The sequence below is a fragment of the Esox lucius genome, chromosome 15, assembly GCF_011004845.1.
Source record: "Esox lucius isolate fEsoLuc1 chromosome 15, fEsoLuc1.pri, whole genome shotgun sequence".
Classification (NCBI taxonomy): Eukaryota; Metazoa; Chordata; class Actinopteri; order Esociformes; family Esocidae; genus Esox; species Esox lucius.
The window spans coordinates 8,896,757-8,968,845 of record NC_047583.1 but is presented as its reverse complement, the minus strand read 5'-3'; the positions used below and the strand labels follow the sequence as shown (position 1 = coordinate 8,968,845).

Sequence of the window (72,089 nt, the reverse complement as noted above, 5' to 3'; positions counted from 1 at the left end):
CAGAGGACAGTCCCAGTCAGAGGCCAGTCCCAGTCAGAGGTCAGTCCCAGTCAGAGGGCAGTCCCAGTTGCGGCCAGCCCAAGTCAGAAGTCAGTCCCAGTCAGAGGCCAGTCCCAGTCAGAGGCCAGTCCCAGTAAGAGGTCAGTCCCAGTAAGAGGTCAGTCCCAGTCAGAGTCCAGTCCCAGTCAGAGGTCAGTCCCAGTCAGAGGTAATTCCCACTCAGAGGCCAGCCCCATTCAGAGGCCGGCCGTAGTCCCCTCAGAGGCCAGTCCCAGTCAGAAGCCAGTCCCAGTCTGAGGTAATTCCCAGTCAGAGGTCAGTGCCAGTCAGAGGCCGGTCCCAGTCAGAGATCTGTCCCGAGCCAGAGGTTAGGCTCAGTCAGAGGACAGGCTCAGTCAGAGGCCAGTCCCAGTCAGAGCTCAGACTCAGTCAGAGGTTAGTCCCAATCAGAGGTCATTCCCAGTCAGAGGTAAGTCCCAGTCCCAGTCAGAGGTCAGTCCCAGTCAGAGGCCAGCCCCAGTCAGAGGCCAGCCCCAGTCAGAGGTCAGCCCCAGTCAGAGGTCAGCCCCAGTCAGAGGCCAGTCCCAGTCAGAGGCAAGTCCCAGTCCCAGTCAGAGGCCAGTCCCAGTCAGAGGCCAGTCCCAGTCAGAGGGCAGTCCCAATCAGAGGTCAGCCCCAGTCAGAGGTCAGCCCCAGTCAGAGGTCAGCCCCAGTCAGAGGCCAGCCCCAGTCAGAGGCCAGCCCCAGTCAGAGGTCAGCCCCAGTCAGAGGCCAGCCCCAGTCAGAGGTCAGCCCCAGTCAGAGGTCAGCCCCAGTCAGAGGCCAGCCCCAGTCAGAGCTCTAGACCAGGTGTGGGTGGTGTCACTCTAATCCCATAAGTACTTTACGTGTCTTTGTTGCTGGCTGAAGTTAGCAGAGAGTACGACTCGTCCTCTCCCATTGATCAGAAATTCAATTCAAAGTCTATAAATATAAATAAATGAGCTTCAGTGAGCCAGGGCCTCCTTCCACTCGCACACATCGACACACACACACACACACACACACACACAGACAAACACAGAAACACACAGACGCACGTTCTCACACACACACACAGGCATGCACAGCCAATCCAACAAACATACACTCACAAACCCTCACCCACAGACACACACACACACTCCCTTTAGGTGCCAGCTGGGTGGAAATCAGATCTATAATCCTTCAGTGGAGACAGCAGAGTCTCCAATAAGGGACACACACACACACAGTGAATAATTCACATGCAAAACTGGGACGGAGGGCGCAGAATTAAATGAATTCCCCAGTAATGGAATGAATGTCGCAACTTTAAAGAATCACTTGCTCTTGCTCATACATCTTATACATGACTAGCTAGTGTCTGGAGAGGGTGTGGGGTGGGGGGGGGGGTGGAGGCAACGGTAGCAAGCGATTGTGATTGGAAGAAAACGAGATTGGGAGAGAGAGACAGTGTGCGAAAGAGAGAGAGAGAGAGAGAGAGGGTGGGTAGAGATGGGAGAAAAGGAAACAGTGAGAGAAAGAGAGAGCGGGAGAGAGGGGGAGAGAGAGAGAGATAGAGAGAGAGGGGGAGAGAGATGGCTAAGTCTAAATTAAGATGTTAGATGTGCGGTATCCAATAGGACCTTGACATAACTGTTGACCCACTCATGACAGGATCACAGTGGAGCGGATTTGGAATTCTATTAGTATTACCTCAGGAAGGGGGGAGAAAGGCTGGGAGTCATCAGGAAAGCAAATCCATAGCTTCTATCCATCAGCCAATTACAGCTGTTAAAGTGGTATTAGATGGGTATTGACAATGAGAGAGGGCTGGAGGAGAAGACAGGAGGCAGAATGAGGAAGGGAATGAGAGAAGGCAAGGGAGGAGTGGATAGGAGATGAGAGGAAAGGAGTATGGGATAGGGTGAAGGAGAATACAAAGAACGAAAATGGGGACACACAAATAGGGGAGTAGTGTGGTTTAACAGAGATAGGGAACCCAATGTGAGGCATTGGTAAAGGGGGGTACAACAGAGGAGGTAAAGGAGGAGCTTCAGGGAGGGAGGTGCATCAAGTATTACTGGGTTGTGAGGAGGACTCACCTAGTTATCTCAAGAGGAAAGCAGCGACTGGAAATCACCCTGGAGAAGAGCATCCGCTAAATGACAAAAAATGTACAGTAAATGAAAGAAAGGGCGAGAGAAAGGATTAAAAGAGACATGGGGAGCATAACAGGAGGGACAAGAGATAACGGGAGTGGAGAGAGGAGGAGAGAGAGGAGGAGAGAGGAGAATAGTAAATACATATTTGGAAATTATGAGATGCGAAAGCACAATGTGTGACTGTTGGATTTAAAATAAGCGCAGAGGTTTATTACAAATAACTGAATGAAACACAGTGGCAACGTGCAACACTGTGTCATTGTTATCAAGTAGGTCGTTTGACCTTGAGGCCAATCCACAGTCTATAGGGAGCAGAAAACAAGCCCTCTGCTCTGTACAGATAGTCAATACGCATCACACAGAAACACTGAAAAACACTGTTCATATGAACTATTCTAGTACAGAGTAAAATTTACAGTGGGTAGAGAGGGTTTGAGAGGGAGGGCAGGAGAGAGAGAGAGAAAGAAAGAGGAACGGAGGGAGGGAGAGATGTAATGAATTTATGCCTGGCTGGCAGATCTTTAGAAGTTATTGGAAAAATAGCTGTGCTCTGTATTGACACAGCTGGGTGAGAATCAATACATTGAGAAGGAGCAATACATTTTAATTTAAAATTGCTCAAACTTCAGCAGCAAATCCATGCCGCTCAGCTCTCCCTCTGCCCGATGTGTGCGCACACACACACACACACACACACACACACACACACACACATACGCACAGAGGGACTTGCTCTATCAGAATCCCACTCCCCTGACCCTACACACACCTTCCAGATATGCCCTGTCACTCTGTATGGACTCCATATGAACTGAAGCAGAGGAGTACAGTGTCTTCTGGTACTTCATCTTTTTCTCCTCTTTTCTTCCTTCCTTCTTGCAAAGACATTTTTCCTCATCATGAATGAAATACCGTATTGTGAAAGCTAGAGTGAAAGCTTTATTGGAGGAGAGGGTACGTCAAAAGGCCTTAGTTGACTTTTGCCACTAATTACTCTTTATTCAGATCCCCATTACTCAGGGAGCTGCAGCCAATCAGATCTGGATGATTGGTGATGTGAGCATTCTGTTATAAAGAGACGTGTTGCAGTGTTAATTTCACACAAATACACACGAACACGTGCAAAAATCCACACCTTCACCCCTCGCCTCGCACACACACACACACACACACACACACACACACATACCGGTCATTGTAAGTAAATGACTTTGAGGCAGCGAAACACAACACGCTCTCACACAACCACACACACACACAATACGCCACACAAAGGTTCACAGCGACATGAGGTAAAACAGACGCTGGTATGATCTATTTTTCATCCCGGCTATCAATAACAGTTTAAGTGCATCATAGCGGACAGCTCTCGTCTCTGTACGGGTACAGCTCCTCCCTCACCCCCCACCCACCCCACCCCCCCCACCCCCTCCATTCCCCTCTCCTCTACGCCTCGAAAGCCTGTGATTCCTGAGAACGGGGATCGTCTATAAATCACAAACAAACCCATTTCCAGGAAGAGAGGAAGGTTGGAGTTAACCTCTTCTCTTCCCCGTCTCTCTGCAGCCTGGGACATAGGGTTAACGCAATGTACTGGATGTGTGACAACACAGTGGAAAACGGAATTATAGAGGTTTGCTAGTTAACAACAAAGAAGAGGGTGTGTGCGCGTGTGCGCGTGCATACCATCTATCCTCAAGAAGCGCTTTAGACTTGGCCCGTCTCTGGGTCAGTAGGTCAACAGGAAGTGACATAGAGGAAAGAGTGAGGGAGTGAATGAGAGAGAGTGAGAGAGAGAGAGAAATTGAGAGGACGGGAGAGAGAGACAAAGTAAGTAACCTAAGTTTTCATGTCAATAAAGTCTACTGAATTGAATTGATGGAGAGAAAGAGAGAGAATTCATTCAATGAAGACCTTGCAATTCTCATAATAACAGGTAGACAGACTGGCAGATAAGCGGACAGACAGGCAGACAGGCAGACAGGCAGACAGCAGAGAGGAGGATGAAGACTCCAGACAAACATTATGACAACACTATTTATTCACCTCAATAAATGAAACTTCCTGATCAATAAAGTGTGTTAATTCCCTCCCATCTTCAAACTTAAACCCTCATTACTCACTCCTGTCTGCCATAGTCAGTTCTCTATCGAAGATTAGGCGAGACTGACCACAGATGCCAACATAACCTCACACTGTAATAATGGGAGAGGTGCTGCAAAAATCAGCTAATCCCAATTTTAAGGTTTTCCAGAATTCCAGTTCCGAACCCAACAGGTTTAGGAAAAAAGAAAGGAATACATTTGATATCTACAATGCCTCCAATCAGATTTGGGGGGAACTAAGCAACATTTTCATCCTATGTTTCCAACTTTTACCTGGATCTCTGGGGGTATGTTGATAACACTAGACCAGTTAGTACAATGGTAAGACCATACTCTATAGAGGTGATATGAAATAAAAAGTAGTATCATTTATTCCTAGTGTGGCTGAACTCTAGCATTATTCATATTATTCATTCATAGGTTTACTGGTAGTAGTAGCAGTGTTATTTATTATTATTATTTTTAGTTTTAGGTAAAGTGGTAATACTAGTAATGGTATTTCATCAAAGGTAAACTGGTGATGTAATTCATTTGTAGGTAAACCAGTAACTAATAATGCAATATTTATTTATTCAAGTAGCTAAACTGATAGAACTTTTAATTGATTTACGTGTTAGTAAACAGGTAGTACTAGTGATGTCATTTACTTGAATGTAAAATGGTAAAACTAGTAATGTTATTTACTTGGACGTAAACTGATAGCATCAGTAATTAACTGCAGTCTTAGATGCTGGGGGATGACATCTGTTTTCTTCTTGCACAATTAGCATAATTAATTAACGTTAATCAATCCAAACAAATTATTTTTTAACACCTAGAATAAATCACAGGGCATCTCTCTCTCACCACTGGCCCAGTCTGCTGAGAACAGGCTCATTGATCAACAACAAATGAGACAACGCACCGCAATGAGCCGTATTGTATTCCTGCATCTGAAGCACACCCCGATCATTAGTCAGACAAAACAGATAGAGCTAGCACTCCTCTCCTCTTTTACCTCCCCCCTCCCTCGCTCACTCCTCCGTCTGTCCCAACTTCGCCTAGACACAAACAGTTTTAGTTGATAGAACCGCTAAATATGCTAATGTGGGGATAAAGGGAGAAAAGGTGAAAAAAGCCCTTTCCCCCCCTGTTAGAAATGATAAACACCATTGAGCGGGCGCGCGCTAACGCAGACACGCGCACACAGCCACAAAACCACAAGCCCACTCATACCAATAAACACAGTTTCCAATGTGTGGCGAGGGGTTTATGAAGAGGCAGGGAGTGGCCCATGGGGGATTCCAGCACCACACAGTGAGCTGTATGGCTGTCAGCCTCCTGCTAGTCGGATAGGTTAATCACAGAGGCAAGGGGAAAGGTGCTATCTGCTCCACACACTGCCACTTTTATTGATTCCATTTACACCCCGAATGCCGCCATGACACTCCTTTAACTATTAAATTGGCCCAAAATAGATTTTTCCATTTTACGCTGCAGAGACAGGGAAAACATTAGAGCAGAACTGAGGTGATATAAATGTATCAAAAAACAGATGAACAAACATTGGGGAAGATTTATTACCGGCCTTTTTTAATAAATCGGAGGAGGATGAATTGATTTTCGTTAGGGGTATAAGCAGCCATTTATTGGGTGGGAAGATGCATTATTTTCCGATTGTTATCAAGCTACAGTAAAACTGATTTGTGTCCTATTGCGTTTTATGAATAAAACGGCAGAGGAACTTCCAATGATTTAGACGGGATATATTAATCAAAGGCCGTCACTGGACCATAGATCTATAACTAAATAAGGGCTCTGACGTGTCATTTTGCCGGCCTGTTTTGGCAGCTGCACCTCCCAGCCGCTCTGCCCTGGTGGGGACACACTCCTTTATAATGTTATGGGGCTTCAAGTAGCTTTTAGTCATCCATGCGGTAAATAAATGGGGATTAGGGCTGTTTAGTGTTTTCCTGCCCCTGTAGCAGAGCCAATCCTTCACACAGCTAGCTAGCACTGTGACCTCCAGTGGCTCACTGAGGCAGAAGCTTGTCTCCACATACCAGCACCCCCGTTTCAGACACAATACATGCACGACGCGGTGTTACATGAAGGAATAGCTCTACTATCTTTTACAGCCACAGGAGGAAAAACGTTGGCGTAAACACAACCGAAATACAGTAGCTACTCATTGTTTTAATGCTGCCATAGTATTTTCACAGCAAATGTTGCCTTATACAGAACAGTGGAATTACAGCAATGATTATGCCGTAATAATATTGGCGAGATTTCTCTGGCACTGACTTTGCCAACTAATGGCTTCGATGAAGGAAAGTGTACTTAATATGATTGTCAGATGTTGGTTTTCAAAGACACCTTAAGAGGAATGCCCTTATTGTCGCTGTGGATAAGAATGTCTGCTAAATGACTAACATGTAAATGTAATAAAATCATTAATATTCCAGGTATTTTAAATCACTAGTAATCAAGTTTTGATAAATCACTAATAATCAAGATATAACTAAATGTTAATCCAGGCACAATTCACAAAAGAGCTAGAGAGCAGTGTAACAGGTTTACCTGAGTCCAGGTGAATGAGCCAACTTATATACTAAAGTTAACATGCTCAGTGGAGGATTTCATGCTGGCCATTCATGGGAGGAATTGCCCATTACTTCTGACCAGGGGACCCTCAGAACTAAAGCCATTTCTAAAGACCTCACAGGCCTAATATGGAAAAACTCTATTTTTATTAAGCAAAATGGATGGTAAATAATGACTTGCTGGCCAGTTTGGCCAGGCCAGGGGACAGAAACCTATTTAGTAGAGTCTATAAACAGAAAATTGTGTATGGTGTGACTTTGTGTTTATTAATGTTGATTTGATAGTTAGATTGTGGACATTTTCCCTGGTGATGGTGTTTTAGCTGCATGTATTAGTTAGCCCTGCGGGGTGTGATTGGGGTTGAGAAAGCTAATCTATCAGGGGTAATAGACTCACTAAAGGCCAGTGAAGGGAGGGAATGGATGGGGGGGGGTGGAGAAGGGGTGGAGAGAGAAAAGTAAGGAAAAGGAGAAGGAGAGTTAGAGGTAGGGAAAGGGGGATGAGAGAGTTAGAGGTAGGGAAAAGGGGATGAGAGTGTTAGAGGTAGGGAAAATGGGGATGGGAGAGTTAGAGGTAGGGAAAAGTGGATGAGAGAGTTAGAGGTAGGGGAAAGGGGATGAGAGAGTTAGAGGTAGGGAAAAGGGGATGAGAGAGTTAGAGGTAGGGAAAAGGGGATGAGAGAGTTAGAGTTAGGGAAAAGGGGATGAGAGAGTTAGAGGTAGGGAAAAGGGGATGAGAGAGTTAGAGGTAGGGAAAGGGGGATGAGAGAGTTAGAGGTAAGGAAAAGGGGGAAGAGAGAGTTAGAGGTAGGGAAAAGGGGATGAGAGAGTTAGAGGTAGGGAAAAGGGGGAAGAGAGAGTTAGAGGTAGGGAAAAGGGGATGAGAGAGTTAGAGATAGGGGAAAAGGGGATGAGAGAGTTAGAGGTAGGGAAAAGGGGATGAGAGAGTTAGAGGTAGGGAAAAGGGGACGAGAGAGATGTAAAGAACACAAATTTGTAAGGGAGGGATGGAGATGATGAGGAAGAGAGAGAGAGAGTGATGGACTATACTGCACATTATCTGAAAAGACCTGGAACAGAAACATACACATCCTGGAGCAAGCACACAGATAAAACAAGCACACACACAAACACAGGCACAGACACACATACACTAGGGCAAACTCGAGACACATATACAATGTAAGGTATCGATACACACATCTACACCATAGAAAAGAAGTATGCCCACACACACACACACACACCTGGGTACCACACGGCAGAATCATAAACATGGAGGCCCAGAGTGGACAAGGTCATGGTTCGAGGTCTTTACGAGGAACAAAACACTAGTATCAAATATTATCCCACACACAGACAGAAACACAGACACACAAAGACACACATGAAAAGATGGATTGCAGTGCTGACAGGGGTTTGCCCAGATTACAGGCCGTTTCAGAAAATAACTGCCAGCTAATACAGTGGTCTTGTGCTGTGTAGACAGGTAATACAGACCAGCTAATACAGTGGTCTTGTGCTGTATAGTCAGGTAATACAGACCAGCTAATACAGTGGTCTTGTGCTGTATAGTCAGGTAATACAGACCAGCTAATACAGTGGTCTTGTGCTGTATAGACAGGTAATACAGACCAGCTAATACAGTGGTCTTGTGCTGTATAGACAGGTAATACAGACCAGCTAATACAGTGGTCTTGTGCTGTATAGACAGGTAATACAGACCAGCTAATACAGTGGTCTTGTGCTGTGTAGACAGGTAATACAGACCAGCTAATACAGTGGTCTTGTGCTGTATAGTCAGGTAATACAGACCAGCTAATACAGTGGTCTTGTGCTGTATAGTCAGGTAATACAGACCAGCTAATACAGTGGTCTTGTGCTGTATAGACAGGTAATACAGACCAGCTAATACAGTGGTCTTGTGCTGTATAGACAGGTAATACAGACCAGCTAATACAGTGGTCTTGTGCTGTATAGACAGGTAATACAGACCAGCTAATACAGTGGTCTTGTGCTGTATAGACAGGTAATACAGACCAGCTAATACAGTGGTCTTGTGCTGTGTAGACAGGTAATACAGACCAGCTAATACAGTGGTCTTGTGCTGTGTACACGGGTAATACAGACCAGCTAATACAGTGGACTTGTGCTGTGTACACGGGTAATACAGACCAGCTAATACAGTGGTCTTGTGCTGTTTACATGGGTAATACAAATAAGCTAATACAGTGGTCTTGTGCTGTTTACATGGGTAATACAAATAAGCTAATACAGTGGTCTTGTGCTGTTTACATGGGTAATACGGACCAGCACACAATGCTGTGAAAAGCAATCTGAGATAAGAACAGTTGGTGATGCATTTGGATGTACCCTAAACTAGAGATTTTGAAAGAATCTCTGTCTCAAACACACACACACACACAAACATACAAACACACACACACACACACACAGACACAATTCTAAAATGCCAACACAAACAGATTCAAGTAAACACTCACACTCACAAATACACACACACAAACACACTTATATGCAATCAAAAACAGTGTGTTTGTGTGTGTGTGTGTGTGTGTGTGTGTGTCAGTTCTGATTGTTCCTGACTTGATTAATCTCTGCAGTGCGGTGATGATTAGCTTTCGCAGCTTCGCTAGAGGACATCCAACACTAACAGACACACACACACACATTGGCCATTGCTTCCGTGATCCCCCAATTAGTCCTGGCAGAAAGAAATGGAAGGCTGCCATGCCTGACAGATCTAACAGGCAGACACCCTGCCACTGTATCACCAGGGACGGATGGAGAAATGGATGAAGAAATGGACAGAGGGATGGATGAAGAGAGAGGGATGAATGAAGAGAGAGGGGGGATGAGGAGAGAGGGGGGATGAGGAGAGAGGGGGGATGAGGAGAGAGGGGGGATGAGGAGAGAGGGGGGATGAGGAGAGAGCATTCTTCAGAAAAACCCGTAACCATGTCAGCTGACTTTTGAGAGTTAATGGATTGTTCATTTGACTTGTTTCAGCAATGTTGGCAAATTGTAGCGTCAGTTTCTAGTACAAATAAAGCGCTTTTAAGATGAATTCAGAGTAAGAGAAAGAGAGTGAGAAAGAGGCTAAGAGAAAGTGAGAGAAAGGAAAGGAGTGATGGACAGAAGATATAGAGCATGAGGGAGGCGACTGGAAGCAATAGACAGAGAGAAAAATATGAAAAGAACAATTGATCTTTGAATCGTAAAATGATATAGATAAAAAGAAGGCAGGGACTGGTGGCTCACATGACATCTACAAGCCCAGCGATGATCAGAGCAGGATAGGATGAATTCTTTGCTCCTCTGACCGCTGTAGGATAAGGCCCTGGAAAACATATTTTCCATTAACTACACATGGTATTATTTTGGCCACATAAAAAAAGTCTGTCTGTAATGGAGAGAAGAAGGACAGAGGAATGGGGGGTTGGAGGGATGAAGGAATGGAGGGATGAAGGAATGGACGGAAGAAGGAACGGAGGATTGGAGGGATAGAGGAGCGGAAGGAGGGTCAGTGGAGACTGGAGGGAGACTCAGACAGCAAAAATGTGATTCTCCTCTCCCTTTTCCATCCTCTTATCTCCCTTACCCTCTGCTCCTCTTCCTCTCCTTTACCCTCTGCTCCTCTTCCTCTCCTTTACCCTCTGCTCCTCTTCCTCCCACCCTACCTTCTGCTCCTCTTCCTCTCCCTATTCTATCTCTCTTTTTCCTGTTCATTCTACTCTGCTCCTATACCTCTCATTTCTGCTCTGCTCCTCTCCCTCTCCAGTCTGCTCCTCTTCCTCTCTGCTCCCCACCTCCATTCTCCCCTCAGCTCAGTTTCTATCTTCTCCCCTCCATTCCAGCTCGGCTCCTCTCGCCTATCTTCTCGCTCCCCTGATTAGGTTGATGGAGTGAGACACTGACTGAGTGTCATGGTGCTGCTACTCAGCTCAGGGAGACCTCGATCAGAAGAAGACGGGGCCCTTCTCCAGGACATGAAACCAAGGATCCCAGAGCTCCTATTACTGATCCGAGAGGAAGAACGGGGAACGAGGGAGGGGAAAGACTGGAGATCAGGATGTTAGAGCATTGTTGTAGAATGTCTAGAGTCACCTGGATGATGATGGGCTGTACAGTGGTAGGGAGGACGTAGATAAATAATTGTGTGTGTGTGTGTGTGTGTGCGCGCACAGTGATGAATCTCCTACTGTGACGGTGGGGCCGGCAGCAGCGGATGTCCTTCTGAGTGGGACACACACACACACACACACACAGGTATCATCATCAGACCTACATGGCGGTGGCCATCTTAATAGATCACCCCTGTCGGCATGCACTCTGCCACAAATAATGATTAAACACCCCTACATGAAAGGATTTTACACAATACCCAATTCATTACCCCCTCTCCCCCAATCCTCCATGGGGAAAGGTGAACTAATAAAGATATGATTTTACTTTCCCTCCAACGACAAAATCACACTTTTTATCCATTAGCAGGATATTAGGGCGAGTGGAGGGGAGGGATGAGAGAGAATAACAGAGAGAAAGAGATGGAATGAATGACAAAGGAGAGAAAGAAATAAGGAAAGAGAGGGAAAGAAAGACAGTGGGGAGCGGGGGAAGGAGAAAAAGAGAGAGGGGAGAAAGTGAGCAAGAGGGGGAAGACAGAGGATAGAGGTTCAAATTGTTATAAAAGCATTGGGAAAGAATAGAAATTAAAAAAAAAAAGTCATTAAGGATTTCAATTAGGTGATCCCTGGGATGTGAGGGAGGTGTGGCCAAACGGATTAATGTGCTCCGGGCAGATGTTTAATAATGGTAGCCTGGTCCTGGAGAGATCTCTCCATCCACCACACCGCATGGCCCCAGGAACACACACTGACGTGGGCCAATGGTGCGTGCGTATTTGTGTGTGTGTGTAACGGCTTTATGAGCGGCTCTGGGCTCAGCCCATATGGCCCTCATTCAGAGACAATGGACATGGAGGAGGATGAGTGTCCTGGCAGTGAGAGGTGACCAGAGGATTGGTAAATGACTTCCCCCGTATGCAGAATGTAGCCCTGGCCCGAAGCTGACTATTTCGTCTGCCATCCCCCAGCAAAGACCTGGCTCAAACTCACCGGCTCAATGCAGACCTACAGCATAGATGAAATTAGGGCTAGGATAACTCACTAACATTACACTTTAATACCAGCATGTTTATATGTTTAACCAAGCCTGTCTGTTACTGGTTTGCGGGGTGAGTAGAATGAATGTAAATGGAGAAGTGGTGTATGTGTGTGTGTGTGTGTGTCCGGCGGTCTCAGCCGGGGCAGAAGTGGGTCACTCGGTGCCGTGTAAACAGCCTGTCTCTCCACAGCCTCTCCAGGTGACACCTCATCAACGTGCGCCAGGAGTGATGGCTTACACCCGTCTGCCTTGTCAAAACAACACTTCCTGGGCAATTACCCTGGTGGCCAGCCCACTGCAGCCCGATGGATGGGCCTAGCCACCACGGGGTCACCCCTCACCCCATAACTCTGCCGCCCGACACCGTAGCGCCGGGGACAGCAAATTGGCCTGTGCCTGTCCGCTCGCTGAGCCAGTCCTTGTCGGTTATCTGTAAAACAGGGAGGGAGGGAGGGAGGGAGGGTGGGACGAGTTCGGAGGATGGACATCTTACCTCTATTGGGAAGGCAGAATATTTGATGCGTGAATAGGGGGGAAAGGCGGGAGGGGAAGGAGGGATGGATAGGGGGAAGAATAAACTGATAACTCTGTGATGAGGGGCGATAACGTCAGGAGGGAAGCAGTCTGAGAGCTGCAGAGCACTGACAGATCAATCGTCACTCCGACAATCTGCATCCTGGGATCTGTCAGCATTTAAAACGAGAAAAGAGTGGGGAGTGGAGAGCGATGAAGAAGAGAGTGAGAGGAGAGAGAGGGAAAAACAGAGTGGGAGTGAGAGATATAAATGGAGGAGAGAGAACGTGACCAAAAAGAAAAGTCTTCCGAGGTAAATGTTCAGCAGCTCAATTTGGTGAGAGAAAAAACTTCAGAACAGAGACTGATTGCAGACCCCAGAGTCAATATAAGTTAGTTGCCTACTAGTTGGCCTATTACAATTATAAAATGTTACTTGCAATCCCGGAGCGTTTTCCAATTAAGAAAAGATTTCCCCCCCTAAACATCACGAAGTACCAATCCAAAAATGCTGTAAAGTAAAATAAAACAACCTGGAGACAAGAACCTTCTAGGTTTATTTTCTGGATGCATCTATATTTTTTGGGATACACTTTATGAAATAATATTGTAAACCGGCAGACTAAATGCTAAATAAATATACGGAACTCGAAATAATTATCTAATCGCTAAACGAATGATTGATTAATGCGCTTATACAGCAAAACAAACCAACAGGTGACGCGACGCGGAAATAGTTGTGTCTTTTGTTGTCAAGGAAACATGTAAACTGTTGGGTCTCGGTCCTCGGGTCCAGGGAGAATGGCTAGGTTGGTCAAGTTACAGAATGAGATTGAAAGAATTAAAGAAAAATATTTCACCAGAAACAGGTAGACATTTTACTTGTAGGCACACTTTGTAAGACGGTTAACTAAAATAACAATTCTTGCTCGGGCAGCGTTAACCAACGTTAAGTTGACGCTAGCAGTTTTCAAAAGTTTTCAGCACAGTCTGTACAGCTAGAAACAGCTACTGTGTGCTGTACTACAGACTACCGTTGTAAGGATTCTTCAGCAGTAGATACTGTAGTTTTGCTAACAACTGACTAAAGAAAGAGCAACAGTTATCCGTTTACTTAAGAAATTAAACGAAATTGGTCTAACCGCGTAAGCTTGTTTACATTTCTACATTATCTGTTTTGGTGTGCGTATGTAGATTCGCGGAGGAGAATAGACAGAGAGAGAACGAAGCAGCCATCAAAATCCAGAGTTGGTTTAGGGGATGGCAAGTGCGAGCGTATCTCAGGTAAGAGTTGCTGGATCAATTTAAGTTTTACTAATGTAACGGATCAATTTACCAAAAAATGAAAACAAGAAATTAAAGAAATGTTACATAGAAATCATAATGCGTGTAATGAATTTGTACACATTTTCTTCATCCCAAATAAAAATAGACCTTTAGTAAAACCTCACTGTCCTGTGTAGAGGCGCCCTCTCCAAACCGGAATGAACACTTACAGTATGAAATAACATCTTCTTTGGCGGTAGAGAGCTGTGCAAATAGCCAAGGGATAGAGAGACCTTTCCCGTTCTGTGACATGTACTGTGACCCCAACACCATTTTGCAGGGTCAGCAGACAAACTCCCAGACTGCAGGTTAATTCAGATTACTTTAGTTAATTGATCAATGTGTTAAGTGGCTAATTAGCCACAATTTGAGCTTCTTAAGTGCAACTCCCGGGTTACCATATTTCCCCTATAAGCATTGATTTTCTGGGCATATAAATGGCCTTTTGGAAATTGATGGCCTCGTTGAGCCTGAACTTGCAGTAGACTTGCATTTAGAGTATGTTTGATGATGAATACAAATGTCTGCTTGCTCTGGGAGCCATGATAGCTGGACATAATTGAAAAGCCTTAAGTAAAGGTTGCTGTGCATTGTCCTGTGTGTGGGGGTGTGGACTAGCTTTTATTGTGACCTTTCAACTCTAGGCAAAAACCTAATTTGGGAATTTCCACATAAAGAAAACGTATCCCGTGACAGCTTGTGCTTAGTCTTTCAGATTTTCTTTTTCATCAAATGATAAATGATTCAGTTTTTTGTCTTTGTTAAAGTATACGTCCCATAACCATTTCTTGCAGTCACCTACATTGGAAGGCCACCATTATTCAGAAGATATGGCGAGGCTTCAGAGCCAGGGCACGTTTCAGACAAACGGTGAAGGTACATTAGTTGCTGAAATGCTATGGATATATTGATTATGTTATGATAGTATAAGTTAAAATCTAATCGCTATATTTTAAAGCTGTAATTCTGACCTGCAAACATATAATTCACATATTAAGGAATACAACATGTTACGGTATGGAATTGCATCTCCGTTGCTTCTGGAAAGATATGCAGGAAGGGAGGTGGAAGGGTTTAGGAAAACACGGCTGTTTTTCAAAACATCGCCTCCAACTGATTCCTAATTGAACAGATTGTTGATACAAAATCCAATCCCCACTGCTCTCACAAATAATTTTCTCTGGATTGAGGTTTGTAAACAAATCACAACAGCTATTTATCACACCCTAAATTGACTGTTTAGTAAAGCATAACTGCCAGGCACATTTGGGAAGCGTTCAAGAGCTGGAATCTCGGGATAAACCCTGATTTAATGCAATGTAAAGGACATGTCACACAGACACGCAGTGTCTCTGGAAATAAAACAGGACTAAATTTAATCTTGCTAAATTATGAATACACAATATAATGTTTTAACCCCCCAAAAAATGTACATGCGTTATTTATTCCAGCCCTTTTTTTATTCTTTAGAAGTCAAAGCTCCTCATTACGCTAAACTTCCTCCTGTCTTTCAAGTCTTGGTCTTCTTCCCAGAATGTTCCCCTTCTCTGATGTCATTATTAGAGGAGAGATGTCTGAGATATGAATTCCGTTTATAGCCCTCTCAAGTTTGCTCCCATAAATTTGCCCCCAGTGGTCTGAGCGCAGAGAGATGAGGCTCTAGGCGAGGCGATCCGTGTGAATATTCTGGCCTTTGTTAGTCTATCCTTGCTGGAGCGTCATTGATTATCAAACCCAGCGGAGAGCTCTGGGCCATCATACATCTCCATTAGCTCCCAGCTTGACTACCATAGATTTTCTTGGCCTTGTCTGCATTATGTATTAAGAGAGGAGCCCCGTCCCCTCAATACAAAGTCTGACTTCTCTCTCATTCTCTGTTCCTCTTTCTCTGTCCCTCTTTTTCTCTCTCTTTCTCTGTCTCTCTTCCTCTATCTCTCTTCCTCTATCTCTTGTTCTCTATCTCTGTTTTGTTTCTCTTTTTTTCCGTCTCTGTCTCTCTTGACATTCCCCCATGCCCCTCTCTCTTGCATTGTCTGTCCGTGGTGTCTGTGTCACTTATTATGTATAATGTATAACAAGCTCTTTATCTCTGGGCTGCTGAGGACAGATCAGAGAGCCGGGACAAGGCGACAAAGATGTAACTCTGCTTCTCCTTTTGTTCACAGGCCGTATATTTTATCATGAAGATGAATTTCTACCACAAGATGTCCGTCAGGGTAAATATCAAACTGTCTGTTTTAGCATATGGAGAGTCCCTTGGTCTCTCAGTCTGATCCTGATAAATAGTACTGCAGTGTACTTTTATTACAGCAACAACGTCTCTTGTCCTATATCGGGGCCTCAGTAGAAATACTGCATATCCTGGATATTTGCCCGTTATACCATACAGAAAAGAAATCATCAAAGAAGGTTATCATTTGGTTTATAATACACAGTTGGTATCAATAAGTCATATTTAAAATTAAGTAATAGCATATCCTCAAACAGATGCATTGAAAATAAACTGAATAATACTAGATCTTTATACTAAGCCAATCAGGAGAGAGCCAACCCATATCACCAGAAACCCCATTTGACCACTTTAACAACTCCTACCACTCAACCTATAAATCAAATTCCTTTGCATTTGAGTGACGCTTTGGCACTTTTATACAAGGATATGACGTTGAAACCTTATATTTTACAATTCTGTATAGCCATTCTTTTCCACCACAAGTGAAATTGTTAAAGATTTTTTTTATGAGGCCACAAAATTCTGGCCTTTATTGAAGAAGGGCGTATTACCATTGAGCTGTTTGGACATTCACTAAAACCCCTGAAACTGAGGAAAAGTTTTATGATGGACAGTAATCCAAACAAATAAAGATTGCCGGGCCCAGGGTTTTAGGTAGGGTTGTGTTACAGGCTGCCGATGCAGCCGTCTGGGTCTGAGCGCCTGAGATCACTGGGCCAGAGGTTATAGGTCATGTCAGCACTTAGAGGAGAACAGAAGCTTCACAGCAGAATATAACCACTTTATTACTCCTGTTAAACACAGTGATATGTTCAGGAAGCAAGAATGGATGTCAAAACCTGATAAAATATGAAGAGGAAGGAAGAGTGGATTATTGGAAAAATGATTCTTGTAAAATGCTGGTGGGCTTGGAAAGCCCAAACATTTCAAATGAAACAAATAGTGCCTTGTGTTATTCTAGTTATGTTCCTAAGCACAGATGTTTTTGAGTGGGAACATTGATGTAAGCTGCGAGTGGTTTTGTCTTTACGGTTATGTTATTTTGCGTTAGTTTAGAGTGTAAGTGTCCCCTCTTGTTGAAAACAGCTACTCTTCATATTTCATAACTGCCTTATATCACAGATTAAGAAGGAACAAGGGACAGTCACCCAGAAACCAACATGTAGTAAAACCCTGTTCATGGTGATGACATTTTAGAATAATCTCAATAGAAAATGTTGTGACAATTTACTGGTTTAGTATTGTAGGGGCTATAAATAAAAGGGCCCAGTTAAAAGGCTGCATGCACAGGTCTGATAAACTCAGTCTCACACAGTGTATGTGTGTGTGTGTGTGTGTGTGAAGGACATCTCCACCCACCGCTTCTCATTGACCAGGAAAAGAAAAAAAAGAAACAATCATCTCTGAATCCCCTTGTGGCACTTCCTTTTCAATCAATTTTTACTCTATTCTTTTCTCTCTCTCTCTCTCTTCCTCCGATGTCTTTATCATAGTCTTTCTAACAAAGGCTAATGTATTAGCACGTTAATAGAAAACTGTGTTTACAAGAGGCCCAGGAGTTTTATTAGATTTAACCAGCCAATATGCATCATTGATTTCACTAGTCAAAAAAGGTCAACAAGAACTTTGAGTTGTGAGCCAGCAATTACTTTATTTAAAATTATCTATTGACTGCAGATCAATCGCAATTCTCATTTTGGTCTGTTTTTTTTCCCGTCTTCTTCTGGCTCTCCTCTTTTGATTATTATTTTACCTGTTATGGTTTAATCTCCAAATTAAAGTGAAGGACATCCGTTCCCCTCTGGTAAGAGATGGAGGTTCGCTCGTTGTGTGTGTCTGTGCATACACATGTCAAACCTGTGTCAAGTCAAAGCAACAGCTCCCATTGTACATAAAAAAAAGTGAAACCTGTAATAATAATACTTTCTATTTATATAGCACTTTTCAGAGAACCAAACTCCCTTTTAGGATACAACAGTGGACACAATTTAACAAAACTAGACTAAACAGAACAACACCAGACTAAACAGAACAACACCAGACTAAACAGAACAACACCAGACTAAACAGAACAACACCAGACTAAACAGAACAACACCAGAATAAACAGAACACCACCAGACTAAACAGAACAACGCCAGAATAAACAGAACACCACCAGACTAAACAGAACAACACCAAATTAAACAGAACAACACCAGACTAAACAGATCTGCAGACTAAACAAAACTGCAGACTAAACAGAACAACACCAGACTAAACAGAACCACACTAGACTAAACAGAACAACACCAGACTAAAAAGAACACAAAAATTAACAGAACAACACCAGGCTAAACAGAATAACACCAGACAAAACAGAACTGCAGACTAAACAGTACATTAACACACTAAACAGAACATCGGACTAAACAATATCTGACCAAATAAAAGCACTTCAGACTAAATAATAACAGACTAAACAGAACAACACCAAATGGAACAAAACAACATCAGAAAAAAAAAACGTGATGCTTTCTGGGATTCTTGGCCTCTCATTCTAGAAGATCCGTGTTGGTGTATTTCCCTGCAGATACAGCGGAGATGGAGAGGCTACTATGTGAGGAAATACGTCCATAATTACTACGCCCGTAGAAGATACATGGAGGGACTCATCCGCAAAAATGAGGAGATCAGGTAGAGCAAAAGGACTGGTAGAAGGCATTTAGATTGAAAACATTCATATTTCTCCAGAGATTAACCAATGTCAATGTTCTGTACACATGTCTATGATAAGTCGTATAGCACATACATTTTTCTTTGAATATAATAAATACTGAATACATGGTTTATTTATTGTGTAGATTTTATAAAAATGAATATAAAATCTATGTGGTTATTGGGATTTGTATAGAAGTTTGCCTTTCAGTACTGAGCACTTGATCACTGTTCCTCTTGGACAGGTTTTTGGGTACAAAAGATTTGTGAGTTATATGTCCCAAGGCACCTTGAGACTCGTATTAGTTAAGATGAAGCAGACTTCATGGTTAACAGAAATACACTGTGGATGCATGCCGGGCTGAGATTAATTGATCCGATTAATCTAGAGGCACCGGATATGATTGCTATACATGTCTACTAGTAACCTGAGAAAAGAAAAAGCCTTGGGTGAGGGGCCAGCAAACGATATAACAAATTAGCTCGAGCTTTTTGCGAGAACTCAAGCATTAGTAAAACATATTAGGCTCCAGGGGCTGAAAAAGATGCCATCGTTTATTTTTTGGGGAAAAAAAGGAGTTTAAATCAAATCTTTTTAGGTAGCTAATATATTAGCGTGTGGGGGATATCTTAAGGCCTTAGCTAAAATTAAATGTAAATTTGTTATGTGCTCCTTGGATCACTGACTCCCCCTCGTTTCCCTCCATCCTCACCTCCCAGGATAAGCTGGGAAGTGATGGGTGTGATAGAACATTTCCAGTGCCTTCTGTGACGTCAGTGCATAATGTCGTCATGATAACCCACAAAACCAAACCTTTCCTTTTAACCTTAACTGCTCTGGATGAGAGCGTCTGCTGGACGTCCAAAATGCTCCTGTGAACGCGATTAACCGGCCGTGTGCGTGAGAGAGAATGAGAGGGTTTAAGGGATGTGTAAGACATTGGTGTGTGTCGCTGCGGTTCTGTCTATCATTCCTAGAGAAACACCCACGCGCACGGCCATTGAACACCTCCCCTCCGCTGCTCCGCTACCGTGGAGAGGTCGTCCACTCGCCAGTTAATCACTTGTTTATTTAGTGCTTCTGGGGTCACGATCAATTAATGCAGCACCTCGTTTATTTAAAATATCCTTTCTGTGTTTGCCGGGGCCCCCTCGGATCGCACACTGCCCGATCACTCAACCCGCAAAGGTCTGCTTTTTAATCCAACGCTTCCTCCCTCCGCCCCTCCACCCCTCGGTCTGCCCGCTGAATAAATTATTCAAGGTTTTACTAATGGCTCCCATTTAGTGCAGGCCGACTAGCCTCGCATGCCAATGACGGGAGACGGCAGAATGGGAGGACAAGAGTCAGGACTGCCCCTCTCTACCACCCTCTCAGTCTCTCTCTACTCCCCCCATCTGTCTGTCTTACTCTCTCCCCCTTGCTCTGCACACTGACGGATCTCCCCATGCAAAATCATCTGTGTCATTTCATTATGCGCACTGCCCGACGCATGCACACACGCTCACTCTCTCTCTCTCTCTCTTTCCCTCTCTCTGCGTTAGCATGTCCATCTTCATGGAGCTGTCCGCTCCTGCATAGCCTAATGAAGTCAGGACCTCTCGGCACCACTGTAATTCCAGCAACTAGAGTTTGTGCAACGCAACAATTTATCACTTGTCAGGAAGACACTTAAAGTTGCGCTGCTTAATAAGGGCATCCTGCTAGCCTGGGCAATTAGGAAGGAGCCGTTTGCATATTTACTAAATGCGGAGTGTCATTGCCACCACGGCCTGTTGCCTGCATGAATTATTTCTCTATCTGCAATAAACAGCTGGGTAATTATTACTGCCATAATCAGATAAATTCTCTCTGTAATGTTCTAACGCGGCAAAATCTGTTAACTCATCGCGGGCTGAGGAAAATTTATGGACTTGGAGTGGTGAGGCTGGCTTTTTTTTCTGGTTGCGTGCTGCGTCCTGGCTCTCAGCTCAAGGACATCCATGAAAGGAGATCTAGGAGGGATGGTCCTCTAGTTAGATCAGACACGTTTCCTGACGCTACATCAGGGCTCGGAAGGAGTTCACATACACACTGGCTTTGATTGGTGGGTTTTGGCTCTGTGTGAAAAGTCTGTTGCTCTCCAGTTCAGTCGCTGGCTCTTTACGAAGTGCCTGGTTTTTTGTACAAGGGGAGAAGCCATTAAGAAATATTGCTTTTGGCTGTTGTCACTTAATATTTTTTTGGGGGCGTATTTGGTATTCTGATTGAAGCCTCACCCTGGATATCCTCAGCTGCCTCTTATGAAGTGCCCGTTACAGAAGGGAAAACAGTTCAAATATCAGGTTTAGCTCTGTTGTGTTTTGTTTTCACGGTTTTTGTGTTGTGATGTGGCTGTTGTGAAGTTGTCCTGTAGATGGTGTTGAACGTCTGTTTCCTCTGCCTTGTCTAAGCTACGGGTTGGTCAGGGAAGAGCCCTGTTCTATCATAGATCATAGGTCAGAGGTCAATATATTGAGTAGGAGTCAAATTCCAGCAGCTTAATGGACTCCTAAATATTCCCTACCTGCCAGCTATTGAATTATTTAATTGGAACAATTAAAACAGCCAATTGGGTCTCACTGTCATTAAATATTTAGGTGAGCCAATTAGCTGCTCCGATGTTGGCCTGGAGGACTGGTTGGCTGCCCCATCCACCCGACAATGCCCAGGTTGTGATTTCCCATCACCCCACTTCACTTGTGCTCGACTTGATGCCCTGAGATATTAAATATAGATGCAGCAGCTGTATGCATGTATTCATGCTGTAACAGTCATCATTGTCCCCACTGTGCTGAACAGACACTGGAATCTGATCGTTCGCATGTACAACATGGTGAGGACATTAGTTATCTGATACTAATGTTTTATTCAGAAATGCGCACATTTTCTTGAGGTCTTGGATTCTTTGAGGTATTTTGTAAATATTTGTTATTTAATGACATTGTTTTTGTTCATATTTTGTCATTTAAATACAGACCAAAATGACGATGACAATAACGTTATCCATGTTTGACGAAATCAAATGAGAACATACAGTGATGGCCTCTACACACAAGGACATGTTGGAAATGGGAATGCCAGTGTTAATTAACAGACATGTTGAAACAACATTCTTCAACAGCCTACTCAAGTTAAGTTGCTACAAAAGAATTATCAAACGATTTTAGTGAACACTGCTATGTAAACACAAACTGATATAAGGATGGACAACATCTCGAACTAATGCAGTATTTTTTTTCTTAAGAGACGTCTTCTCACAAACTTTGTAACTGCCCTTCACTTACCTTCATATTGGGCGAAACCTTCCGAAAAGAGAGACTGACCCTTAGAAAATATTCCTCGAAACTTTAGCCCAGCTTTGACCGAACTTCCCTCCACTATGATTTGAGTGTTGAGGACACAGAAAGGTCACGCGTGTTGGGGCTCTTGCATGCTTCCCCCTCCCCCGCCGCACCCCCCCCCATGCCCATCACACCTAATGAGGGTTGTATGTTCTCCTGCTCAGCCGCGACACAGATCGAGGTCCCTTCAGCCGTTACAAATCTGTTTGGCTTTTGTCCACTACACCGCAATTAATAATAAACCTGGGATATAGAGAGCCAAAGGTCACCAACACAGCCAGCAGCGTTCAGCACACACACACACACACACACACACCACACACACACATAACTGCATGGACGTGGTTGTGTGTACACTCAGAAACCCACATGGCACACACGAGGCGGTCTTAGACGGCAGTTAGAGCGAGAGCGGGAAGAGAAACTGAAACAGACTGTCCCACAACTTCATCTTTTCACATTAATAAGCAATTTCCCCTTGGCCAGCTGGCCAAATGGAGGCCACGCTACTCTGCATATTTCATTTATTTTCTAATTTAATCTTGTGTTGAGGAAGGAATGAAAACGCTGTGCTGCAAAGGGAAAGAGTGGTGATTTTTAAATGTCAATACTGCGGTATGTGTAACCTTACATTAGGACAGGTATGAATATTCTCCTTTGTGGGGCCATAATTGAAACCTGAGAGCAGCTTGGGAAAAGACCCTGATGAGCAATGGTTCCGTTTTTATTGCTCTTCTGGATGAATTGGATTGGCTTTTCTTTTAGTCTAATGTCTTTGTGTGTGTGTGTGTGTGTGTGTGTGTAAATGATTTACTATCTTGGTGGGGACCAAATATCCCTACAATGATAATAAAACAAGAGAAATGTGACCTCCATAAAGATACATTCTTTATCATTTGCAGCATAGAGTTTAGATTCAGGGTAAAATGTTGTGGTTACAGTTAGCAGTTAGCTTTAGGGTTAGATGTATTCTCTCAGTGGGAGTACACTGTAAAATGTGTGTATTTCTGTGTGCTTGCACTGGATTTATTATACTTGAGGGTACCAAACAATGGATAGTACAACATCTTAAGCATCTTTGTGGGAATTGTTTGCCAGTCCACATAGAAAAGGCTGCTATCAAAGGTGTCAGGTATGGTGTAAGAATTGCAATTTGGGTTTATGTTAGAGTAAGGGTTTGGGGTTCTATTTAGTGAAAATAGGATTTTAGATTAGATAATTGTTTAGGGTCCCCACAAGGATGGTAAATGGGTGTGTGTCTGTGTGTGTGTCTGTGTGTATATTTTGAGCCCGTTATACTGTTCCCCTGTGTGTGTTTGCTCGCACGTTCATTTGAGTGTGTGTGTGTTTTAGTAATTGTTAAGTTATTACCCTACACAGTAACCGCGTGCGATTGTTAAATGGGATTGCGTATTGGCTTTTAATGTGTCCCATTTAGACAGCTCGGATAGCAGATGTCATGGAGTGCCTTGGCTGTACTGATGGAATGTATTCATCATCCCACTGTCTGGCACACTGATGGCCTGCCGCGCTCTCTCTTCCTCTCCTCTTCCTCTCCTCTTCCTCACTCGGCCTCTTTCAGCCCTTATTGGAGTCATTAAGCCTCTGTTTCTTCCTAGAGGAGAGCTCAGGGATTCACGTAGCAAGGAATGTATTTCCATTCCCTCTCTTCAATGTAAACTCACTCGCAGACACTCACACCCATATACACACACTCACACGCACAGACATGCACGCGCACATACACACACACACAAAAGTGGGTAAATAATCACAAAACCATGTTTTCTTTCTCTTTTAATGTGTTTTTTGATGTAGGAGAGATCTGGTGGACTTTTCTGAGTTCCAGAGGAGGGAGAGAGAACAAATAGCTATGGATAGAGAGGAGCAGAAGAAGACTGTCCAGGCCCAGAGGATGCACTTTCTACTCAGCACAAAACAGGTACACACACCCATTTTGCGTTGACATTTTTATTATTTACCAACTGCTCTTATCCAGGGTCTCATAGACTTAGTGCAGTTATCTGGCACAGAGGCCAGTTCCACCCTGATCCCCTGCCTCGGATTTATTCAGGCCCTGTCTTCAGCCAAAAGCCATTTACCCACCTGACCCTAGTACTGGATCTCCTTTCTTAGGGCTTCACTGGCATTTCAGACATAGCAAGATTATATTTATTTTTACTAAATACCTTGGTAAGTCACAGTAATAATAAGACAATGTAGCTTCGGGACCTGGTGGCCTCCATCAGGCAGCTGGCAACCACGCTGCAAGGAGAGACAGATTCTTCTGACCGTTCTGGACGTCCAGTGAAGGTCATTGGTCGTGCTTCACTGGTAGGAAATGCCGGTCGTCTGGTTCTTTCCAAATCAACTCCAGATGTTCCTTGTAGGCCTTTTAGAAACCATGGACCTCTGGATACAGTGGGGAGAACAAGTATTTGATACCCTGCTGATTTTGCAGGTTTTCTTACTTACAAAGCATGTAGAGGTTTGTAATTTTTATCATAGGTACCCTTCAACTGTGAGAGACTGAATCTAATTGTATGTAGAAAATCACATTGTATGATTTTTAAATAATGAATTTGCATTTTATTGCATGACATAAGTATTTGATCACCTACCAACCAGTAAGAATTCCAGCTCTCACAGCCCTCCTGTTCTACACTCATTACCTGTATTAACTGCCCCTTTTTGAACTCGTTACTTGTATAAAAGACACCTGTCCACACACTCAATCAAACAGACTCCAACCTCTCCACAATGGCCAAGATCAGAGAGCTTGTCATCAACTGTTGGCGCAATTATTAGAAAATGGAAGAAGTTCAAGATGACGGACAATCTCCCTCGGTCTGGGACTCCATGCAAGATCTCACCTCGTGGGGCATCATTGATCATGAGGAAGGTGAGGGATCAGCCCAGAACTACACGGCAGGACCTGGTCAATGACCTGAAGAGAGCTGGGACCCCAGTCTCAAAAAAAACCGTTAGTAACACACTACGCCATCATGGATTAAAATCCTGCAGCGCACGCAAAGTCCCCCTGCTCAAGCCAGCGCATGTCCAGGTCCGTCTGAAGTTTGCCAAAGACCATCTGGATGATCCAGGGGAGGAATGGGAGGTCATGTGGTCTGATGAGACAAATATAGAGCTTTTTGGTCTAAACTCCACTCGCCGTGTTTGGAGGAAGAAGAAGAATGAGTACAACTCCAAGAACAACATCCCAACCGTGAAGCATGGAGGTGGAAACATCATTCTTTGGGGATGCTTTTCTGCAAAGGGGACAGGACGACTACACCGTATTGAGGGGAGGATGGATGGGGCCATGTATCGCGAGATCTTGGCCAACAACCTCCTTCCCTCAGTAAGAGCATTGAAGATGGGTCGTGGCTGGGTCTTCCAGCATGACAACAACCTGAAACACACAGCCAGGGCAACTAAGGAGTGGCTCCATAAGAGGCATCTCAAGGTCCTGGAGTGGCCTAGCCTGTCTCCAGACCTGAGCCCAATAGAAAATCTTTGGAGGGGGCTGAAAGTCCGTATTGCCCAGCGACACCCCTGATACCCTGATGCAGTGTGTGCAAACCTGGTCAAGAACTACAGGAAATGTATGACCTCTGTAATTGCAAACAAAGGTTTCTGTACCAAATATTAAGTTCTGCTTTTCTGATGTATCAGATACTTATGTCATGCAATAAAATGCAAATGCATTACTTAAAAATCATACAATGTGATTTTCTGGATTTTTGTTTTAGATTCTGTCACTCACAGTTGAAGTGTAACTATGATAAAAATTACAGACTTCTACATGCTTTGTAAGTGGGAAAACCTGTAAAATCGGCAGTGTATTAAATACTTGTTCTCCCCACTGTATATGATGACTGAAATAGATGACTGAATAAAACCACGGACCTCTGGATATGATGACTGAAATAGATGACTGAATAAAACCACGGGCCTCTGGATATGATGACTGAAATAGATGACTGAATAAAACCACAGACCTCTGGATATGATGACTGAAATAGATGACTGAATAAAACCACGGACCTCTGGATGTGATGTCTGAAATAGATGACTGAATAAAACCACGGACCTCTGGATATGATGACTGAAATAGATGACTGATAAAATCAACGGACCTCTGGATATGATGACTAAATAGATGACTGAATAAAACCACGGACCTCTGGATATGATGACTGAAATAGATGACTGAATAAAACCACGGACCTCTGGATATGATGACTGAAATAGATGACTGAATAAAACCACGGACCTCTGGATATGAAGACTGAAATAGATGACTGAATAAAAACACATACCTCTGGATATGATGACTGAAATAGATGACTGAATAAAACCACGGACCTCTGGATATGATGACTGAAATAGATGACTGAATAAAATCCACAGACCTCTTGATATGATGACTGAAATAGATGACTGAATAAAACCACGGACCTCTGGATATGATGACTGAAATAGATGACTGAATAAAACCACGGACCTCTGGATATGATGACTGAAATAGATGACTGAATAAAACCACGGACCTCTGGATATGATGACTGAAATAGATGACTGAATAAAACCATGGACCTCTGGATATGATGACTGAAATAGATGACTGAATAAAAACACATACCTCTGGATATGATGACTGAAATAGATGACTGAATAAAACCACGGACCTCTGGATATGATGACTGAAATAGATGACTGAATAAAACCACGGACCTCTGGATATGTGATGACTGAAATAATTTGAAGTAGGGTTACTGCTGTACAGAAAACAGTATGTAGTTAAATTCCATGTGTCATAATAAGTAGAGGACTATCTGTGACAAGAGTCTGAGAGGGAAACATAACTCTAATGGCACTATTGGGTATAATGACACTTACTGCGGTGTGTATCATATTGTTAGTAAAAGTTGGTATTGTAAAAATAATATCCTGAAAATACAGTTTTCTTGCACATAGTGTCCGATATCTTTTTTTTGTTTGCTCGCACGCAACAAAACAAAGTCACATTGTTTGGCCCTCAACAGTTTGCATCCCTGTAAATGACTCCCATTCACCAGGCACTGCTGTATTACCCACACTGGGTCAATGCTGCTGCCTCGTCACCCCTTCAGTCTTTCTATCATTTTAACAGGGTTATCTTTGGGATGGACAGAGCTCAGCAAAAAACAGCAGGCTTACCTGGGTAGCCAAGTATCTTATTGATCAATTGTGTTTTGTTTTTGAACAACATATTACGTGACATGATTGGCCATTGATCAGTATAAAGGGGGGTAATACAAGAGTTCAAGTAAGGCGATATTTCTTTTTTCTTTTTCACACACTCATACACACTGGGAGGATTTTAGATAGTCAAGCTGCCTGTGACAAGTCTCTGTGTTCCCTTTTAGTGGGGTGGCACTGGAAGTAATGGAAATAGGGATGTGTGGCTGATTAGGGGGATGTCTGTTGGCTAGTGGGTAACACAGGGCCTATACAGTCCCATCTCCTCCTGGCTGTAGGGATCTGCTGAGTTGGACGTTTACACCGCTGTTCTCTCCTGGCACCCGTGTGTGCTCATAATGAAGATGAAGTAGTGTGCTACTGGTCAGTGTGTGTGTGTGGGTGTGGGTGTGTGTGTGTCCACTCTTGGCCAAGCAGAGTCATTTCCTTGTTGCCTTCATGCCTTCATGTTGTTTGTCGTCATCAGCTTTCCTGCAGTCTCTGATGCCTGTTTATTCCGGCCTGTCCTGCTCACATGAACATTATCACAACACAAAAAAAAAAAAACACTCTGGGAAACATTGGGTTTGAATATGCCCAGTCACCCTTTGAAGGCGGACACTGATAAAATGGGGAAGAAAAGTGAGGGATTGTGAGCGAGTGTGAAGGAGAGGGATGGAGGATAAAACTCAGAGGAATGCTAACAGGGAGAAACAGACTTCAGAACATAACTGCAACACTGTACTAACATTATAACAGTTACTACAACATTCAGAAGGTCTCAAGCCTTTTCAAAGTCCTGTTGAATGTTGAATTTCAGATTTGTTTTATTTTATTTATTTTCATACCTTTCCCGACGTTCCACTTGCTTTGGCCATGTACCCAGATGTTTCCTATGCCAAGAAAGCAAGGGGGGAGGTTAGTGTCTCTGGGTGGCTGTGAGCTGATTATATGGGAGGCAGGAAGAGAAGATGATGGTGAAAAAGACAACATACAAGAAAGAGAGCGAAGGGATAGAGCTTGCTATGTGTCTCTGGGCGGCTGTGGGCTGTTCATATGGCGGGGGACTTCTTCCTTCTCCACTGTCTGACCTTGTCACCAGGAAATGGATGGGTCTCCCATAGTTGATCCTTAACGCCAGCCACTCCGCCGGACACAAGTGGCCTCTCCGACATAGATTTACTTCCCCTGTTCAGTGGGTCAACATCATTGCTCTTCCTCGGCACAGCATGGCCAGGCGGGGTGTGTTACCCCCCACTACGACGCTATACCGCCTCACAAGGCCCTCTTGGCCAGGGACCTGCAGAAACAGACAGACGTGTACGTGGGGAAATACACAAACCTTTGTTATCACCGCTGTTAGCACCATCTACTATTTAGCCGCTAGCTAATAAATCTTTGTTATCAACGCAGTTAGCTCCATCTACTGTATAGTAGCTAGCTAACAGACCTTTGATCTCCAGCAAAAGCAGGTGACGTTCTGATGTGAATAATTATCATTCTTTTGTCTGTCTTTTTGGCTGGCTGTCTGTCTGTGAACAATCTCTCTGGGACAGAGCCTAGGCCTACAGTAGGACGACTCCATTAGTTAGATTGAAGGACAACTGGCCCTGTGTTGTAGTTGTGGGTGTGGTCGTGGGAATACCCACCTCTGGTCCTGGAGGGTTCTACAAGGGGGTACATCCGAAGAGACACATGACCGTAAACTTACTGGTAAAATTGAGGTTGTGGTACAGTAACGTAAAAAGGTTGGAAGCCACTGTGTACTGCACTCTTGGTTTCACATTCCCTCTACTTCACCTCACTCGCTCCCGTCCTCTTCCTTTCAGTGCCCTGGAGTATTCAATTCTCCATTTAAACCAGAGCCAGATGAGATGGAGCTTAGACTCAGAAGGACCAAGCCCCAGCCGCCTACAGCCTCTCCCAGGGAAAGAGACTCTCGCCTGGGCAACAGGATCCCTTCAACACACTCTAGCGCCAGCATTGCCAGAGCCCATGGAGCCCAGCCCCTGCCTCCTATACCCATCAAGAAACCACAGGTCAGACAGACACAGCAATGAGAGGAAGGGTTGGTGTCATCACAGCTACTTCCCAGCAGCTTAGTTTCTTTCTCTTTTAAAACACTGACATGCAAAATTGTATTTGTGATGGGTATTCAACCCCCAAAATGTCAAATTTGGTAGAGAGAGCTTTCTTTGTAATTACAGCTTTAAGTAATTTGCTTAGCCTGTACCAGCTTTGCACACAATATATGGAGTGGTTTTGGCCCACACTTCTGGACAGATTTCCTCTAGGTTGTTCAGGTTGGATGAACCACCATTTTTAAATAGTGCTGCATTCTCAATGAAACTGAGATCAGGAGGTTGACTGGCCCAGTATAGAAAATTCTTGTTCTTGAGCCACTCCCATATTGCTTTATAGCAGTATACTCTCCAGTATAGCAGTATTAGTTGAGGTATAACAGTCTTATTAGTAACTGTATTAGTTGCAGTTTAACAGTCTTATTAGTTACAGCGTTAGTAGCAGTGTAACAGTCTTATTAGTAACAGCATTCGTAGCAGTGGAACAGTCGTATTAGTAGTAGCGTTCGTAGCAGTGTAACAGGAATTTTAGGAACAGTGTTCATAGCAGTGTAACAGTCTTATTAGTGACAGTGTTAGTAGCAGTGTAACAGTCTTATTAGTAACAGCGTTAGTAGCAGTGTAACTGTCTTATTAGTAACAATGTTTGTAGCAGTGTAACAGTAATATTAGTAACAGTGTTAGTAGCAGTGTAACAGTCTTATTGGTAACAGCGTTTGTAGCAGTGTAACAGTCTTATTAGTAACAGCGTTTGTAGCAGTGTAACAGTAATATTAGGAACAGTGTTCGTAGCAGTGTAACAGTCTTATTAGTAACTGTATTAGTAGCAGTGTAACAGTTTTATTAGTAACAGTATTAGTAGCATTGTAACGGTCTTATTAGTATGAGTTTTAGTTTTAGTAAAATCTCAGGCTTTTTAGAGGACTGTTTCCTGTTTCCTGTGTTAGCTGACTTCCTCTGACTGGTCCAATCAGGCTCCAGAGATGGGGATAACAACGTGTCATAGCAATTATCAAAGGAGGCCTCTCCACTGTGAGGATGATGAAAGGGGGCGCACGGCGCCGTGGCGTGAGATGATTCTTTAAACTCCCCTTAAAGAAGAATGATATCATTAAAACATGGCGGCACGTCTCTCGCGGGGCCACTGGAAGACGTTTAGACCCTACGATCCAGGCAGATAAGCAGGGCCTGTCAACCCAAGCTGCCGCTATTAAAGTGAGCCCATCAAACCAGGCTTCCGTCAGGGAATACTCTGCCATTTAAAACAGCCTTGATGAAGAATTCTTTAAGTACCTCTGGATTCCGGCGTGCCATCTCGTCCAGCTGTGAGAAGAATTTGATGAGAGGCGTTTGCCATTTGTGTTATTTACGGTCCAGGGCTTTTATGGTAACTGGTTCCTATTATTGGTTTCTATTAATGTAAAACATAAGTGAGCAGAAATGAGGCGTGGATCATCTCTTTTTATTAGCCCACCCCAAGCTCTGAAAGGCTGTGCATACACACAGACACACACACAGACAGACACACACAGACAGATAAACACAGACAGACACATACACACAGACAGGCAGACAGACACACACAGCCAGACAGAGAAAAAGAAAGACACAGACACACAGACAGACACATACACAATGACAGACACGGACACAGAACGACAGACACCCTGCCATGGCTCCAGCTGGCTCTTGTTAAAAGGAATTCATTCTAGAAGGCTGACAATGCTCCATGGATGAGATGAGCCTACATTATTTATCTGTGTTTTACCCTCGCTAAGGACAGGGTTCAACCCCATTTCCCCTCCTCCTTCTGCCCTGTCCCTCTCTTTAGCTCTCCCTCACCTCTCTCCTCCCGCCTCTCACTTTCTGTCTTTCCCCATCTTTCTCTGTCTCCTGCACTTTTTCTCTCCTTTATCTTTCCCAGTCTGTTCCCTTTATCTTATTCCCCACATTTCCTTCCCTCCCGCTCCCCTCGCTCACTCCCTCTCCCTTCCTTCCTTCCTTACTCCTTCCTTCATTCCCTCCTACCCCTTTAGCTCCATCTCTCCCTCCCACCCTGTGTATATCCCTCCCCCACTCACTCCTTCCTTTCCTCCCACCTCCATCCCTTCCTCCCCCTCAACCTCCCTCTTCCTGTGGCTCCCAGTGTTGTGTGTGCATAAGCCCTGGTCTGTCCCCAGTGTGATAACCATCAGCGCTGATGGATAGGTGGAGGTGGTTGTTTGGGAAGTGTTTGGGTCTGGTCGGGCCAGGGTGCTGATCCTGTTGTGATAGGAACAAGGACAGGGGCTCCCCACTAGCTACCCTCCCCAACCAACCAAGAGCAACAACAGCTGAAGGTCACTTCACCGAACAACAGCTACTCAGCAACACAACTGCACTTTGAGGAGGAGTATAGCTTAGAAAAAGTTACAGGTAACAAAGTCTAGGGAAAATGTCTAATCGAGATTAGGGAAGTTACTAAACTAGATTAGGGAAAGTTACGAAACCTGACTAATAGTTACTAAAGTACAGTACGGAACATTACCCACTAAATTAGACCAGACTAAGACATCTGTGTCTGTCGGCAGTAACCTGGTCTAAAGGCACACTTCCCAGACCTGTGGATAATGGCCAGTGAACACACTTCCCAGACCTGTGGATAATGGCCAGTGAACACACTTCCCAGACCTGTGGATAATGGCCAGTGAACACACTTCCCAGACCTGTGGATTATGGCCAGTGAACACACTTCCCAGACCTGTGGATAATGGCCAGTGAACACACTTCCCAGACCTGTGGATAATGGCCAGTGAACACACTTCCCAGACTTGTGGATAATGGCCAGTGAACACACTTCCCAGACCTGTGGATAATGGCCAGTGAACACACTTCCCAGACCTGTGGATAATGGCCAGTGAACACACTTCCCAGACCTGTGGATAATGGCCAGTGAACACACTTCCCAGACCTGTGGATAATGGCCAGTGAACACACTTCCCAGACCTGTGGATAATGGCCGGTGAAGTTCACAGGAAGTACAGTACTGAAAGCACTTGGAGATCTAAGACCCTGTCTGTGTTTCACATCACACCGTTCCTCTACTGGATGTGTAGTCCCTGGAGGAAGTGGAGGATTGGCTGAGGGTTTACTGCTAAGCCATGACTACCTGTGGGAGGACGGATCAGAGACAGAGAACGAGAGGGATTTTTCTTATTTAAAAATGGCCTTCATTGGACCAGTAGTTAAAATTTCAGAATAAATATAGAGAAAAAGAGAGATTGAGGAAAGAGAGAGAGACAGACAGATGGACAGAATATAAATAGATGACAATTAAGAACCAGGAATACCTGGACAATGCTTAGACCTACTTTAAAGCACTAGAATGGAGGTAAATGTTTGAATGTTGGTGTTGTGGCAGTAATGCTTCCTATGTGGGAATAATTGTTCTCCCATCTTCCTGCTGTGTGTTAGGGTCCATTCCGTGAGGCCGCGGAAGTGTGGGCTCAGAGACATCGTAGCCTAGAACCTTCTCTGAGGGTCCAGACCTCTATAACCGACCTAGAGGAGGCCCAGGACCAGCTACGCTTGGAGGAGTGGAGGAACCGCACAGTGGACACATTGTAAATACACACTCACAGGCTCCTACTCCATTTAGTGTGCCAGTGTGTGTGTGTGCGCACCCGTGGGGTTGTGTGTAACTCCTACCTGAGCCCTCTGGGCCGACCAGCAGCACATTCAAGGGCTCCCCAGCACCATGACACCTCCACGCCGTGGTTACAGCACAACAGGGATCTTCATCATACCACTATACCAGAGTGTCTCTGAAAAACCCTCTGTATACTTTAATTACCTGCCCTGAGTGTGTGTTAAACAGACTGGCCTGCCCCCGATGTTTAACCACTAGAAACTGAACCCATTGCAACACACTCCATACTCACTACACACACACACACACTCCATACTCACTACACATAGACACACACACACACACTCCATACTCACGAGACACACACACAACCACACACATAAATACTCCATACTCACTACACGCACACACTCGATACTCACTACACACCCACACATACACACACACACTCCATACTCACTACACACACACACACACTACATACTCACAACACACATGCACGCATGGACACATACACACTCCATACACACTCCATACTCACTAGACACACACACACTCCATACTCACTAGACACACACACACTCCATACTCACAACACACACACACACACACTCCATACCCACTACACACACACACACACACTCCATACTCACTAGGCACACACACTCCATACTCACTACACACACACTCCATACTCACTACACACACACTCCATACTCACTACACAGTCACACACACACTCCATACTCACTACACACACACAGCTGAACACCACAGACAGCTAATGTATATATCTGATATCTAATGTAGGTGTCTGCTTGGGGGCATGGAGAACCGCCATTAACCCCCCGTTTGATCCACCAGCCAGGCAAGCGCACGCACGCACGCACACAGACACACACACACACACACACACACACAGCATTTCAAAGGACCACACAAAATGTGTCTCCTTCTCCTCCTCCCTCTCTAGTTGAATGTGTCCCTAATGAGTTATCAAACACTCCAGTGTAGCGTGATGATAATAGCATTTGTGGGGATTAAAGTGGAGAGGGCTTCTTATGGCTGAGGTGTCAACTTCACATTACCTCTGAAGACTAACTGTTCCAGTCCTGACTGTCTGTATGAGGTGTATCAAGCTACTGGTACACAGCAGGACCAGCTGGCCGTTTCCCTCAGAGCTATACATTTAGAGGGTCGTAGAGGTGAAGCAGGTTCTAGATTTTAATGGAAAAAGACGATTCAAATGTTCGAAGCAAAAAAGCCTTCGTTCTTTTGGTTTCTTTTTGGGCAGGTGTGCTTGTTTGAATCGCCAGTGAATAAATCAAGTTATACATTTTTTGTCTTGATTGTAGACATTTGCAGTCTGTTGCTGTTGTCTGGAAAAAAAAGGACCAGAAGTGTTTATGTCATCATTCAGAATAAATGAATTGGAGACAGCCAAAACACTGGACGTACACAAACTGTTTGATGTGTTGAGACCACTAATTAGCCTCAAGAACAGAACGTGCAGGTTTCAGTTTGCTAAAACAGCCTGTAGAGTTCTGGAATAAAGTATACGGCACAAATTAGACACTGATTAACCTGCATCAGATTGATGGAAAGCGGAAAGTGTTGAGAGAAAACCGAATTGCCCGTTATCTAAATCATACCACCTTATCTTTGAAATGTGTTGGAGATAGTGTTATGGGTTGATAATGTAGTTCTGGTCAACTGGAACAGATTGATGTGCCTTCAGTGATGATTAAGCAGAATGAATTCTGAAGTGTACAGAAAAAACCCTTGCATATTAAGGATATGTAACTAAGTACTTAACATGACTCCTTTATTGTAGATAATGTTTATCTGTCCAAAAACATTAGGCATCTTGGAAACAGCCTCGTTCTTGCTGATGTAACCTCATTGTATAGTTTATTATCCTAAGTACTAGAATACATACATAAGAAATAAAATGCCACTGTAATAGAAATATATTTCAGTGCATACCTGAGCGGATAGTGGCGTCAGTCAGACTACTTTACCAGGACAGGTGTAGCTTCAAAATATACACTCCTTTTCAAATTATTATGCAAATTGGAATTAAGTGTCATAAACATTCAATATTTAGTTTTTCAATCAAACTCATGGATGGTATTGTGTCTCCGGGCTCTCTGGATCACTGAAATCAATCTCAGACACCTGTGATAATTAGTTTGCCAGGTGAGCCCAATTAAAAGCACACTACTTAAGAAGGATGTTCCACATTATTAAGCAGGCCACAGTTTTCAAGCGGTATGGGAAAGAAAAAGGATCTCTCTGCTGCGGAAAAACGTCAAATAGTGCAATGCCTTGGACAGGGTATGAAAACATTAGATTTTTCACCAAAACCTAAGCGTGATCATCGTTCTGTAAAGAGATGTGTGGCTGATTCCAGGCACAGACGGGTTTGTGCAGGTAAAGGCACAATGAGGAAGGTTACTGCCAGACATATTCATCGGATTAAGAGAGCAGCTGCTAAACTGCCATTACAAAGCAGCAAACAGGTATTTGAAGCTGCTGGTGCCTCTGGAGTCTCACAAACCTCAAGGTGTAGGATGCTCCAGAGGCTTGCAGTTGTGCATAAACCTACTATTCGGCCTCCCCTAACCAATGCTCACAAGCAGAAACGGTTGCAGTGGGCCCAGAAATACATGAAGACTTATTTTCAAACAGTCTTGTTTACTAATGAATGCCATGCAACCCTGGATGGTACAGATGGATGGAGTAGTGGATGGTTGGTGGACGGTCCAGATGGATGGAGTAGTGGATGGTTGGTGGATGGTCCATGATGGATGGAGTAGTGGATGGTGGGTGGATGGTCCAGATGGATGGAGTAGTGGATGGTTGGTGGATGGAGTAGTGGATGGTGGGTGGATGGTCCAGATGGATGGAGTAGTGGATGGTTGGTGGATGGTCCAGATGGATGGAGTAGTGGATGGTTGGTGGATGGTCCAGATGGATGGAGTAGTGGATGGTTGGTGGATGGTCCAGATGGATGGAGTAATGGATGGTGGGTGGATGGTCCAGATGGATGGAGTAGTGGATGGTTGGTGGATGGAGTAGTGGATGGTGGGTGGATGGTCCAGATGGATGGAGTAGTGGATGGTTGGTGGATGGTCCAGATGGATGGAGTAGTGGATGGTTGGTGGATGGTCCAGATGGATGGAGTAGTGGATGATTGGTGGATGGTCCAGATGGATGGAGTAGTGGATGGTTGGTGGATGGTCCAGGTGGATGGAGTAGTGGATGGTTGGTGGATGGTCCAGGTGGATGGAGTAGTGGATGGTTGGTGGATGGTCCAGATGGATGGAGTAGTGGATGGTTGGTGGATGGAGTAGTGGATGGTGGGTGGATGGTCCAGATGGATGGAGTAGTGGATGGTTGGTGGATGGTCCAGATGGATGGAGTAGTGGATGGTTGGTGGATGGTCCAGATGGATGGAGTAGTGGATGGTTGGTGGATGGTCCAGATGGATGGAGTAGTGGATGGTTGGTGGATGGTCCAGGTGGATGGAGTAGTGGATGGTTGGTGGATGGTCCAGGTGGATGGAGTAGTGGATGGTTGGTGGATGGTCCAGATGGATGGAGTAGTGGATGGTTGGTGGATGGTCCAGGTGGATTGAGTAGTGGATGGTTGGTGGATGGTCCAGGTGGATGGAGTAGTGGATGGTTGGTGGATGGAGTAGTGGATGGTTGGTGGATGGTCCAGGTGGATGGAGTAGTGGATGGTTGGTGGATGGTCCAGATGGATGGAGAAGTGGATGGTTGGTGGATGGTCCAGGTGGATTGAGTAGTGGATGGTTGGTGGATGGTCCAGGTGGATGGAGTAGTGGATGGTTGGTGGATGGAGTAGTGGATGGTTGGTGGATGGTCCAGGTGGATGGAGTAGTGGATGGTTGGTGGATGGTCCAGATGGATGGAGTAGTGGATGGTTGGTGGATGGTCCAGGTGGATTGAGTAGTGGATGGTTGGTGGATGGTCCAGGTGGATTGAGTAGTGGATGGTTGGTGGATGGTCCAGGTGGATTGAGTAGTGGATGGTTGGTGGATGGTCCAGGTGGATGGAGTAGTGGATGGTTGGTGGATGGCCACCATGTCCCAATAAGTCTGCAACGTCATCAATGAGGTGGCGAAGTCATGTTTTGGGCTGGAATCATGGGGAGAGAGCTGGTAGGCCCCTTTATGGTCCCTGAAGATTTGAAAATGACCTCGGCAAAGGATATAGAGTTTCTGACTGACCACTTTCTTCCATGGTACAAAAAGAAGAACAGTGCCTTCCGTAGAAAAATCATCTTCATGCCTGACAGTGCACCATCTCATGCTGCAAAGAATGACTCTGTGTCATTGGCTGCTATGGGCATAACAGGAGAGAAATTCATGGTGTGGCCCCCATCCTCCCCTGACCTCAACCCTATTGAGAACGTTTGGAGCATCCTCAAGCAAAAGATCTATGAGAGTGGGAGGCAGTTTGCATCAAAACAGCAGCTATGGGAGGCTATTCTGACATCCTGCAAAGAAATTCAAGCAGAAACTCACCATAAACTCACAAGTTCAATGGATGCAAGAATTGTGAAGGTGATATCAAAGAAGGGGTCCTATGTGACATGTAACTTGCCCTGTTAAGATGTTTGATTGAAATTGCTTTTGATTTCAGTAAATATGACCTCCTAATTCTGCAAGTTCAACAAATTACCATTTTCTGTTGCATACTGTTTTATACTTTTCATTGGGTGGTTTGTTCAATGAAATGCAACTTATACCCTGACGGTTGATGACTTGAAACTTATACTGACTGTCATTTGCATTGACTATTTTGGAAAACCTGTGTAAAATATAATTTGCATAATAATTTGGAACGCGCTGTAGTTTACCTGTCAATATCAAACTTTAACCTTTGATTTAGTAGTTTAGCAAAATGTTTGCTTAGCTAAAAAACGGCAATGCTATGAACCATCACAGAATAGCATGATGTTGGCTACAAAGGCATGCAATAACTTGCTGTACAAAATGTTTGCAGTGGATTTGCATGGAATAATAACAAATTAGTGCTCCTGATTTGCTCTTCAAGAGGTGACACACAGGACCGATATGCCAAGCCAGCCGTGCCTAGGCCCCCATCAGACACAAAGACACCCCAGTCAACCGTCAAAAAGAGAGCAGTGCGGTCCGTTCTCACCCCGGCCACACACAGCCTAACGCCTCCGAGAGTACAGGTTTAACAGGCAGATTATACGTCTCAGCTGACTGAAACAACAGACTTTTTGTGGTCCCCCACACACACACACGCCTGTTTCAGCCGAATGAAAACAGTTTATGTAGTCCCTTATGGACACAGGAGACTGATCAACTCAACAACCCCCCGTTCTCCCCCCTCTTCATCATGTTCCTCTCCCTCCCCCTCTGTCGGTGATTGGTGGCAGTCACTGTGTGTGTGTGTGTGTGTGTGTGTGTGTGTGTAAGGGAACATGTGTATCTCCTCATGTTGTGTGTGATTTTAGTCCTGTGTGTGTTTGTGTGTTGTGTGTGTGTTGTCACCGGGCCCAGCCGCTCGGCCTCAGCCCAAACATCCCCGGTGAGGAGTCAAACTTTCCTTAATGGCCCTGAATGAATAAAAACTAGCCTATTAAAAGGCAATCGGGAAGCAATGAGAGCCGTGAGTGGAACCAGCCGGCAAGGCGAGCGGCGGCCGAGCCCACTGCATCCTGGGACATTGGGGCCACATTAATATCACGCCACTGATGTCCCTCCCATGTGCACATTAGCTAGGACTGCTGGGTGATCTGTCTTCTAGGAGAGAACAGGGTCCCTGGTGGCCAAGGAGCGTCTGTGCCTCCTTAGCTGTGTTTGTGTGTGTGTGTGTGTGTGTGTGTGTGTCTGTGTGAACATACCATGCAGGCCCATCACTTAAAGGGACAATGCCCGGCTTTCATGCCGTCCTGTGTATCTTCCTCTCCTAGTTCCACTAGGACATGCCACGCTTTAGCCCAGTTTAGTAGCTCTTGGAAAGGCCACACTGAGTATATGATTTAACACAGGGCTTAATGTTATGGTCCAAAAACAACATGGTATCCGCATGGACTGACCAGGGTGTACTGTACAAACTCCCTTTTAGGTGAGGTTAATGTGTATTTAGTTTTAGTTTTGTAGCCCCCCACCCCCCCCTGCAGGATATATCTTCCCCCAGGCCAAGTCTCTGGGGTGCAATTTACAAAATCAACCTGACGGTAATTAACAGCTGGCATTCCTCCTCAGCAACAACTATTTACCCTGAACACCAACAAACAAACAAAAAATAAGAACAATACGCAGCCACACATTGAACATCTACAGTGATAAAAGAAAAGGCCCTTCTTGGGATTGTCCTATCTAGGATATATAAATGATCTTAGATATTGCTTCAGTGTTTGGCAGGTGTTCTAGATTCTACTGAAGATAGATAATGTAGTAAATAAATATTGACCTCGGTGTCAATATTGCCGACTTGAGACTTCATCAGGCTTCTCCCCTCTCCTCTCCAGGTTTCAGCCATTCTCCAAGGCCCATCAGAACAGGAGGTATGAGAGGATGATCCATACCTCCTCATCCTTTCAGCCTGTCCCATACGGAAACAAACACTTCAGAGAGGAGCGCCCTGATAATCTGCTGGGGAAAAAGGTAAAGGAATTCTGTGTTACTGAAGTCATCTCTTTTTTTTTTTGTTCTTTCAACAATCTCCTTAGTTTCAGACATGAAGCTATTACAGAAGATGTGTCTATGCAGTATTGGAAGACACAGTCTCAGTGCAAAAAGCAACGCTGAAAAAATCACGCTCTAACATAATCTCCCGACTTCAGCTATACAAATTTGTCAAACCTGACAGCAATTTAATAAATCCATACACTCTCACACACATCCACACACGCGCACACACACACGCACTGCCTCTCTGTCTCCAAATCCCCCAACCCACAGCATACGTGGTGAGGCTGGGGGGGGGACGAGCAGGGCCGAGGCATCAGCAGTGTGGCCCGGCCCCCCCATCACAGGCATTAGGTAATTGAGTGTATCTTTGCTCAAGGCCTTTCATGGATCAGGGTTCTTTATTAGGTCTGTTCCCAGCAGCCACGGCCCTGCAGCACACACACACACACACACGCCGATTGCCTGGAAACGTGGGGAACGAGGGAACACTTCCCTGAGAATAAGATAAATAAGGTGGCGGGTACGTTGTCTGTCTCCAAGACCCTGGACACTGTTCTGGGGGAGGTGGGGGACGTGTCCATAACCCTGGACACTGTTCTGGGGGAGGTGGGGGACGTGTCCATGACCCTGGACACTGTTCTGGGGTAGGTGTGGGACGTGTCCATGACCCTGGACACTGTTCTGGGGGAGGTGTGGGAGGTGTCCATGACCCTGGACACTGTTCTGGGGGAGGTGGGGGACGTGTCCATGACCCTGGACACTGTTCTGGGGGAGGTGTGGGACGTGTCCATGACCCTGGACACCGTTCTGGGGGAGGTGTGATGGAGGTGATTTCCCCTGAATAGTCTTGTCTTGGGTAGAGATGTTTCTGGCTTTATACACCCTGTTACAATAATACTAAGGCAATTTGTGAGTATGTGTCAAGGTTTGTGGTACCATGGTTCAGAAGAACATTTTACCCCCACTTTCTGTCTCTCACTCTGGGTCTCGTCCGCTCTCTGTTTGTTTAGAGGTGACTGGGCTGGCGTGTTACCGTGGTGTGTCTGTTTGTCGTCTCTGTCAGTCTAGCAGTCAGGCCAAGTCAGTTATTCAGCTGGACAGCTAGAGCCCTGCTGCTGGTTAGCACACATATAGTATCTCACTACACAATGGCTGGATTAGGACACACACACATCCTTTTGAGAGGTTTGTAAGTAAGCAGCGGCTAGAGATGTGGACCCGAGTCACATGACTTGGACTCGAGTCACATGACTTGGACTCGAGTGCGACTCACATATTTTTGAAACTTGACTTGGTAAAAAGAGAAAACACTTGCGACTTGACTTTGACTTGATGCCTCTGACTTGTGACTTAATATGATCTTGACTTCTATGACTCCAGGGACTTTTCCCAGCACCTTCCTCTAATCTCAAAACCCTAGTTTTCTCAACACGTATCCATTGTATGAGGGTGGGCAGGACATTACGACAATAATTCACCCCTAGTTTGACTATTCTCAATGTCACTCAAAGTAGGCCAAGCGTTCAGCTGTCAACATGTACCCCTGACAGCAGTGTACAGTTTGGGGTTTGGCTCAGTGTGGGTGGAGTCTTATGCTTGACTCCACCCACATTTGACCCCACCCTCTTTTTTTTTGTCCATCTCAGGTCTGACAGTCACACAAACAGACATGTTTGTGCAAGGCACGCATTGAATACAAATATTTTTCATTTTTGAAAATCATAAGAAATATTATATAAAGTGGTACCAGCCAGGAAATTCCGCTCATCATTCTCAAAGTGAAGGTTACACTTTTCTCCACCATTCCACGCCTTTCCCATCACTCTGCTCAAAACGTCTCTTCGCTCCCAGGAAAAATAATTGCTCCAAAATTCACACATTTTTTTGTTTAGTCAGAATTCAAACCAAATCCGTAAATGTTGTGATTGTGTATGCAAGTATTATATATATTTTTTTATATATATATAACCAAGCCATATAGTATTTTAATGAAGGCTAGCTTGTTTTTATTTCAGTTTTTTCTAGATGCTTTGGTACTATTCACACAAGTTTGTGGTAATATTTCACCACTCTTAGTACAAGAAAAAATACTTTTTTTCACAACCCTCAGTACATCTGACATTGACTGACTACAAAAAAACATCTAGAAATACATTATTTATATTATATTGAAATACAGTTGTGCTCATATGTTTTCATACCTTGACAGAAACTGTGACATTTTGGCATTAACTTTGAATGACTTATCATGCAAAAAATTTTCTTTCTTTTAAGGAAAGTGATCATATGAAGCCATTTATTATCACGCAGTTGTGTGGCTCCTTTTTAAATCATAATGAAAACAGAAATCACCCAAATGGCCCTGATCAATAGTTTACCCTTGAATGTTTGGCCTTGTTACAGACACACAATGTGACACACACAGGTGAACATGGCAATTAAAGGTGAATTTTCCACACCTGTGGCTTGTTAAATTGCAATTAGTGTATAAATAGTCATTTAATTTGTTAGCTCTCACGTGGATGCACTGAGCAGGCTAGATACAGAGCCATGGGGAGCAGAAAAGAACTGTCAAAAGACCTACGTAACAAGGTAATGGAACTTTATAAAGATGGAAAAGGCTATAAAAAGATATCCAAAGCCTTGCAAATACCAGTCAGTACAGTTCAATCACTTATTAGGAAGTGGAAAATTCAGGGATCTCTTGATACCAAGCCACGGTCACATAGACCAAGAAAGATTTCAGCCAAAACTGACAGAAGAATTGTTTGGGATACAAAGAAAAACACACAGGTAACCTCAGGAGAAATACAGGCTGCTCTGGAAAAAGACAGTGTGGTGGTTTCAAGGAGCACTATATGAAAATACTTGAACAAAAATGAGCTGCATGGTCGAGTTGACAGAAAGAAACCTTTATTGCACCAATACCACAAAAAAGCCTGGTTACAATATGCCTGACCACACCTTGACACGCCTCACAGCTTCTGGCACACTGTCATTTGGAGTGATGAGACCAAAATAGAGCTTTACGGTCACAACCATAATTGCTATGTTTGGAGAGGGGTCAACAAGTCCTATAGTGAACAGAATGCCATCCCCACTGTGAAGCATGGTGGTGGCTCACTGATGTTTTGGGTGTGTGAGCTCCCCCAAGGGAATCTTGTGAAAATTGATGGCTTGATGAATGTAGCATTTTATCAGAAAATACTGGCAGACAATTTGCATTCTTCTGCACTAAAACTGCGCATGGGTCGCTCTTGGACTTTCCAGCATGACAGTGACCCTAAGCACAAGGCCAAGTTGACCATCCAGTGGATACAGCAGAAAAAGGTGATGGTTCTGGTGTGGCCATCACAGTCTCCTGACCTTAATATCATCAAGCCACTCTGGGGAGATCTCAAACATGCGGTTCATGCAAGACGATCAAAGAATTTGCATGACCTGGAGGCATTTGCTAAGACAAATGGGCAACTATACCACCTGCAAGAATGCAGGGCCTCATAGACAACTATTACAAAAGACTGCATGCTGTCATTGATGCTAAAGGGGGCAATACACAGTATTAAGAACTAAGGGTATGCAGACTTTTGAACAGGGGTCAGTTTATTTTTTTCTTTCTTGCCATGTTTTGTTTTATGATTGTGCCATTCTGTTATGACCTACAGTTGAATGTGAATCCCATAAGAAATAAAAGACGTGTTTAGCCTGTTCGCTCGTGTTTGCTTTACAAATGGTACATATATTACCAATTCTCCAAGGCTATGAAAACTTTTGAGCACCACTGTAATTTGCATGGTATTTGATGAGACAAGTATAACATTGGCATAAAACTCCCTTATTCACATTGAAATCTTAATATTCTGATAAAAGTTATTGTAATTTGGGTCAAATAATCGTGATCAGGCAATTATGAAATAACTGTGACAGCCCAACTTGGGACTTTTCCCACCATTACTTCATACTTGACTCGAGACTTGAAGATTAAGACTTTCTTGTGACCATGTTAGCAACAGGCTGCTGTTGTTGAAGTTACTGCATCCAGTTCACAACAAATGGTGGCACCCTGGGCACTTATTTAGTGGAGCATAATGTTATGTCTTCATCTGATTAAATGGCTATTTTCCCCATGGGAGTCACCTGTCACTAGAGGTGAGATAAATGAGACTTAAACGGGAATCAACCAACTTGATTACAATTTCTGAATAATCCCTGACATTTTCTCCTGTGAAGTGACAAATCTCAATGTAAATGTATGTTTTTTTTTTATTCTCTGTAGCTGTAAATTAAACATGTGTCTGCACCGAATTAACTGAAGTGTTAGTTCATATTTATAGGCAAATCATTTATATTTGGCTGCATCGTACCTGGCTGATGAAAGTTGAATTTCGTTACAAGAGGCATAACTGTTGTAAATACTCAGTACACTGTGAATGTATGTGTGTATTCCACTACTGGACTACCCTGAGCCATCGTTGCAGATATTATTCAAATACATAGGTTAATTTAGGTTCAGTACATTTGACTTCCATTATACTTCAGGATGCAGACCTAACAGTCATTATTTAACACAGATGGCCAGACAGACAGACAGACTGACAGACAGCCCGCCTGACAGAAAGATGATCAGAGAGACAGACAGACTGACAGAAAGATGATCAGAGAGACAGACAGACTGACAGAAAGATGATCAGAGAGACAGGCAGACTGACAGAAAGATGGTCAGAGAGACAGACAGAGGAAGTGATGATAATTTAGACAGTTTAATCAGAAACCACCAAGCCATTACCTCAGCCCAGTCAGCCTTCTCTACTTGTATCTCTGATGATGGAAAAGGTCTTTTTTGACTCCTTAATTTCTCAGTAGGGAAGATTTTTCCTGTGATGAAGATGGGAAACATAAATTGATTCTAAAGAGGAAATTAGATGGTGCTTATTACACTGTCTAACTAGTAATCCTTTGTCATTCGTCTGGCTCGTGATGAATGTCCTGCTTGTTGCTTACCTCTTCTGCCTACCAATGAGGAGTCAGAGAGAGCCTGCACACACACGCACACCCCGCACATACACCCGCTCGTACAATAATACTTTACACACACACACACACACACACAGGCATACATGCACACCCACACACACACACACACACATACACGAAGACACACACACACACACACACACAGAAAAAAGAGGTAGTAAGAATAAATAGGGAAGGTTAGAGGAAAGAAAGAAAATGATTAAATCAGAAAGGCATTTGAAAATCAACATATCCATCATTATCTTCTCCTGAGTCAATGGGAAAGGAACGCAAGCGGATGAAGATTCATTAGACAGCCAGGTAGGTGTGTGTCTGAGTGTGTTCGTCTGTATGTGCACAAGCAAGTGTGTATCTGAGTGGGTATGTATGAGCATGTGTGTGTGTGTGTGTGTGTGAACGCATGTGTGGTTGTCTGTGTTTGTGGCTGTGCAAGTTTGTGTGTGTGCGGCTATTGTTGTATGTGTTTGGTTGTGGCTGTGCGTGGGTGTGGTTAGGATTATGTGTTTGGTTAATGAGCATACCTGTCTTTCTGTCTGTCTGTCTATCGGTCTGTGTATTGATTTAATACATAGTTAAGGAACCCTACATCTGCTTCCATCCTACATTCTACTGCAGATTCAGCTGGACTCAAGCTTGCTTTCATTGTGTTTTGCTTTTTGGACGTGGTGTGGCTTGTGTGTTCTCATTAAGGCCTGTCTACCTTGGAAGTTGCGCCTTTATGTAACACTAACAAATACTCATCCAAAAATCTGTTGTAAGAGATATTTATGTGGGATGGGTTAGTTCCTCATAACAATAGCCCTCCATTTTCAGCCATGTTCTCTGATATCAGAGTATGATATGGGGACGACGGGACGACATTGGGCCAGTAAATGAAAGTTCACTAGTTCTAATCCCTGAGCCGACAATTTGAAAAAGCCTGTCATTGTGAGCCTGAGCATAGTTCCCTGCCAGGTTCCTCCCAGGTTGTTGCTCTAATAAGAATATGTTCTCAGCATACCAGGTAAAATAACGGAAAATTAATAGAAGAAGACTTACCCATTAGGGGCTAAATCTTCATGTTAGAGCTGGACAATTAATTAAGTTAATATCAAAATTGCCAATCGCACTAGGCTGGTTGTAACGCCCCTCCCTCCTGCACCCCACCCACACAAACCACGACCTTCCCCCTTCCACTCAAGGAGTCCGATCCACGACTTGACCACTTGGCTGGATCACTTAGGTGGACCACTTGACTGGACCACTTGGCTGTATCACTTGGCTGGACCACTTGACAGGATAACTTGGCTGGACCACTTGGCTGGACCACTTGACTGGACCACTTGGCTGGATCACTTAGGTGGACCACTTGACTGGACCACTTGGCTGGATCACTTGGCTGGACCACTTGGCTGGATCACTTGGCTTGACCACTTGGCTGGACCACAGGGGTTGACACCCCTGTTTTATAGTCCTAGTTGTCTTTACATTGTCCTTCAGTTCTTCAGAGCCACACCCGGCCCACTTTGTCGACACCTGTTCCAAGAACCAGACATTTATCTCTGCAAGCCGACCCAACCACATAGATTGAGTTCAGAGAGCTTAACAGATTTACTGCAACAACAAAAAAACATGAATGCAGACATGTTTTATCCTTAACTTCACTTTCCTGCGTTAGTTCTATTTCAGGTCTGACTTCATAAACATTTCAATCAGAAGAGACAAAGGAGACAGGACAGACCCAGCTGGCTACTGTTGCTGTAGTGTTACTGTCTCTATCCATGTGTCTACTTAATACACCTTTAATCAGCAGCTAATAAGCCTTATTCCTGTTTCAATTATCACAATTTTACTTGTGATTCATTCTCAAGCTTTCATTTTATATTATCAAGTAATCTGAATTTATTTTATATTTTATATTTAGAATCATGCTTGTACCACAGCCCCAGGAAATATATTGCTCACCACACGTATGCTATTATATTTTCTGACATTATAAGGACCAGAGAGCAAGAAAACCAACTGGAATGAGAAGTAAATGAGAGGAGGGACAGAGGAGGAGAAGGAGGTGAAGGCAGGACTAACAGTTCTTACTGAGCTTGAGAGATAATTTGACATGAAATACAATATAGATAGCACTGTTAAAGGTAGTGTAAATATTTAGCCCTTTTCATCCCCATGGTGTGTAACAGCTATGCCCTTTAATGCACTCCTAAAGGTAGGGTAAATATTTAGCCCTTTTCATCCCCTGGTGTGTAACAGCTATGCCCTTTAATGCACTCCTAAAGGTAGGGTAAATATTTAGCCCTTTTCATCCCCTGGTGTGTAACAGCTATGCCCTTTAATGCACTCCTAAAGTTGGTGTAAATATTTGGCCCTTTTCATCCCCATGGTGTGTAACAGCTATGGCCCCATTTAATGCACTCCTAAAGGTAGTGTAAATATTTAGCCCTTTTCATCCCCATGGTGTGTAACAGCTATGGCCCCATTTAATGCACTCGTAAAGGTAGTGTAAATATTTGGTCCTTTTCATCCCCATGGTGTGTAACAGCAATGGCCCCCTTTAATGCACTTCTAAAGGTAGTGTAAATATTTGGCCCTTTTCATCCCCATGGTGTGTAACAGCTATGGGCTTTAATGAAACCCAGGGGTCTCTTTCTTTCCTGTCAGTAAAAGACTCATTAACAATCATATTGATAGGGAGAAACTAGCACATGTTAAAAAGAAATTGAAATAAAAATCCATCCACTTCATTACTTTTTAATTATGCTTGATATTAATATAATTGAGGGGGGGGGGTATCATCTTTGCACTGCTATATGTGATAGTTTTAAGATAAATTAAAAAGAAATGACTTGAATTTGCAGTTCTTTGTCTTGGGAATAAGCAGTGCCTTGACCCTCTCCACCTTCCTATCTGCCTTTCCCTTCTGCTCCTCTGAACTCACCTGTGTCACTTTCTGTTTTGCTGGGGCCTTGGAAGTTATCATTTAGGTTCATTCTACCCTCCAGGTTGTGCACTGCTTTCTCCGGTTCTCCTCCTTCAGCGTTTCAGTCTAGTGAACATGCTACACTTTTACTTGAATTTTGCGGCCTCTGCTTTCCTTTTCCCTTCCTCTGTAGTCTTATTTAGGGGCTCCTAATTAATGAAAGACATGAACATTTTAAAAATCATGAACAAATTAAAGAAAAGTTGTTTCTAGTTATTTCTTTACCTACTCATTCCTGTTTTTCTCATTTTCCTTCAGGAGTTCTGCTTATATCTCCAATCTTTTCTCCTCCATCTTCTCTGCCAGCTCTTTTCGCTTCTGCTTCTTCAATTTGATGGCCTCAGTCTCTTCAAACTCACTGACTCCGAGTCATTCAGCTGTGTCTCGTTTGAACTCCCCTCTCTTGGCTTTGCATCTCTCCCACTCTGTGTAATATGTGACTTCTCCTTCAGTTTCTCCTTCACCTACACCTTCTACTCCTCTTTCCTCTCATCTGTCTTGTCCTAGTCACTAACTTTTGTCACACCGTCTGTTAAGGTCTAATATTCCAGGTCCCTATCACAAATGGGATGGTCCTGCCTTCATCTGCGCTCTGCTTGACTGTCATCATCACTGGTTTGTGGTGCTCTGTTGAATTGTCCTCTTCTTCTCCCCAGTCTGGGCATCTGTGTTTCAATTACAAAAAAATCCGCAATTAGAATTTTGTGTTTCATTGTTTCTATAAATAAAAAATGGCTGTGAATGTTGAGGACTTTCCTGGTCCCAGGATTTGAAGGACTTTCCAAAGGACTTTCCTGGTCCCAGGATTAGAAGGACTTTCCTGGTCCCAGGATTAAAAGGACTTTCCAAAGGACTTTACTGGTCCCAGGATTAGAAGGACTTTACTGGTCCCAGGATTAGAAGGACTTTCCAAAGGACTTTACTGGTCCTAGCAATTAAAGGCAACAGATCTCCGAAGTTTCAGAACATTTCAGTCTAAAAAGTTTCAAAAACATCTTTGTTTGTAGCTTCAAGACTGAACCTTCTTTTTTATTACAGCATTTCGACCTTTGAAGAGAAAGCATCTATTCAAGGGGGAATCAGACTCTGACTTTCGTTCAGAGAGCCTGGACATGTTTACCTCAACAGTCAAAGATTTCGAACAGATAGGTTCATAAACGAGATCATCACAGACATGCACCCAGTTTCAATGGTGAGTGATGAAGCATTTTGAAACATGATCGCCACTTTCCATTCCACGTACACCATTCCCCCAATGTCACACAAGATGAAAAGGAATGTAAAGAAAGTCCTTAAAGAAGCTGACTGCTTTGCACTCACTGCAGATGTTTAGACAAGCATCACCACAGAGGCTTATCTCAGCGTGACCTGTCATTATCTTGGAGATGATTTGGAGATGAATTCCCACTGCCTCACAACTATGCCCCTGGAGGACAGATGCATTGTAGCCTGGCTTGAGGACCACATTGTTTGATATTCTTTTCTCAGAAGTTAAAAGCTGTTTTCCATGGCAGCAGATTAAATACTGTTGCGGCAGTGAAGATTCTGGAGGAGTAACACCAATGGGCATCAGTGTACCACACCTTACAGCTGGAGATCAACCATGCACTGAAGAACCAGGCCATTAGCAGTGGGCTGTGGGGGCCCTTGCAGAGCACCTTGGGAACAGACTGCTGGGGCGGATATGGGCTGTGACGGCTGGGATCTCAGATCCCACAGTGCCTCTGAGGTGGAAACATTACCTTGACCTCAACCCTGACCAGTGGAGCATCATTGAAGAACTGAACAAACCACTTCAGCCATATGAATGTGCTGAAGTCTTCGTGAGTAGTGAGAAATGTGTCAGAATCTCTGCACTACCTCTTCCACTGAATGGACTTTTAGTTTTTCAAGTATCACTTTCACTTTCAACTCAGTTTGAATTTGTATCGCTGCAGTGTACATGTTTAGGCTTAATAATTCTTGAAACTAATCTTAGTCTATGATTGCCCTCTAAGTGGAGCTGCAGCTCCTTGTGGGTTTTCTTTGATAAATTGTGTGTGCATGGTTGTCTCTTGGTTAATAAACGTGTGTTAATTCCTTATGATATGATTTTAGATGTAATGACACTTGTGTTACCCATGTCCCATTCCACTATTACACTTGCCCTTTTCAGTGAATTGAATGAAAATAGTGATTAATAATCTCAGTTGCTCGTTGAAATGTGGCCCCGGTGTGTGTCAGAACGAGCTATCTCTAACCCTCTAACGTGGCTGTCTCGGTGTTGATTGGTACTCTCTAGTGACAGCACCCAGCTCGCCTAGTGACCTCTCACCCTGCCCCCCCCCCCCGAGTCATGTTGTTGATGATGATGATGAGGAGGATTTCCTGTCATTCTTAGTGAAGGTTGCTCTGCCTGGTCAGGCAGCTGTCACAGAGACCAGATGAGGTCAGACAGACAGTCCTCTCTCTCTTTTTCTCCTTATTTCTACCCCTCCATTCTTCTCTCTCATCCCTCTTTCTTTCCCATTTCTCCCCCTCTCTTTCTGTCTCTTTTTCTTTCTCTCTCAGGATGAATTAGCGTGTTCGTTTCCCACTAGTGTCACTGGCAGTAACCAAAGAGCAGAACTCCTCTATAAAGCTCTGAGGGATGGACAGGCCTGAGTTCTGGTTCCTCCCCACACCCACTATGCATCCAGCCTCCATCCCTGTTCCCAAGCCTAAACCCCATCCTCACATCCAACTACCTCCCCAACCCCATCAAATGTGAGTTCTGTCCCTGTACGTCGTCTACCGTTAGCAACACTTCTACGCTAACTTTACTGTTGACGTGTAAACTTCCTTGGTGATTAAAAGCAATCCTCATCCTCAGCATCATCTACAGACTTCCCCTGGCCTGTGTTGTTATGACGTTAGGCTAGCTAGTGCTCTCACCGCCAGTGCTGTTTAATGGTGGATGGTGGCTAATTACATTGTCTGATGAAGTGCATGCAGTGGGCACGTCTGGACGCCGAGCCTCTCTTTCCCCTCGAATTAGGCTTTCATCCATCAGCCTGCTCAACTGATGCCTCTATGCCATCGCCTCGGCCCAATGCCTAGTGCTAAACACACACACACAAATATAAGTGCCAGTACATACAAACTCACACACACACCGACGCAAGCACACAAACATATAAGCACATGCATATGCACACACACGCGCGCGCGCGTACGCACACAAACACAGACGTATAAACAAAGGCAGACATAGTCTTACACATTCACAACCGCACGCACGTGCAAATACAAACTCACGGACACACACACACATACATCCACATGCATTTTTTTGTATGTTTCTTCAGTAATTGCTTTTTGTACCCCTCCATCCTCTTGCCTCCCCCCCCCCCCCCCCCCACACACACACAAGTTCTGCCTCCCGGCCACACATCCACGGCATGTTTTTTTTATTTGCATCATTATTGGGGAGAGATGCTCCGGGCCTGTGGCAGGACAGGACAGTGGGGATTTTTTTTTTGCTGAAAATGAGGCTTTGCTGCGGCCTCCTCTTGTTAATTATCCTGGGCATAATGCATCAACATGATACGTGTGATGTACGAGCTGTGTTTAAATACCAATGATATTCATTACCAGCCATTAATAAGTAAAATAAAGTAGGTCACTAGTAACGATGGGGAGGCAGAGAGGGGGAAATGTGTGTCTCTGTGTCTGTGTGTGTGTATGTGTGGGTGTCTGTGTGTGTGTGTGTGTGTGTGTCTGTGTATGTCTGTGTGTGTGTCTGTGTGTTTGTAGGTGTCTGTGTGTGTGTGGGTGTGTGTGGGTGTCTCTGTGTGTGTGAGTGTGTGTGTGGGTGTCTGTGTGTGTCTATCTATATGTGTGTGTGTATGTGTGTGTGTCTGTGTGTCTGCGTGTCTGTGTCTGTCTGTGTGTATTTGTTTGTGTGTGTGCATGCGCACGCCAGTCAGAATCAGAAGCAGGTTTATGGTCTTATAAGAGGAGAATTTTGAAATAGCTCACACACTAACACAAAAAACTAATACACATGCATAAGGTCAGAGTATACACAAATGAAATGAGCTCCCATAAATTAGGAAATTAATATAATAGCTACACACCTGAAAGTACCCATCTCTTAATGGAGCTATGATGAACCTGGAATAACGACTGGAAGAGGACCCAAGTGTATTCTACGCAGACACAGTCAGGAGACTAAAACCTTTTCATGCCTACAAGCGGCAATGCTGCCACCTCTATTGTTTTCAGTGTACGCACAACGGCAGATTTGCCTCTCACTCCGGCGGCAGCAAAAAGAGGAAGCCAAGCTGCTGTACAATTTTGTGGCCTTGCCGCCGAAGTTAAACAATGTTCAGCTTCTGTCTCAGAGACAGTGGGCAGGATTCATGCTGATCAACAAACAACCTGTCAAGACCTGATTACGCTAGTTCCTGAGTATCTGCAATCATACCAAGAGCATCAAAAAAAACGTGGGCATGGGGCAACATTTGCATTTGGAATGGAAAGAGTTATAATCCCTGATAAAATGTGCCTACATATAGTATTCACCTTTTTGCAAAAAAAAATAATAGCTTTTAGACAAGTGCATTATTTTGTAAAGTAGATCATTTTTATATTATGCTATTATGTACCCTGCATAGAACAACAATCAAAGATCATGACAACAACACAGAACAGTGACACGTGATGACGTGAAATCCCAGCCACTTTGGGGACCGCCCACTGCTACCTTCCATTGCTGATGGTTCGAAGGAGAAATGATACCGTTCAGAACAACAAGATTTCACGGCCAGGGGTTACTCTTCCTGGTGTGAAAGCCCTTTAAGGATCACAGTTGGAAAATTGTGGAAGATTCCAACAAGCTATTTTAATCTCTTGCCGGAGAAAAATCCCTACTTTCATAACCATTTGACTTTGATTGGAACTGGGTTAAATAGTCAGAGGATTTAAAATATAACTTTTTGTCCACGAACACCAGAAGTGAGTTTGGCAACAGTGATGGTCAAGCAGAAAAAAACTGTGGTGGTGGATATGTTATGAGTTTTTTTTCTTTGCTTCCAAAAGCCCTGGGAACCTAGTTTGGACGCATGGTAATATCTGGCAATAACTGGGTCGTCATTGGATTTTTAAGCATGATAATGATCCAAGAATACCTCCAAATCCACACAAAAATATCTTGCTGAACAGAGAATCAAGCTTTAGCAATGGCCGTCCCAGTCCCTTGGCCTAAACCCCATTGAAGAGAAAAGCAAGGGTCAAGGACTGAAAGATTTGGAGAGGCTGTGATTTCAGCTTAGAATGTTTTTTTTTCTCCTGTCTCTCGTGTCATTCTTCTCTGTCCACTCTCCATACTCTCTGTTCTCTCTCCAGCCTCTGTCCTCTTTCCAGACTCTCTGCCCTCTCTCCAGCCTCTGCCCCCTCTCCAGCCTCTGTCCACTCTCCAGACTCTCTGTCCTCTCTCTAGCCTCTGTCCTCTCTCCAGCCTCTGTCCACTCTCCAGACTCTCTGTCCTCTCTCTAGCCTCTGTCCACTCTCCAGACTCTCTGTCCTCTCTCCAGCCTCTGTCCTCTCTCCAGCCTCTGTCCTCTCTCCAGCCTCTGTACTCTTTCCAAACTCTGTCCTCTCTCCAGCCTTTGTATTCTCTGTCCTGTGTCCAGACACTCTATCCCGTCTGTCTTTTCTCCAGCCTCTCTGTCCTCTTTCCAGCCTTTTTCCCATCTACAGACTCTCTGTCCTGTCTGTCCTGCCTGTACCTTTTCCAGCCCCTCACCATGTACATTAGCCCCCAGGCAGATGAAGAGGGCTAATTCACCATAACGCTTTTACTGCGGTGTAAAACTCCCCGGCCCCTTCATTTGCAGTGTAATAAACCATTCCCCTGACATGCTCCTTCCCTTCCTTCCCGTATATTTATCAATTAATCCCACACGTTCCTCCATTATGTCAGCATTTCCTCCTCCAGCCCTGCATACTGAGTGACCCGACAGAGACAGTGGAGGGGGAAAGGAGAGGCCAGAGGTGTCATGGCTGCCTGGTGCCTTTTAAAGGGGTTCCTCCGACACGGGATGCTCTGTTTTTATAACGCAGCCATCCGCTGCACAGTCACTGTCATAATACCATGGAACTGAAATGCAATAACCACCTATAGTTGTCATGCTGGGATATGTACTGGGATATGTATTTCATAATTTAACAAGGAAAAGTACTAGGCAAGTCTGGTTCAGCCAGCCTGTGGGTAGAAGTGACTGTGGTGACCTGGGGAGGGGGTTTGAAGACCAGCGATTTATGGGCCAAGGCCATCTTTGTTGAGAGAAGTGGTCAAGACTTGGTTCCGTTTTGTGAAAACAGCATGTGTGGAGATGTGGGGTCTGTTTACTTCGTCATTGTTAAAACATGCATGTGCAAGAGTTTCATGGGATACATGCACTAATGTAAACATAACTCATATCAGTGTTTAAAACTAGCAGACCATTGAATTCAGAATTGTTTGTCTGGAACTTCAACCTTTAAGCCATGCCTTTCTGTTCATAAATTCTGCCGTTAATGTGGGCAGACTGGAACATGAATCAGCTAGTCTGGGCAGACAGGAACTTAAATCTATTTTATAGCTAGAATGAGTGGCAGATCATAAGATAAAACAGTGATGTCACCATGTTAGGTATATCATTTTAAATAAAATGTCAAAATAAAGGTACTTGCAAGTTATGTTAGTTCTGGCTTTTTGTGATACCATTATTGGTTTCAGACAGCGAGTGGTTGATTTTCAAAGGAGCCTTGGCGGTGAGTGGTAATCTAGAAGATAAAAATGTTGGTCAAGCCAGTTTGCTAGCTTCTGTCATTGCGGGACAACATGGACAATGCAGTCAACATGGGCACACACTTCAACCTACAACACCTTGATAATTCAGAACCGAATTTAATAGCTTCACAGCATAGTATATAAATAAGATCTCTGCAAAAACATAGTATAACAAACAGGCTAGCCTGCTAACCCTGTTTCCCGAATGACGGAATCTAAAACAAAAATCCATAACATCTCATTGTATGATTTTTAAATAATTTATTTGCATTTTATTGCATGACATAAGTATTTGATCACCTACCAACCAGTAAGAATTCCGGCACTCACAGACCTGTTAGTTTTTCTTTAAGAAGCCCTCCAGTTCTCCACTCATTACCTGTATTAACAGCACCTGTTTGAACTTGTTACCTGTATAAAAGACACATGTCCACACACTCAATCAAACAGACTCCAACCTCTCCACAATGGCCAAGACCAGAGAGCTGTGTAAGGACATCACGGATAAAATTGTAGATCTGCACCAGGCTGGGATGGGCTACAGGACAATAGGCAAGCAGCTTGGTGAGAAGACAACAACTGTTGGTGCAATTATTGGAAAATTGAAGTTCAAGATGACGGTCAATCTCCCTCGGTCTGGGGCTCTGTGCAAGATCTCACCTCGTGGGGCATCAATGATCATGAGGAAGGTGAGGGATCAGCCCAGAACTACACGGCATGACCTGGTCAGTGACCTGAAGAGAGCTGGGACCACAGTCTCAAAGAAAACCATTAGTAACACACTACGCTGTCATGGATTAAAATCCTCCAGCACACGCAAAATTCCCCTGCTCAAGCCAGCGCATGTCCAGGCCCGTCTGAAGTTTGCCAATGACCATCTGGATGATCCAGAGGAGGAATGGGAGAAGGTCATATGGTCTGATGAAACAAAAATATAGCTTTTTGGTCTAAACTCCACTTGCCGTGTTTGGAGGAAGAAGAAGGATGAGTACAACCCCAAGAACCCCATCCCAACCGTGAAGCATGTAGATGGAAACATCATTCTTTGGGGCTTATTTTCTGCAAAGGGGACAGGACGACTGCACCGAGGGGAGGATGGATGGGGCCATGTATCGCGAGATCTTGGCCAACAACCTCCTTCCTTCAGTAAGTTTCTGTACCAAATATTAAGTTCTGCTTTTCTGATGTGTCAAATACTCAAAATTCATACAATGTGATTTTTTTTAATATATTTCGTCACTCACATTTGAAGAGTACCTATGATAAAAATGACAACCTGCAAAATCGGCAGTGTATCAAATACTTGTTCTCCCCACTGTATATGGCCAGCTTTCCCATTTAAAAACATGATTTTGTATCAATAGCTGTATGTTTGTTAGAGGAAATATTTTTTACATCCATCAGCCCTATAAACAGTTTATGTTAGCCAAGTGTTGTTTCCATTTGCTTGCTTGCTAGGGACCGAGCCAGTTGTAAACCTTTGTTTTGCATTGGCGAAGTGCGGTCGTGTCAATGTGTTGGAATTTGGGATGCTATCATAAACGCAAGTGCTTGTATGTAAATACAACAAAGTATTTAGAGGCAGTGCTGGGCATTTGTTTGCTAGGTTTGTTGGCTTACTATGACAAATTGAACTTGACTGAATTATTTAGCCCAACAAGAGACCAAAGTTTCAACTATTTAAATGAATAGTTTAGATCCTGATGCAGTCCACAATGCCTAGCAGGCTACAGTAACATGCATACGTTCCAAGATGGCGGACAATCTGGAAATATTATGTTAGCATCCCGGAGGTATTTAATGTTTTATTGTATGTATAAATCCTCTATGAAGTGTGCTCTGTAAACCCTGAATCCAGGGCAACAACACTGATTGCTGTTTAAGTGGTAGGGAATGGAAGTGTATTCCTCCGCCTGGGGCTATATAGAAGAACCCCCCTTTGCAAATCTTCTTTGCTGGTTTGTTTGAAGCCATTTTGAGCCAGCTTCTGTTAGTATGACATGAAGTTATCATTGCTAGCGGTTAGTGAAAAGAAATTACGCTGCTGACCTGACGTTTTCAAGATGGATGCGCACTATTGGTCAGCAGGAATGTTCACAACATTTTATTTATGAATGTACTAAGTTATTGCAGTTTTAGTTGTTGCAACATGCTTTGAGATGGTGTTAATCAAAAGACCCGTACTTCATAAATTGTTGCAGTTGCACTTTTAATTGGGCCAGTATTGGCTGGTACTATAGGATGGAGGACTGAAGCGTCTGGTTTACAGTTATTATTGTAAAAACTTTGCTATGATATTTTATTTCATGATTTGGTAACACAAGCGTATTCGTTTTAATCTGGTGGGAATTTGCATATCTCAGATAATATATATATTCTTTTAAAGATAGTCTCCTACGCAGCATGCCTTGTGTAATATATTTTTAGATGCGGTGAACCCTAACCCTCAACATTCTGTTGCGAATGTGAAGTATTCTACACCTAAAACCAATTTACTACATATTCAATGGGAATCTAAATGGCTACGTCTGCTCTAGTGGAAATATGCAAAACCGTCTGTGAAGTGACCAGCGAATTCCCAAATAAAAGCAGAGATATTTGAGGGGGAAGTCAGATCCTTGATGTTTGAGGTATATTTAGATATCAGAGACATTTCCCCCCAGTGTGCATGTAAATGGGAGCCATAGGGATGAGAATAGGAGTGTTTTAATTGAGTGAGACGGCCTGTGAGAGTGGCCATGCTCCAGTGAAGCGTGCTATCCTACCTGTCTCCCCTCTCTCCACACGGCCCTGATATGACACACGTTCTACGGTAGCAGACCCATCGCTGGAACAGGAACATGACAGCCTTCATATGGACTAGTGTGATGGTAGCAGGACAGAGCACACAGAGGAAATGCAGGTGAAGTGCTTTTTTGGGTATAGAAAAGCAGGATGTTGTGGACAGGATATACACACACACACACACACACACCGTGTTCTGCATTCATATACGCGGACATTAACAAAAATGCTTTAGCGCAAACATACACACATGCGCTCTTCTAATAGTCGAAGATGAGAGATAGTAGAGCTATGCCAGAATTAACAGAACATGTTTTATGTTTTCGTGACTTTGCTTGGTTGTTTCTGTTATGTCATACGCGGCAATGCAGTACTTTACACACTAGAAATCCACAACAGACCGATAACGCCATAAGAAAAAGTTTAGTGGTGCACATCGCTGTTGTTTTACTGTGTGACCTGAATCCTGTAGGACCTGTGCCAAAGATACTAACCTAGCTATCGAAATGGGGACACAAATGTATTGCCCTTAAAAAACAGATTTTTACTAATCTTAAACCTTCGCAAACCCTAACCTCATATTTAACATTTACCTTAATATTAAAGCTTACCATAATTGTAAGTTAGGCTCTAGTCCTTTCACCTGAGCCAAGAATTGTCTTTTTTGCTATAGGAAAGATGTCCCAATAATTTGCCTTTTTCTGATTCATTGAGTTTATGGAAACTTTTCTTCTGTTTATAGTAAAACATTTTGGACACACAAACACATCAAATATAGCTATTCTAATAGTAATATATTTCTTTACTAAACATAATCCCGAACTATGACCTAACCATGACCTCAAAAACCTGAGTTTACCCATAAACCTGACCCAAAATCTGACCCCCATACCCCCCTAACACTCAGGCCAAAAAATATATGTAACGTTTCAAAATGGGGACAGGAAACATTTTCCACAGGGGGATACATTCGTCCCCATTTATTTAGTGAAAGCCAGGCACACGCATTTGGCGGGTGTCGGAGGGGGGTACAATTGCAAACACTTAAAACTTCAAATGGCCATGGTGTCTTATGCTAAAAGGTGTGTGTTGACGAATGAGGCGGCTAACCCTGGCTGAGGGAGCTCAGTGTCGGCATTAGACAGAGACTGAAAGTGTGCATATTTAATCTGAGTGTGGCGCCCAGACCAAGCCACTCTCTGTTTCTCATTACGGCCCTAACTGTCTGTTGCTGTGTCTTTAATAACGCCTCGGCCAGCGCGTCACACTCCATGGAGGGACGCGCTGGCTTCAGTGGGCCAGCATTAGGCCTGTGTCCGCTGGGCATGAGCCTTTGGAAGGAAATAGGGTGTGTGGACGTGAGTTGTTTGGCCAGGCAGATGTTTGGTGACGCTGGAAGAAGCTGGGATTCTCACTTGGATAAGCAGGGTGTTATTGCAGGGTATTTGTCAAATGCATCGCTGACAACAGGTCTAGATGAACAGTACAGGCCATTTTTCTGGAAACCACAGCCTTCCTCTGAGGTGGCAGGGACCCTGACCCCCAGTTCACACCACCCTCTGAAGTGTCACCATAGTACTTGACACATTGGTGTGAGATCGTTCATGAATTACCCCTTAATAATGAATGAACCAGTTCTAACGTCACGTATGCAAACAGTGTATGAATAAGTATAAACGAAGGACTTAATATTGGCATTAGCTGTGAGCTGACGAGGAAATTAGCCTAAAGAGACTATGGGGTCATTTCAGTCCAACCCACATTGCAGTATTTTACACAGGACCTCTTTTTCCAGTGGTCAGTTCATAGAAACTACTTCAGGACAGCCCTCCTCACGGAAGGACCTATCTGTTCCAGAATCCAACGCGTAAACAATGCAAATGCAGGTTTTAATGAATCCCAACCTAAGACTTGTTTGCCGTGTGTGTAAACATGCCTTCTGGTCTGTGATGGAAACTTAAGTTGAATATCTTTTTTTTTGGAATATTTTCTCGTGATTGTGTGTCTGGGAACACAAGTCTTTGTGCCATCTATCAATCCTGTCCACCCCTCTCTCTCCTTCTCCTTCCTCTTTCCCTTCTGCTGGGGGAGATTTACAATTAATGTTTTCTTTTTTTTTTTTGTTGGTCCTTCTGTGCGTTCTTTCTTCTTCTTTTCTCTTCTCCCTTCACTTCTTCAGAGGACTTTGTTTCCTCATGCATCTCATATATTACCGAATGAAAAAACAGGCGTGTGTTTTTTAGGCAGGGCCCCTCGCTGTGCGTGTAATTTCCTGTTTGTGTGGTGCTCCGTCGCGTCGGCCCTCGTCTCGCTCGACCCTCGGCGAAACCCCTCTGGTGTGAATGAGAGAGAGAGGGATAAAAAAAGAGGGATGGGGGGGAACAGGATGATAACTAAAGCAGCTCGGATTTCACAAACGCATATTTCATCAATCATGTGAATAAGTGTGAGTGATTATGCATAGCCGCGGCAGGGTTAGGCCTGATTACCATACACCATAAAGGCTGCTTTCTTATCTCACACACACTGATTAGTTTCTGTCTGCAGATAGCCTCTCCCCTCCTCTACACACACACACACACACTTCCTATAGCAAGTGAAATAGACTCATTTCGTCGAAATTACGTCCCGCTCTCCCAGCCCCGGATTAGATGCAGATCCAGGGAAATACCTAATTCAGGTTTTAGTTAATCAGGGACTAGGAGATGAGATATCATGAACATAGATTAACCTTGGATTACATACAACTGGACTGCACGCTGAGAATCTGGTTAAATGACTGTCGTCCAACATAGATGAATGCATTTCCATGATGAACTAAATTAAATAGGTCATTTAGAAAAGGTGCAGCCTTACATGTATTTTAGAGCTTGTGTGTATACATATTTCCACTTTTAATGTGACCTATAATGTGAACAATTCAAATTAAAAACAAATTGAAATCTTCGAGGGGGAAAAATGAAAAATAAAATCTTACAATAACCTCTTTTACATTGTAGGTCACATTAAAGGTGGAAAAGGTTCTGGCATAATTTATCTTTGTCTCATTCTTTTACATCACAAGAACCTGGCAGTTTAACAGGGGTGTGTAGACTTTTTATATCCACTGTATATTTATATAGAGAAATACAAGTAAATATATATATATATATATATATATATATATATATATATTTATATACACAAATATATAGATGTGCACACACATTTGTTTATTAGTATAATCACAGATTACATATAATCCCTATTAATTTAGTATCCAATTATCTCAGTGGGCCTATTTTTCATGACTTCTATCATGTTTTAACTTTTTTGGCATAAACACCAACTCATGAGTCACTCCTTTTAGAAACCAATGCACATTTCCCCACACTCAAAATAATTCCAGCATCCAAACTGTACACTCTGCAGCCGCAATTTAATGAAAGAAAAGAGACTCTTCAGAACAGCCAAAAGTGTAATTATATTGGACGACTGTCATTAGGACCACAGCGCTTGTAGCCTGCCTTGATGTGTTCACTGTTTTTGCCACTTATCTCTCAACTTGGCAAAATGTTAGTATTCTCATTGAACCACACTGCCTTTGAATGTGCACTACCTCATGCTACATCAAATGAATTAGAGGATTTGTTTATGCAGTAAAACATGCAGTAGTGTTAAATAAGGGTGAGTTGCCTATAGTAGCCTGTACCATTGTGATGGCCACATAGGCCATACCTAAACTCAACTTCTGCTTCCCAGATGTTTAGTTGTAGGCCTCTTGCTGTGCTGTCGTTGATATCACCTATCAAGAATGGTTTGTATCCCTGCTTAAAGGAGAACTGTCAGTAGCTCTTTGTCTTATACTCAAAGAGTGGCGCTAGTCATGTGTGTTTTGTGTCACTTCAGTGTCACAGTGCCCTGGACATGCTCCACAAGCAGTTAGAGTCTTTTTTTTTGAGTATTCACAGCGACAGAAAATAAATATTCACAGACACAGAATATAAATATTCACAGAGACAGAGGAGAAATATTCACAGAGAGAGAAAGAAGAGGAATATTCAAAGAGACCGAATGGCCATTTTATAAAAAAAGATATTCAACTTAAGTTGAATTCACAGAGACAGAAGAGGAATATTCACAGAGAAAGACAAAAGAGAAATATTCACAGAGACAGAAGAGAAATGTTCACGGAGACAGAAGATAAATATTCACAGAGAAAGACAAAAGAGAAATATTCACAGAGACAGAAGAGAAATGTTCATGGAGACAGAAGATAAATATTCACAGAGAGAGAAAGAAGAAGAATATTCACAGAGACAGAAGAGAAATATTCACATAGACAGAAGAGGAATATTCACATAGACAGAAGAGGAATATTCACATAGACAGAAGAGGAATATTCACGGAGACAGAAGAGGAATATTCACAGAGTCAGAATGGCCATTTTATGAAAGAAATTATTCAACTTCAGTTGAATTCACAGAGACAGAAGAGGAATATTCACACAGAGAGAAAGAAGAGAAATATTCACAGAGACAGAAGAAAAATATTCACAGAGAGAGAAAGAATAGAAATATTCACATAGACAGAAGAGGAATATTCACAGAGACAGGAGAGGAATATTCACAGAGACAGAAAATGAATATTCAAGGAGACAGAAGAGAAAAATTCACAGAGTCAGAATGGCCATTTTATAAAAAAAGATATTCAACATAAGTTGAATTCACAGAGACAGAAGAGGAATATTCACAGAGAAAGACAAAAGAGAAAATATTCACAGATTCAGAAGAGGAATATTCACGGAGTTAGAATGGCCATTTTATTTTTAAAAAAAAATTCAACTTAAGTTGAATTCACAGAGACAGAAGAGGAATATTCACACAGAGAGAAAGAAGAGAAATATTCACAGAGACAGAAGAGAAATATTCACAGAGAGAGAAGAGGAATATTCACAGAGATAGCAGAGGAATATTCAAGGAGACAGATGAGAAAAATTCTCTGAGTCAGAATGGCCATTTTATAAAGAAAGATATTCAACTTAAGTTGAATTCACAGAGACAGAAGAGGAATATTCACAGAGAAAGACAAAAGAGAAATATTCACAGAGACAGAAGAGAAATGTTCACGGAGACAGAAGATGAATATTCACAGAGAGAGAAAAAAGAAGAATATTCACAGAGACAGAAGAGGAATATTCACAGAGACAGAAGAGGAATATTCACAGAGACAGAAGAGGAAAATTCTCAGAGTCAGAATGGCCATTTTATTAAAAAAGATATTCAACTTAAGTTGAATTCAAAGAGACAGAAGAGAAATATTCACATTAACAAAAGAGGAATATTCACGGGGACAGAAGAGAAATATTAATGGAGACAGAAGAGAAATATTCACAGAGACAGAAGAGAAATATTCACAGAGACAGAAGAGGAATATTCACAGAGACAGAAGGGGAATATTCACAGAGACAGAAGGGGAATATTCACAGAGACAGAAGGGGAATATTCACAGAGACAGAAGGGGAATATTCACAGAGACAGAAGGGGAATATTCACAGAGGGGTTGAGGCAGAATTAGCAACGTATGAAAGGCCTCAGTTCCACCGTTAACGCAGTCAACTCTTCCTCCTCTCTCTCCTCCGCTCCCTCTCCCTCCACCTCTTTCTCCTTTTTCTTCCTCTCTTCCTCCTCTCTCTCCCTCTCTCCCAGTGAGTGGTCGAAGTAATGTCAACTCTACCTCCTCCTCCTCTCCCTCTCTCCCTGGTAGTGGTTGTAGTAATGTCAACTCTCTCTTCTCTCGCTCTCTCCCTGGTAGTGGTTGTAGTAATGTCAACTCTCTCTTCTCTCGCTCTCTCCCTGGTAGTGGTTGTAGTAATGTCAACTCTCTCTCCTCTCGCTCTCTCCCTGGTAGTGGTTGTAGTAATGTAAACTCATTTCGGCTGGGCCGGGGCCCGTGTCAGAGTGTCTAAATGCTAGAAGTGCGTGGGACGCATTAGGACTTGACAGGGCCCTTCGTGAAATAAGTGAAATTAATGGAGCTCTTTTCATGTCGGACAAGGCCGCGGCACCCCTTTCACGCTGCTTACAGTCACCCAAAAGTCAATAGTTTTTTATTACTCCTCGCTCGACCTACATTCCACACTACAAGTGCTAGACCCACTAATTGGTATCAGTTTGTGGGAAGGGAGAGAGAAAAAAAATACTTAATCCCAAAGAACACTGAAGCAAATAAATCAATCTCATATTTTTCCCCTGTCTTTTTTTTCATTGAGTCATAGGGAAAGAGGATGGTGAACGATGGTGGGAGGGAAGTGGAGTGTATGAGAGGACAAAGGCTCAGTTTGAGCACTGTTCCCATGAGGTAATAATGTCTGGGATGTTAATGGAGTGGCTTGGTTAGCGTGGCCTGAACTGATCAGGTGACCTGCGCCTATGGGTTTTCCCATCCCATACATCAGGGCTCTGTGTCCGGTTCAAACAAAGGAATAGTCTTTTGGAAATATGACCGCATTCAGCTGCTAAGGTTGCAAATCGTGATGTTAAGTAGTACATGACAAACGCATTATGCTGCATTACAGGAACCTATCCTCTGCTTTAGTCATGTGGTTCACTCTGCTGTCGCTCGTCCTTTTCAAGACTTTAACAACTGGAGAAGTTCTGTAAAGAAAATTACTATTGGAGGTGGTGCCATTATCGTTATGGCGATGATGAAACAGAAGAAGAGCACAAGGACTGAAATTCAGCTTCTTTAAAAGTTTAATTGAAATTCAATTCAGCAATTTATGCTTTCATTCTCACAAAATGTTTTATGAGGTATTATTTCTCCTTGAATTGAGGTTGGAATTGACCCCAACCCAGACAAAGGACAATGCAAGGTAAAGTCATACATTAAAGCATTTGTAGTGAATTGTCAGGAGGGGACGACTTGGAGATAAAGTTGATAGAGCAATGCTGTGGTCCCAAAGAAACTCTAATAAGACCACATTTGAGGTCAGGAAAATAACTAAGACATATTATTTTATTGTAGCTACAATATTATTTTATTGTAGTTATCCTTTAATTACACTTTGGACACCTAGCACATTTGTTTGGTTAACAATCTTTCTGTAACCAATTGAAAAGATTTAGAATTTTTTTAGCTGTGCACTTTAATGGCTTCAGAGGAAGTGTGACCACACTTTTCCCATGGTTAGTTGTTTGACTGAATAATGCCAAATATCGAGTCTAAAAAACCCTGTCATTTTCGGAATATTTGCTGGGATTTATATAAAGAAAGAAAAAATGTGGATTTGTTACACCGTGACTGGTCTCATCAGAATGCATGTCTCTCTACAATGTGACCAGCTGTTGAAGGAAATAATATTGTCTCAATAATTATTGGGGCCCATTGGTGACAGAGGTCACATGGAAGGTTTTGGGGGCATTATGCCAACATCTGTTTGGTGAGGAAGCCAAGACAAACTTAATGATTCCAATGAAAATATTCAATTTGTCTTTATGAAATTGACTGCTTCTGCATATTTTGAGTGTGGAACTTATCTATGTTTTGCCGGGATTTATGCTAACCAATTGTAAATGGCACAAGCTGAAAATGGACGGGACGTAATTAAACCAGATGTCTAGCGCAAGGTTAAACCAAATGTGTGGCACAAGGTTAAACCGGTGTTGTAGTGTGATGTTAAACCAGAGGTGTAGCATGAGGTTAAACCAGACGCGTAGCATGAGGTTAAACCAGTGGTATACCACAACCTGGTAAGGACTAACATCCCACAAATGTCTTGACATGGTCTCACCAATCACCGTTCCTTGGGAAGTCCCATGGTCTGGTCCAAAACCCTTTAAGGGACCTGATGGGAACGTGACTGAATGTCCGTGAGACGTCCCTGGTTAGGTGTGTAGAGGGAGTGGTCAGATCCTAACTTAGTAAGAGACAAAGTGAAAAAACCTCTGGATGACGGAGACTGCTGTTGTTGTTCTGGACCTCAACACAAGGAACACAAGAGCAAATGAAAGTTGGAGCAAATGAAAAATTACGAGACCACTGCACCTTTTTCTTTCCTTTCCAAAAAAGTTTAAAAGGTTTTGAGTGAGGAACAGAAGTGTTAAATTTTTTTACTTTTGGAAAGGAAAGAAAAAGGTGCAGTGGTCTCTTCATTTTGGTGCACAATTTCAAGTGCGAGTTTAGTTTTCTTGTACCGGTCAGTCAGGCAACCGTTAGTGTCAACCCCATGTATTTCTGTGTGTGTTTGTGTGTGTTTGTGTGTGTTTGTGTGTGTGTGTGTGTGTGTGTGTATGCAAGTGGCAAAGGGAGCTGTCATGGGTCTTCTCTGCCTTCTGCTTCCCCTGCACCCTCTGGCCACACACACACACACACACACACACACTTACATGATACACACTCCGTCCACACGCGTCCATACAAGGCACTTGACTAGTCCTGTACTCTGTAGTACAGATACAGCAAGAGACTGCTAAGTGGAAAACTTTCAAAGACACAGAAACCATGTTCGGTTTTGGTCTTTTCATTTCATTCCAGCCTTTACAACGTGCTAGCAGCCGTCTGTGCAACACACACCTCAGGACAGCTTACACACTTCCCAGGACCCACCAGCACATCATGGAGATGCCCATGTGGCCAGCTTGGTCCGCTTCACACAGCACCAAGACCTAACCACTTCAACTGCTGACGTGCGGGTAGAACTGTCAGGGCCCTCATGCTGCTACCTGTGAGAGGTCACTCGACTACCTGAGACGTGGTCAGGTTTGGAAATGTACTGAGAGGTGTGCCTCACTTTACACTGCACAGAAACCGGTTGGCAGTTTGGGTGAAGATGCGTGTATTGGGTGCTGAGTGTGTTTGTGTGTGTGTGTGTGTGTGTGTCAGCACGCTTCTCGACCGTTGTTACTGTCAGTGAGCGGGGGCTCCTGTTTACAAGGACAGGCTTGTTCCCGCCCCTAGGCGTTGGTCGGTCGGCATGGTGATGATTGTCATGGCGATGGAGTGTGAGTGACAGGGCGATCACATGTTTACCCCGAGAGCAGGAAGTACACAGCGCCCCAGTCTCTGACATTAGTTTGTCCTTCCTCAACTTCTACTTTATAAAAATAAATAAGTGAACCCTCCCTCCCTCCCACAGCGGCCAGCTCTAATTCTGAAGAGCCACTTTGTTCTGGGTCTCGGCCACTGCCTCACTGCAAGGGTTGCTGGGTAATCACAGGGCCTGGGTGAGGGGGCAGGGTTTACACCAGTTCATGGGAGACGGCAGGGGGACGGACGTCAGGCCACACACTCACAGAAACACGCACGCTCTCTCAAAAAGTCCCCTCAGAGAGACCCACACACAGTCCTACCCGGTGCTGTGGCGTTCCCCTGGCATGTCGGCCGGTTATAAAGTGGGCCCGGTCCCAGATATAAATACCCCGCCGGCTCTTTTTGCAGCGCAGCAGAAAAGGAGGTCAGGGTTTGAGCGGAGGCTCAGGCATTCATCATTAGCGGGCTGCCGGTAATGCGCCAGTTACAACCGTGATTAAGGGTTTGTTCCAGCAGCCGCTCTGCTCTGCCCACCCCCCCAGTCCCCCACCCCCCCCGTTTCTCACCGACTGCAGGGCCAGGGACTGACACGGTACACGCTTGCGTTACTCTTCTGCTCTTACGGGGCCGTGCGGTCGCATGATCACGGGGACCGGGAAACAGTGAGACAGGGAGAGAGGGAGACAGGGAGAGAGGGAGACAGGGAGACAGGGAGACAGGGAGAGAGGGAGACAGGGAGACAGGAAGACAGGGAGACAGGGAGACAGGAAGACAGGGAGACAGGGAGAGAGGGAGACAGGGAGACAGGAAGACAGGGAGACAGGGAGAGAGGGAGACAGGGAGACAGGAAGACAGGGAGACAGGGAGACAGGAAGACAGGGAGACAGGGAGACAGGAAGACAGGGAGAGAGGGAGACAGGAAGACAGGGAGACAGGGAGAGAGGGAGACAGGGAGAGAGGGTTTTCCTAAGTGTGTGTATTTATTGTGTTCTGCGCTGTGTTGTTTGGGGGTGGGGGGGGGTTGGCAGAGCTGCAGAACATCCATGCCCATTGGGTCAGGGGGCTTGAGGGGGTCATGACAGGGTTGTCATAATCACTCATGAAGAGAGCATTCACTGCCGGACACACACACAAACACAGACACACACATACACACACACACACGCTGTGAAACTCACTCTAGGGCTGTTAATGCTTCATTGAATATGTTTCTGAATTGAATGATGACTGATTTATGATATTTCTCACTTTGACATTTCTCCTAGCTACTCCTCAATCGCCACAGCTACAACAGGCAGGGCCGCAAGTGACTAACTGTATGTCTCTCCACCTCCCTCTCTCCCTCTCTCCCTCTCTCTCTCCCTCCCTCAACTCTCCCTCCCCTATCTTTCCCTCTTTGCCTTTACCTAATTCTCTCTCACTATTTCCCTCTCTGTCCCTCTCTCTTTCTCCCTGTCTTCTGTCTCCCTGGCTATCTGTCTTTCTCCCGGTCTGTCTCTCTCCAGCCCTTCAACAGAGTCTTCACCACCTGTCAAGTTTTTGATAAGTTTGGCCGTCTGTTCTCCAATGCCGGGAAGATTGTCTGAAACACAATCCGGTCCAAAGAAACAATAAAGCTCTACATAATCAAAATGTCACTATGGATGGACGTTATTGTATTTTATGATATATACTGTATCCTGTATGTACACAATACACACACTACTGTTCAAAGGTTTGGGGTCACTTAGAAATGTCCTTGTTTACGAAAGAAAAGCATATTTTTTGTCCATTAAAATGACATCAAATTGATCGGAAATACAGTGTAGACATTGTTAATGTTGTAAATGACTGTTGTAGCTGGAAATGGCTGATTTTTAATGGAATATCTACAAAGGCGTACGGAGGCCCATTATCAGCAGCCATCTGTACTGTGTTCCAATGACACATCGTGTTTGCTAATCCAAGTTCATATTTTTAAAAGGCTAATTTATCATTAGAAAACCCTTTTACCATTATGTTAGCACAGTTGATTGCTGTTGTGCTGATAAAAGAAGCAATAAAACTGGCCTTCTTTAGACTAGTTAAAGATCTTGAGCATCAGCAATTGTGGGTTCGATTACAGTCTCAAAATGGCCAGAAACAAAGAACTGAAACTCGTCAGTCTATTCTTTTTCTGAGAAATTAGGGCTATTATTTGAGCCAAGAAAATGAAGATCTCATACAACTGTGTGTAGTACTCTCTTCACAGAACAGCACAAACTGTCTTTAACCAGAATAGAATAGGAGTTGCACATGATCTGTCAAGCATGGTGGAGGCAGTGTGATCGTCTGGGGGTGCTTTGGTGGTGGTGAAGTAGGAGATCTTGAAGAAAAAAGGCTATCACTCCATTTTGCAAGGCTATACCATACCCTGTGGATGGCGTTTGATTGGAGCTCATTTCCTTCTACAACAGGACAATGACCCAAAGCACAGCTCCAAACTATGTAAGAACTATTTAGGGAAGAAGCAGTCAACTCTACTCAACTGTTATGGGAGCAGCTTGACCATATTGTACGTAAGAGGTGCCCATCAAGCCAATCCAACATGTGGGACGTCCTTCAGGAATCATGGGGTTAAATCTCTTTAGTTTACCTCAACAAATTGGCAACTAGAATGCTGCAAATGAAGAATTCTTTGACGAAAATAAAGTTTGAAGGACACAATTAGTATTTCAATTAAAAATAATTATTCCTGACGGTGTAAATGGCTATATTCCCTATAAATTGTGCTTTATTTCTTATTCAACTTAATTTCATGTACATTTTCATGGAAAACAAAGAAGTGATTAAGTGACCCCAAACCTTTGAATGACAGTATACTGTATATTGATAGTGTTTATTTATAGCTGAGTTGAACATCACCTTCACACCACACGTGCCCAGAGAAGCAGACCACCTCACCCTCTGCTTTCTGTTCTAGTTTGGGGATCAGGCTGATGCTGGGGGTGCTCTGTGTGAGGCCACTGTGGGTGGCCCAAAATAAATGTATTTTCATTTGAGAGAGTGGAGCAGCTCATCCTCCTCTACTACCCCCATTTCATTTCACACCTAATACTGAGTGCTTTGTTCTGTCCGGGCAGAAGAGATGTGCACGTGTGTGTGTGTGTGTGTGTGTGTGTGTGTGTGTGTGTGCGGGGGTATATCTGTGTTTTTATATTTATTTTTTATGCATGTGTGTGTGTTGGGGGGGGGGGTCTCTGTGTGTTTTCTGTGTGGGGGGGTGTATCTGTGTTTAGAGGCCTGTTGTGTGTGCAGGGGGGTATATCTGTGTGTTTGGGGGTCTGTTGTGCATGTTTGTGTCTGGGGGGTATATCTTTCTTTGGGGGTCTGTTGTGTGTGTGTGTGTTGGGGGGGTATATTTGTGTGTTTGGGTATCTGTTGTGCATGTGTGTGTGTATGGGTGTATGTGTGTTTGGGGGTCTGTTGTGCATGTGTGTGTGGGGGGGGGGGGTATTCCTCTGTGTTTAGGGGTCTGTTGTGTGTGTGTGTGTGTGTGTGTGTGTGTGGAGGGAGGTATATCTGTGTATTTGGGGGTCTGTTATGCATGTGTGTGGGAGGGTATATCTGTGTGTTTAAGGGTCTGTTGTGTGTGTGTGTGTGTGTGTGTGTGTGTGGAGGGAGGTATATCTGTGTGTTTAAGGGTCTGTTGTGTGTGTGTGTGTGTGTGTTCGTGCGTGTGTGCGTGTGCATGTGTGTGTGTGTCAGGGAGGGAGTGTGGGCATACTGGGTTAAAGGGGTGACAGAGGAGTGACGGGCTGTCTCAACACAGCCGCCTCACAGCAGGAGGAGTCAGACACACACTTCCACACACACACACACACCTGACCTCCAGTAGGTACAGTCACAGGTCTGACCTCACACTCCGCTCCGACCCTGACTGCGTGACTCTCCTGTCCGCCGCGTTTCCGATTCTTAAGCCTTTCTTAACGGGTCTTAGCAAATGGTTTATACGTCTGTTGACAAGGATGTGGTTAGGGAAGGAAGGGGTAAAGAGGGTGAGGAGGGGGAGATCATTCTCAGGCTGGGGGGGAGATGCAGGGTGAGGAGGGGCATCATTGTCAGGCTGGGTAATTTCCATGGCCTCCCCAGGTCTCCATCGAGCTGTCAGAAACAGCTGCCAGGCTTGGCAGACAGACAGAACAGCTTGCAGCGCACTCACACACTTTGACTAACTCCACTGATATCAAAGCCAATATCATGACAGCAAAGTCTCACCCTCTTATATATTTATATGGGTAGACCGACACTTAATGGAATATGTACATGGAATGGTTAAACCTCATCACCAACATTTACTGGCTGTGTGTCAGCTTATGCTTTTTGCTGCGTCAGTGCCCAAATGACCTGAACACTCATCTCATGTCAGGTGCGTAAACTGTTTGAGACAAAGGTAAGGCCAAATGTGTTTGACCACTTCCTGGTTAGAGTGGTCTGTTCGGTTGGTTCCTTCCTGACCTGTGGAAAACATTCAGGTTGTCTGGTGGGTCATCTCCAGGACTATTTTAAATGTCTTCCCTCCATCCCTCCTCTCTTTCCATCTCCCCATCCCTCTCCCTTCTTCCTTTCCTCTCCCCAGTCCCCCACAGTCCCGTGGGTGTGTAGACAGTGAAGAGAGAGATGGAGCGTTTTGTAATGGTCTCTTAATGGCCATGTAGGCAGTAACATTAGGGTGGGTTGTACCAGGCAAGCGGGCACAGACGAGCTGCCTGCCAGATGCCAGGCCAGATGTGGGCAAGCTAAGGATCACTCACGCTCTCATTGTAATTACATTTCTCATGCAGACACAGCCAGGCGTGGCATCTCTCTTCCTCCTCTTCCTCCTTCTCTTCCTCCCAGTCCTGCTTCCCTCTGTTCCCCTCTGTGTCCTGTGTCATCTCTCTGTTCCCTCTGTGTCCTGTGTCATCTCTCTGTTCCCTCTGTGTCCTGTGTCATCTCTCTGTTCCCTCTGTGTCCTGTGTCATCTCTCTGTTCCCTCTGTGTCCTGTGTCATCTCTCTGTTCCCTCTGTGTCCTGTGTCATCTCTCTGTTCCCTCTGTGTCCTGTGTCATCTCTCTGTTCCCTCTGTGTCCTGTGTCATCTCTCTGTTCCCTCTGTGTCCTGTGTCATCTCTCTGTTCCCTCTGTGTCCTATGTCATCTCTCTGTTCCCTCTGTGTCCTGTGTCATCTCTCTGTTCCCTCTGTGTCCTGTGTCATCTCTCTGTTCCCTCTGTGTCCTGTGTCGTCTCTCTGCCTCTCTCTGTGTCCTGTGTCATCTCTCTGTTCCCTCTGTGTCCTGTGTCGTCTCTTTGCCTCTCTCTGTGTCCTGTGTCATCTCTCTGTTCCCTCTGTGTCCTGTGTCATCTCTCTGTTCCCTCTGTGTCCTGTGTCATCTCTCTGTTCCCTCTGTGTCCTGTGTCATCCCTCTGTTCCCTCTGTGTCCTGTGTCATCTCTCTGCCTCTCACAGTGTCCTGTGTCATCTCTCTGTTCCCTCTGTGTCCTGTGTCGTCTCTCTGTGTCCTGTGTCATCTCTCTGCCTCTCTCTGTGTCCTGTGTTGTCTCTCTGCCTCTCTCTGTGTCCTGTGTCGTCTCTCTGCCTCTCTCTGTGTCCTGTGTCGTCTCTCTACCTCTCTCTGTTCCTTCTGCCCAGGTTTCCTGTGTCACCTCCCTTCCTCCACCCGCCACTCTGTCATCTGTTCC

The 72,089-nt window shown here is 44.1% G+C and overlaps 1 protein-coding gene across 3 annotated transcripts; it reads left to right on the top strand.

The window, feature by feature from the left end:
• Positions 1–13,322: 13,322 nt before the first annotated feature.
• spata17 (spermatogenesis associated 17) lies at positions 13,323–67,994 on the top strand. Of its 3 annotated transcripts, XR_003782951.2 has the most exons (11): positions 13,323–13,421; positions 13,747–13,836; positions 14,673–14,754; positions 16,044–16,094; positions 18,684–18,787; positions 23,990–24,113; positions 29,224–29,433; positions 32,929–33,077; positions 39,638–39,773; positions 65,897–66,141; positions 67,897–67,950. XR_003782951.2 is itself a non-coding variant. In XM_010879075.3 (10 exons), exons 1-10 carry the CDS (start codon positions 13,354–13,356, stop codon positions 67,975–67,977), a joined length of 1,095 nt encoding a protein of 364 aa, XP_010877377.2. In that variant the 5' UTR covers positions 13,323–13,353; the 3' UTR covers positions 67,978–67,994. The 3 variants fall into 3 exon arrangements, 1 of the variants encoding a protein (XP_010877377.2); XR_003782952.2 differs by lacking the exon at positions 29,224–29,433; XM_010879075.3 differs by lacking the exon at positions 65,897–66,141 and having other exon boundaries at positions 67,897–67,994.
• The last annotated feature ends 4,095 nt before the right edge of the window (positions 67,995–72,089 follow it).

Excerpts from the sequence above, each read along its gene's own strand:
- spata17 (XM_010879075.3), top strand. The coding sequence starts at position 13,354 with ATGGCTAGGTTGGTCAAGTTACAGAATGAGATTGAAAGAATTAAAGAA. Across the intron at positions 29,434-32,928 it reads TACCCATCAAGAAACCACAG|GGTCCATTCCGTGAGGCCGC; the intron begins GTCAGACAGACA and ends GCTGTGTGTTAG. Across the intron at positions 33,078-39,637 it reads AACCGCACAGTGGACACATT|GTTTCAGCCATTCTCCAAGG; the intron begins GTAAATACACAC and ends TCTCCTCTCCAG.